The sequence below is a fragment of the Sapajus apella genome, unplaced genomic scaffold (assembly GCF_009761245.1).
Source record: "Sapajus apella isolate SASKATOON/1434 unplaced genomic scaffold, GSC_monkey_1.0 scaffold31, whole genome shotgun sequence".
Lineage (NCBI taxonomy): Eukaryota > Metazoa > Chordata > Mammalia > Primates > Cebidae > Sapajus > Sapajus apella.
This window is the reverse complement of record NW_022436971.1, coordinates 24,328,694-24,380,226: the sequence shown is the minus strand read 5'-3', so window position 1 is coordinate 24,380,226 and position 51,533 is coordinate 24,328,694. Positions and strand designations below refer to the sequence as shown.

Here is a 51,533-nt window from a genome sequence, read left to right as displayed (position 1 = left end):
GAGGTGGGAGGAGCCAGGCTTGAGCTCAGATCAGCTGGGCACTGGAGGACTTTTATTTTTACCCCTCACTGATCTCATGGTGGAAGCACTTCTGTCTTTAGGGTCAGAGAATGCAGGGTCCAGGTTGCTTTCAGTCCTGCGGGGTCAGATCCTGAGCTCAGATCCTGAGCTCAAACCGCCTGGGTCCAACTCCCCAGCTCACCCCAGGAGCCCACACACCCCTGCTGGGCAGTCTGTCCCCCCACTCCTCCCCAGGTGTATATACCTGTGTGTGCAGGTGTGCAGGGGTGTCGTGCGTGCGTGTGGGTGCATGTCTGTACATATGTGTGCCTGTGTGTATATACCTGCACGTGCAAGGATGGAGTAATGTGTATATGTGTGTACATGTGTGTACCTGTGTGTGTGGAAGTGCTATGTGTGCCTGTCTGTACATATGTGTGCCTATGTGTATATACCTGTGTGTGCTTGTGTGCATGTCTCTATATGTGTGTGCATTGTGTATATGACTGTGTGCATGTGTGCAGGGGTGTAGTGCATATGTGCATGTGTGTGCGTGTGTGTACGGGGGAGTGCTTGCGTGTGTGGGGGAGTGCTTGCGTGTGTCTGTGCATGTGTGTGCATGCATGTGTATACCTGTGAGTGCAGGGGTGTAGTGCATATGTGCATGTCTGGATGTGTGTGTGCATGTGCATGTGCTTTTTGTTTGTTTGTTTGAGAAGGAGTTTCGCTCTTGTTACCCAGGCTGGAGTGCAATGGCGCAATCTCAGCTCACCGCAACCTCCGCCTCCTGGATTCAGGCAATTCTCTTGCTTTAACCTCCTGAGTAGCTGGGATTACAGGCACGCGCCACTATGCCCAGCTAACTTTTTGTATTCTTAGCAGAGATGGGGTTTCACCATGTTGACCAGGATGGTCTCGATCTCTTGACCTTGTGATCCACCCGCCTCGGCCTCCCAAAGTGCTGGGATTACAGGCGTGAGCCACCACGCCTGGCCCGTGCATGTGCTTTTTATGGTCATCTGTAAGGTTTGTGGGCCAAGCTGGGGTGCAAGCTGAGAGGGTATGGGGCTTCCTCTCTTTGGGAACACATCTTCAGGATGGGAGAGCCTGGCAGTTTCCCATAGGTGCGTCTGTATTTATTGCAAGTACTGAGGCAGAGCATCAAAGGGAGATGTCAGGTAACTCAGACCCTTCATTTCTCACAAAAAACCCAAAACTGTCCTTCAGTTGTACCCATTGCCTTTTTATTTTACATTTGTCAGGAGTCATGAACCTAACCAAAAAAATCAAAAAGGCAATACAAGAGTATTAAACATTTGAAAGCGTTTTGAATTTGTGTGCTATGGCATAGCTAAAAAGGAGTTTTATCAACATCCAAATAAGCAGAAAGTGCTCCCAGATTTAGGTGTAGTTGGATGGAAAACTGAACACACTTGATGTGATTTCAAAATGGAGTTTTCTGTCCATAGAGACAACTTGTCCCAGAATGATTCCAGAAAGTGACCGTGAGGGAGGATGTAGCAGACAGGGAAGCGATTCTTAAAGGAGAGGGAAGCCCAGGTGGCAAACATGGCCTTCCTTCATCTGCAAGAAAAGAGTGTGATTGGGTTGTTAAATTTGCATGTGAATATGCCTCGCATGTAAATACCTTTTTATAATGACAATATGCGGGGGCAAGGCTTGTTAAATTGAAGTTCATTTCTATGGAAAGTCAGGAACCTTCTGAGGAGGCTTCTTCGGATACCTTCCAAGCCTGTGATCACACAGTGTGAAAATAATAGCCGTTGATGGAGAAACAGTGGATTTAATGACAGGCAACTTTATGTCTCTGTTGTCCTTAGCAAAGGCAGTGGTTTTCTCTTTCCTGTCCAAAGGAAGCCAGGGCAGGGCTTTGCATTGACTCAGGCCCACTGAGGTGAGCAGGGCGCTCTTCACCGAACACAGCAGGGAAACTACCAGGGAGGCAAAAGCCTGCCCTTCACAAAAGTGATGCCCTATTTTACACGTGTATGCTTAAAACACTCATTAACTGAACTCTGTGGGGAGCTTGGACAGATAAACAGAACAATCTGATCTGTACTTTCAGGCAGGGAAACAAGAGGCTTAATTTTCTTTTTTCTGTTTGTTCAGTTTTAAAGTGAAATTATTTTTTTCCTCAAACTGCTATAAAACCTAAGTTGAAGGCATTTTTAAAAAATATATCTGTTATTGGATTTGGTATACAATTCTGCTTACTCTATAAAGAGTAAAGAAACATAAAGAATCTAAAGAAATTTAAAGAGAAAAGGACCGCCTTTGTGAAAGACAGCACAGACATAAAATTGCCTGTCATCAAAGCCGCGGAGTTTTCATCCGCGGCCATTTTTTCACATTACAGAATCACAGGCTTGGAAGGTATCTGAAGTAGTTTCCTCAGAAAGTCCCTGACATTCCCTAGAAATTAACTCCTTCAATTGTGCAATTTATATTTGCATAAAAATTTCTTCAGCCATTCAATTTGCAAAATATATAAATCTGTCAACTATAAAATATCTCTTAAGCATGTTCTTTTTGGGTATTTGAACCTGTGATGGATACATGATTTTATGTCTGAGTACAAATCCATCATTCCAGTATTAATCTTCAGCTTTAATTATTCAACTGTAGAAGTCTGATAATGATTTCTCTGAGGAAGATTTAAATGTGAATAGTCCATCTTTAATTATATAATATTTCTTCAAAATAATTCAATTCACGTGACTGGCATCTCCCCATCCAGTTTTAGCCGCATACCAGTGATGCACATTTACTCCCAAGAGTTAACAGCATGGCCCTTGGCGGGAAATACGGAGCCACCGTCAGGGCTTGGTGTGGCTCGATGGTGGTATCCAGAAGTTGCAAGGATGTGGCTGAGCCCAGCTCCCGGCCACAGGTGGGCATTCCTGAGCCCGGGGAGCCCCCAGACGGTGCAAGGTGTTGGGGAGTCGGCGAGCTGAAGCCACTCCCCTTGCCAACTGTGGCTCCAGGTCAGGCCCCACGCCCCACAGAGATGGGCAGAGCTGGGCTCTTCATGATGGTGTGAATGGAAAATACATTTCAGTACCCCAAAGCCACTCACTAAAGGTAAGCCAAGCTGGACACTGCGCCAGGCAAACTGCCTCCCATTTTATTTTATTTCTAAATAAGATAGCTACAAAGATTTTTAAAACCCTGCATACCTCTCACGATCTGTCCACAAGGAAACTCCTTGTGGAATTTCCCCTCCCCGAGTCAAGTCGTCCAGACAGAACCAGTGTTCACCTTACACATATTGATTGAGGTCTCATGTGTCCCTAAAACGTTAAAACCAAGATGTGCCCCAGCTGCCTTGGGCACCTGTTCTCAGGACACCCTGCGGCTGTCACCGGCCTGACCTTAACCTTGGCAAAGCACCCTTGAGACCTGTCTCTGATATTTGGGGTTCACTATGGGAATTTGGGGGACAGCCCCAGGTCCTTAAGAAAAGCAGTTTTGGGCCCAACGCAGAGGCCGAGAGGATTCACTTCGCTTGGGCAGAAAGCATTTACAGGCAGGGGTGCTCTGGGGGTCTGGGGGACCCAGGTCAGATGACCCTGCTGGGATTTAGTGGAGTTGCGGAGCCTAGACCACCCTGGCTGGGCCCAGGGAGCTTGCCCTGCAATGGTGAGAGTATGTCACCTATGATGTCTCTCACAAAGGGGTCACCACAGGCTGTGATTAGGGGTTTTCTGAGGGCTCTGGGTTTGGCCATGGACTGGAATCACCGCACAGGAGGCACCAGGAGCGGCTATCCCAGGACTCTCTCTCTGCTGCCTTTGATCTGGGAGAGGGGCTCACAGGGATGTGGAGGGAGGGCGTGACCAGCTGGGCTACCAGGACCTTTGGTCCCCCTCGTGCCCTGAGGCCGGTGGCTGGGTTTCTCAGAAACTCCCAGAGCTCCCACGTGGGTGAGCCTTGAGAGCGAAGCTCAGAGCCTCCACCACCCCCTCACCCACTTCTCCCCATGCCCTCAGAACCCAGATTCCTCCACTAAAACCCGGTGACTCCTGTCATGTTTGCAGTGCCTCTGTTTACCCAGAAAACCCAGAGTGATGCGGACAGAACAGAAACAGCGAAGTCAGTACGTAGATTTATATTATTTATGATTTATTGTTTCTACCCTTAAAATAACCCCCAAAGACAGCTGGGACAGGCAGATCATTTCCACCCCACAGATGCACTTCTCCTGATCCTTGGCAGCTGTGAATGTGTGTGGGTTTGTGCAGAGGAGCTGAGGCTGTGGGGGGAGGGAGTAGAGGTTGCTTCTCAACTGGCTTGATGCGTGGGAGACCACCAGTGCAGCCACAGGACCCTGGCCACACAGAGAGCGCAGGGCAGTGGGGGCTGCTGGAGCTGGAGGCAGAGGCAGGAGCCCTGGGTCCAGAGTGGTGAGTGCCTCCGGAAGTCGGAAACCCCAGGAAAGCAGCTTCTGCCCAGAGCCCAGAAGGTAACGCAGCCTTCACAGCCCCTGGACACTGCATCAGGCTTCCAACCTACTGAGCAGAACGAAGATAGATTTCTGTCACTACAGATCACAGTTTGTAGTAATTTGTCACAGCAGCCATAGAAAACTAATGCAGACGGATCGTTTGCTGGTTTTAGATTTTCACTGCAGCGTGGCCGTGGTCTGAATGTCTGTCCACTCCAAAGCTCCTGTAGAAACTTCATCCCCAGCACAGCAGCATTGAGGGGGGACTTTAAGAGGCGATTGCATCCTGGGGGCTCATGAACGGATTCCTTTATCCATAGACTCGTGGACTAACGGGCTGTTGGGGTATGGGACTGGTGGCTTTACAGGAAGAGGAAGTGAGGGCGCGCTTAGCACTCCCCGTCACCGTGCGATTCCCTAGCGTGAGAGGAGGAAGACAGCGCCAGAATGTCCATTGCAGGCAAAATGTCAGGAGCATTCCGGCAGAGACAGGGATGGTCTCAGAGCGCAGGGGCTGCTGAAAGGAAGGACCTCACACTGGGAGGCTCCTGGCAGCAGAAATGTGTCTCCACAGTCCCAGAGGTCACGTGTCTCAGGCCGCGCTGCCTCTGGAGGCTACAGGGGAGGACCCTTCCCTCCTCATCCACCTTCCATGGCCCTTACGCCCCTGGCCTTGTGGCTGCCTCACTCCACGTCTGCCGTCTCCACATGGCTTCTCCTCTCTGTGTGTCTCGGAGTCAAACCCCCCTGATGTTTTAACACCTGTCGGTGGATTTAGGGCACATAGTCCAGGACACAGTCATCTCAAAATCCTCCACTGGATTCTACCTGCAAAGATCCTTTTTCTGAAGAATTTCATGCTCCCAGGTTCTGGGGGCCATGCAGAACAGCAGGACCCAGGCTGAGATGTCTTCAGTGTGTCGGCTGGAGGTGGAGGTCAGAAGAGAAACCGGATACTGGCAGAGTCCTGGGGGTCCTCCTCCAGACGCCATCACCTTCAGAGGAGAGCAGTGACTTCGAGTGGGGAGCCCTGGCAGGCCCCAGCCCAACCTGGGTGTGCCAGCCTCACAATGGCCTGGGCATGCCAGCCTCGCCGTGGCCTGGGCATCTGTGGCTGCACCAAGAGAGCACCACACACCCCTGCCACGGCCTCTCAAACAGCAGGTGCTTTTGGCTCTGGCGCTGAGGACACCTCCATGAGAAAACCCTGTTCTGTCTGACACTCTGTGTGCAGGAAGACAAGGTGAGTCTGAGGGGACCCAGGTCCAAAGCTACGTGCCGTGTGTGACCCTGGAACGGATCCCGGAGTATCAAGGAAAAGTGCCATTGCCCAGACAGTTGCGGGACGCAAATGGGTCTGTGGCTTTGGCTCAGGAACAACCTGCTGAGGCCAGACACCTGGGGACTTGATTCTTACAATCTGAACACAATTTTCCTGGACCAAGAGTTTGTATTTATTCTTCTGCAGCCTTAAATATTGAGAAGAGAACCTTAGAAATAGAAAGACAGAAACGTATAAATGTACACGGTTCGCTGTCTCCCCATACTGTTCCTAACCTGAAAGTCGCAGTCCATCACCTCCTGAAATCCTATCCATCTGCAGAGGTTTGTTTCAAATCAAATTTTTTCATGGGAACAATTGCTATTTATGTGGGTGCTCTTAATTTAAATTTGATGCATGCTTCTGCCTGTGAATTGGCATCAGAGCCCTTGGCTGCCTCATTAAAAACATCACGCTCTTCTGCCTCATATCCTATTGATCCCTAAAAGACACCCCGTCTTCTTCTTCCCACTCCTGGCCACGCTGCTTCCCTGGCTATTCCTAAAGCAGGCCGGATTACTAAGGCGTTGTCTGCAGGCTTCACACAAGCTGCTCTCTCTCTCCCTCTCCTTCTGGTGTACCCTTCTCCCAGGCGTCTCTGCAGCTGAATGCACCACCACTTCCAAAACCACTAAAACACCACCTTCCCAGGAGTCCTACTAGGACCAACCTATTTCAAATAGCAACTTACCCATCCACAGATGCTCCCTGGCTCCCCCATTCTACCCTGCCTTTCCCACGGGATTCACGGTCTTCTCATGTTGCCATGTATCCTGAGCCACTGTCCATTGCTTGTTTAGCAAACAGATTGTTCAGTCTAAGCACGAACAGCAGAGTGTGGCATGAAGCAGGTGGCAGGTGCAGCTCAGAGCTGAACTTGCTAAAATAACAAACTCATCTTCATCAGCTGCATTTTCCATTGCAGAGTCTCCATCCTGACTGGTGTTAAATAAGGAGGTGTTAAATGGACTTGAAACTAGACCCTTCAGAGTGATGGCCAGTGCACACGTACAACACACGTGCATACACACACTATTGCATATGCTCATATATACATGCACACACACACTAATGCATATGCTCATATATACAGATACACACACTAATGCATATGCTCATATATTTGCACACACACACTAACACATAGGCTCATATATACAGAAGCACACACACTAATGCATAGGCTTATATACACGCACACACACTAACGCACAGGCCCATATACACACACACACTAATGCATAGGCTTATATATACATGCACACACACAGTAATGCGCATATATATATATATATGCTCATATATATACACACACACACACACTAATGCACAGACTCATACATGCACACACACACACTAATGCATAGGCTCATATATATACGTGCACACACACTAATGCATAGGCACGTCCACACAAACCCATGCACACTCACACTAGTGCACATGTACACTTCTGCTTATACAGATATGCATGCACACTCATACAAATACATACATGTACATACAAAGCACACTCATATAAACACATAATACACATACAAAGCACACTCATTCAAACAATGCACACACAATGTACACTCATACAAACATACATGCACACACAGCACACTCATACAAACAATGCACACACAATGCACACTCAAACGTATGCACACGAAATGCACACACACTGCTGCACATATACACATGCACAGTAATGCACATACATATGTGTCCTCTCACACACATACATGTTTCCTCTCGTGACATTCCATCTTCCCCCTCAGCTGACCTCTTTGGAGGGTCCTGGCCACGGTGACTGTGGGTAAACAACTAATCCCTCTTTGGCCGTTGCTCTGACTTTAACATGGAGAGGTGCTAGGACATGCCTCCCCTGAGGTGATGTGGATGAAGACTGTGGTCACATGGAAATGACTGGGAATGGGTCATGGCCAGGCAATGCTGTCCTCAGCTGTGCTGGCTTCAGCAGAGCAAGGGTCTTCACTGAAAACCAGCAAATTTCAGAGCAGCTCTGGCTGTGTGGGTTCACCCGGAGAGAGCAGGAAGACAGACGAGGAGCTGAGGAAGGTAAGACATCCTGGCCTGGCACCTCACTTTCTCCTGCTGCAGGAACAGAGACAAATGGATCCAAAGATTTCCCAGCCTTGACAGAGCTGCTCATTATCGTGGCTCTCGACCCAGGGGACATTCAGGGTGACCTTGTTTTCCTCCTTCCTGCGGTTAAAGACAATTTTCCTTCAATAATTGTTGTCCAAAAGGCTGTGCTTGAGGTGCTTCTGCAGTAGCTGTTTCTTTGTTTTTGTTTGCGGTAGCACCAACGTCAGGCCTGGAAATTAATATTTTGGTCTTTGAAGCTGTAGGTAAATAAGAAGCTACAGAGAGGACTGCCTCTCGGATCACAGTTGCTCGTTACTGAAAATGACCTCCATGGAGATGCAGAAGGTGGGGGTGGGGGGCAAGGACCAAGAACTACACCCTGAGTATGGCGTACACCCCGTGGGTGACCTGTGCAGTAAAGTCTCAGATGTCACTGCTCAATAATTCATCCCCATAACCAAAAACACTGTACACCAAAATGTACTGAAATTTTCTAAAAAACTAAATAAAACTTAAAGAATAAATAAAATGTTCAAAGTGTGTTTGTGCACTGGCTACCAAGCTTCCTGTGCATGGGACCCAACGCGCCAGGGAGCGTTTATTTAGAACACTGAAACCCACTAAAGAACCAGGTGGATTACTTTTAATAACATTTTTAATTTAGCATTCAAAAGTGTTACTGTTAAAACTTATAACTAATAATAAGTGCCTTAGTTAGATATCTCTGTTGTCTTTAAACCTGGTGTGTGTTTAACCCTGCAGCTCATCCCAGTCAGGACTAGCAGCTTGGTACTCATGGCTCCATGTTGTTCATACCTGGATCAGCCAACGACCCCGACCCTCCCCCATGCCGGACATGCCCTGGTCACCCAATCTTCCCCTGTTGTTCACACCTGCGTCGCCCAACCTCCCCATGGCACACATTTCATTACTACATGCCATTTTCTTATTAATAAAATATTGCTGCGAACAACATATTATGCTGGAAGACTCAGATGCACTGAGGCTCACGGAGAAGCCACGAGGCCCTTCATTCCAGCCGCCGACATGGAGAAGGCCCCTCAGTATTGCCCACACCCCTCTTTGCCGCACACTTGGGAGAAGCCTCTGCAGGACGTATGTTTCACCAAGATGAAAACCAGATGCTCGTGTGAACACACTGCTTGACTCGGGCATCCAAAGGAGGCCCTTCCCAGGAAGCAGCTCTACAGAGAGAAAACCTGCTCTCATTTTTTAAGGTAGATGGAAACCATTTTTAATTAAATCATTTTTTCCTCTTAAAAATCTTAAGGCTAATCAATGACAAAAACTAACAAGTAAATTGCACACAAATATGGTCACTTTGACAAATATTATAATAACCTACAATTAAAGATTGCAACTTATAAAATCATAATAATTGCATTTTTCAGTTCTGTGTCTATTGGACTGAAATATCCTATTAATTATTAGTATAATAGGTCAACTCTCACTATTCATTTTTATCAGTAACTGATGTCTGAGCAAAGTTGAAAAAATCAATTAGCTTTTTGTATAGTTTTGATTTCAGTAAGAAAAAATACAGGGAAATTGAAGTTTAACGGAGTTCAATGAATTCTTAGTGCAGAATACTGGTGTAAGGAGTGAGAACTGAGATCTTCAAGAAATGAAATGTTTTAATGATAAAGGTGAAATCATGGCTTCTGATGCTTTATATAGATTCTACCCTGCTCATCATAAGTAGCACTTAGCAGGCTACTCTTGTGTACTTTCCTTTACATGAAATTAGGTCTGACAAAATAAGCTCTTCTGCTCCCACTTTACAGACCATGTAATTCAGCATCAGAAAAACAGTGTGTCCACGTATCTGTGTCTCAGCACAAAGCGGAAATAAATTTACAGGAATTTAAAAATAATCCAAGACACAACCAAAGTGAAATGTATAATTTGGTGTCTAATGTTTTCAGGAATACACAAAGAAACAGAAAAATACAACGTAAAATGACAGTGACGTCATTGAACAGCAACAGATGCAGAAACACCATCTGCAGTAGAAGGACTGGATCAGAGCAGCAGAAGCAGCCGTGAACCTATTTGTTCAGGAAGTTGGGAATAGCATGGATGTGTCAAGAAGGGACATAGACTGCATTTTTCAAAACCCAAATCAAACTTGAAGACATGAAAACTGAAATGGCTGAGGTTAAAAAGCTCCTGTATGTGATGTACACATGATTAGATGCTGCAGAAGGAAAGCTTAGTGAAATTTAAAGACATGGCAAACTAAACCAGTCCAAATAAAACACAGAGAGGAAAATACTGAAAAAAATGAAGAATGAAAGACAGTGAACAGGGCTCCAGTGCACTCTGAGAGAAGCACAGGCCCCCCTCTGGTGTATGAGATGAGTCCCCCAAGGAGGAAGTAGGGGGCAGGGAAGAAAACATGCAAAAAATAAGCAGCAAGGATTTACAAACAGGATTAAAAAGAAAACCCACAAATGCATATGGATTAATTATATCTAAGCTCAGGGAAAAACAATGTATACAAAGCTACATCATAATAAATAAAACTGCCTGAGTCCAGTTATAAAGAGAAAATCATGAGAGCAGTCGGGGAGGGGGCACATTGCACCCCCAGAAGCCAGAACGGCAGGGTCCCTGGACATCGTGGGAGCCACGTACGGCGCAGCAGAATCAGGAAAAGCCAAAACCTGCCAATCTGCAAATCTGCTCAACAAAAATCTCTCTCTAGAATGAAGCAAAATTAAGACCTCTCAAAGACAAGCTGAAATCTGGTCACTGGCTGATTTCTGCTCCAGTACATGGTAAAGGAGGTCAGGATGCTGGGGGCAGCCCCACCACAGAGCTTCACAGGCCCTGCCCAATCCGGATTCATCTGTGAGGTGAGACCGTGACCTGGCCTCCGTTGCCTGCCTGGTACCTGGCACAGCATGGCATCCACCTGCCCCCGGGGCACACACGTGCTTTTGGAAGATTCCTTTGAGCAAATGTAGTCATTGGAGCTGGAAGGGTTTTTGTGATGTGAGACATTCAGAGTTGACAAGGTTTCATGAAAACTTACTTTTCAAATGAGGTCTTTGGACCCTTGAGAAACGAAGCATGTTTTCTTAGGGGACCAAAGATTTTCTTTGATATTTTCTTGATACCTTCATTTCAATAATAATCTGAAAAGTTGTAAAAGTGATTCTTACTGGCTTTTAACAGGCTCTGCTGTCTATGAGGTTTCTCCATTTCTTTCCTTAATTAACTCAGTCTGAGCCTTTGTAAATAGCAGGTGTGTCATTGACCCTCTAGAGAAACTGGCCCAGCCCATGGGACCCGGATGTGGTGCTGGGAGGGGATTTCTCCTGTGCCCGTTCTGCCGTGCTTGGAGAAGCTGCTGGGGTCTCCCTGGCCCCACGGAGTGGGAGCCTGCAGGCCCATGTCTGCCTTTGTCTCTGCCGATGGCAGCTGGGAGCTCCCGCAGCTGTCTGTTAACACAGCACGCGAGGCCCCTGGAGCAGGTCTGGGGGTCACCAGACTCAGTGGAACACTTGCCTTCACTGGCTCAAAGGCCCCGTTGGGTGGATTTTTAGTGCTGTCTCTTGTGAAACTGTCTGACCAATTTGCCAAGCTGGTGCCTGACACAGTGGCCCAGGCCTGCTCCTGGAGAGAGTTTACTTGAGATTGTGTCTGGAGAGCGCCTCCTCTTTCTCAGCCCCTCCCCCTGGGCCAGTGTGAGGTGTGAGGGTCATCGGAGGAGACCCTCAGCCCCGCCCCGGAATCAGAGGGCAGGGTGGGAGGCTGGGGGTGGGTGCCAGCTTCTGTCAGCTTGCGATGTGGCCTGCTCACCCTCTATGTCCAGGAACCCTCACAGGCTCAGAACATGCTTGAAACTTGCTCAGGCTCAGAACGTGCTTGTGAACCCAGGCTCAGAACGTGCTTGGAACATGCTCAGGCTCAAAATGTGCTCATGAACACAGGCTCAGAACGTGCTCGGAACATGCTCAGGCTCAGAACGTGCTGGGATGGTAACGCTGTGGCCCTGTTCACCTTCGGTCAGCACTGTCCTGGGCACCCGAGTTTGACTGGCTCTCTCAGTACATGGCCTTGTGTGTCTCCCTGCGGAAAATCATCGCAATTCTGGCTGTTTTCCAAAGTAGTCTGGATCTGATGCCTCACTACCCATGCTCTAAAACCACTGTGTTTAGCGAGCAGATGGGCTCAGCCTCCTGTGAGCCCTCAGACCCTAGAAGGAAGAGTAAGGCACTGGGATGTGCTGAGCCCACCTGGAAAAGCACCCCTAGGACCCTCCCTTAGGCTGCTGGTTGCCCCCCAGGCGGGAGAGGCTGGCTGCACAGACCAAGGAAATTCAGTGTTTTTAGTTTATGGTCCCATCCCTGTGAATGTTCTGGTCTTATGTGAAGTGACAGGAATCTAATAGGGAAAATATTCTGTGAATGAGGTCAGAACACTGGTGGGGAGAGCGGGGTGCGTAGTAGTTTTTGAACTGGCTTCTTGCTATTTTTAGATATCATATCAACAAGCATTAAATGCGTTCCCTGCTTAACATAATTTTGATGCAGTCCTCGTGGGTTCGCAGGGTTTGAGATGTGTGTTTATAGAAAGTGACAGATCGTGAATCCAAGATTCTCTGCAGGCGTGACCCGTTTGCAGGCCCCATGGCGATTTCCCAGGCGCCTGGCTTCTCATCAGGACGTCTCAGTGCACAGCTGACTTCACCTGATAACTTCCACAGTCATCACTGACCTATGCCAACCTGAGTCAACAATGCGGTCTGCGGTCTCGCTGGAAATGGCAAGGTTTTAATGCCAAATGCTAAAATTAAATAAACCCTTCAATTTTGCTTCTTTCAGTTATGTTTGTTCAAAGATAGACCCTAAACTAGTGTTGTATACACAGTTCTCTCCACAAGTGGCAAGAATGTGTAGGTTCTGATGTCCACAGTACACTTTTGACTACAGTGGCAGAGAATCTTGCATGAGCTCTAAACAGGAAAACGTGTTATGTTTTACTAATATAAACTTCAACAAGATGTTAAAATTAATAATCTCAATTTCTTTCTATTCTAAATTGGCCATCTACCTGGTCTACCTTATTAAAGAAAGTGTCTGTAGTATTTAGATCTGTATCAGAAACTGGAAAGGATCAATGAAAAATGTATCCTTTGTGGATAAATTTTGGATAAAATCTATTCAAAATTCTGTGAATAAATGAAAAATTAATTTCTAACAAAAACAGTTGAAGAAACAAGCACTTATCCTATGTTGACTTTGTGTTACACATTTCCTTTTCTTTTTTTTTTTTTTTTTTTTTTTTTGAGCCCAAGTCTCACTCTTGTCACCCAGGCTAGTGTGCAGTGGCACGATCTTGGATCTCTCTGCGACCTCCACCTTCCAGGTTCAAACAATTCTCCTGCCTCAGCCTCTCGAGTAGTTGGGATTATAGGTGCGCACCACCACGCCTGGCGCATTTTTGTATTTTTAGGAGAGACAGGGTTTCACCATGTTGCCCAGGCTGGTCTCCATCTCCTGACCTTATGATCTGCCTGTCTCAGCCTCCTAAAGTGCTGGGATTACCGGTGCGAACCACGGCACCTGGCCTGTGTTATACATTTTCATAGACGTTATTCTATTTAATAGTTAAAACTTTTTAAGTGATATAAAACATATATTAATATTAAAACTATATCATTCATTTAACAGAAATTGAGTAGCATATGATAGACAATGTGATGATTGACCAAGTTAAGCAAGATTCTAACGCATGCCTTTTTCTGGTTCTAAATACAAAGTTTTTAAAAACATATAAAAATTCAACCATTGTGGAAGACAGTGTGGCGATTCCTCAAGGACCTAGACATAGAAATTCCATTTGACCCAGCAATCCCATTACTGGGTATACATCCAAAGAATTATAAATTGTTCTATTATAAGGACACATGCACATGAATGTTCTTTGCAGCACTGTTTACAATAGCAAAGACCTGGAACCAACCCAAATGCCCATCGATGATAGACTGGACAGGGAAAATATGGCACATATACACCATGGAATATTATGCAGCCATCAAAAATGATGAGTTCGTGTCTTCTGTAGGGACATGGATGAACCTGGAAACCATCATTCTCAGCAAACTGACAGAAGAGCAGAAAATCAAATACCGCATGTTCTCACTCATAGGCGGGTGTTGAACAATGAGAACACATGGACAGAGGGAGGGGAGCACTACACACTGGGGTCAGTTGGGGGGAAATAGGGGAGGGACGGTGGGGGGTGGGGAGATAGGGAGAGATAGCAAGGGGAGAGATGCCAGATGTAGGTGATGGGGAGGAAGGCAGCAAATCACACTGCCACGTGTGTACCTATGCAACAATCTTGCATGTTCTTCACATGTACCCCAAAACCTAAAATGCAATAAAATAAATGAAAAAAGAAAAAAAAGATAAAATACACATATCATACAATATAGAGTCAAAAAAAACCATATAAAAATTAATGCCTCGTCAGAACATAAGACAACTAAATTAAGAAAAGCAGGCTCCCCAGATGCTGCAAATGAATCAGAGACAAAAGAAACAAAACTCTCTGTCCTGATGGGTCCTAAACGCTGAGCAGGAGGAGGAGTGAGGCAGTGCACCAGGAGAACGCACTCTGCACAGACCTGAAGATGGGAGAGGAAGTGGAGAGGCCTGGGCAGTTCGGGCTGAGACTGTGAACAGGCGTCAGGGATGGTCCCAAGGAGAGGATGTCAAGCGACCTGGGGGCATCCTGAAGGAGACGAGGAGACTGGGCACTCACCCGCCTGGTGGCAGAGTGTTTCTGGCAGAGGCAAGGCATGTGCAAAGGCTTGGAGGTGACATGGGATGAGGCACGGAGACCCCCCAGTGGGCCCAGAGAGAGAGGGCAGGCGGGGAGTGTGGGGGCTGCACTGCGGGGGCTACAGGCCTGTGGGGTGTTCTGCTTCCATCCTGAGAATATGAGGAACCACTGGAGGGTTGGAATTGACTGGTGGCTTATGGTCTGACTTATGCTTTCAAGGGACTAATCTGGGGGAAATCATGGCCCCGGGGCAAGGAGGAAAGAGAGAGATCAAGTAGGAGACTCCGGCAATTGTTCAGATGTGGCTCTGGAGAGAGGGGGTGAGGATCTGAATTGATCTTTTGAATGTTTGGCTGGATGCCAAGCTGAACATGCCAGAAGTAAGACTTTGTATGACGTAGCATTACAGGAGCTAAAAAGAAATCATTCAGGCAGATAATGCAGGTAAAGGAGCCCTCAGCAAGGCTTCCCTTTTACTAAAAAGTAGCCTCCAAATCATTTCTTCTCTAAAAAAGAGCAGCCTGTGAAGTCGAGCTGCAGACACTGACTGGCCAGCTGGAAGCTTGCATGGGGGATGATGGCAGCCGTGCCAATGGAAAAGGGCTACCGGGAAGCCAGGCACGTTCAGCATGGAGGCTCCCTCTTCTCTTCTTTGCCACCATGTGTACAGTTAAAAGCAGGCAACATGGCACCGGCCAGAAGGAGAACCCCCCACCTGCATGATAAAAGATGAGGGTTGGGTGGCCAGCTTCTTCGCATGCTGTGCAAATGGCACACCTGGTCCTGCTCTGGCCGCTCTTTCGTGTCCTGTGTAAACCAGACCCTGCCTTCTCAAGCTTGTCTATAAAACATCCTCATTTCACTATGGATCTAGAAATCCGTGTTCTCCAGGACCCCTCTCTCTGCGGCAGAGAGACCTTTTCTCTTTCTTTGCCTATTAAACTTCCTTCTCTCTTAACCTACCATTGGTGTGTCCGTGTCCTAGTTTTCTGTGGCTGTGGGAGAAGGAAGCTCAGGTGTTTCCCCAGACAACGGTGCCACTTTGCTAGCAGAGACCCTCCTGGGAAATAGAAAGTGAATATAGATTTCTGGGGTCTCAAAGTGCCAGGAGATATTTACATTTCAACCTGACAGAGGAAGTTAATATAAGGCTTTTTAAAATGAGAACACATAGAGAATAAAGAAAGAAAAATAAGCAATCACAGGGGCTGTGAAATAATACCAAGCACCAAAATAAAGAATAGCAGGAATGAAAGAGGATAAACTTTGAAAAATTATTGGTCAAAATTCCCCAATTTTGGTGAAAGATATCAAAATACAAATTGAATAAGCACATCCAACAATCCCTTAGTAGTACAAGCACAAATTAAATGACTCTACAATACATCAGATAAGTGTATGGATACATTTCTGAAAACTAAATATTTAAACAGTAGTTACAGGGCAAAGATAAGATTAACTGCTGACTTCTCTTCAGAAACAATGCAAGAATAAGACAATGGGATGAGATCTTTCAAGTGCTGAAAGAAAAGTACTGTCAATCTAGAATTCTCCATGGAGTAATATTATCTCTCAAAATGAAATGTAAAATAAAGACATTTTATAAAGCAAAAATCTGATAGAATTTATTAACAGCAGCTCTTTCAATAAAGACTAACATGACAGTTCTTCAGGGTAAATAGAAATTCTAAGGAACAGAAACTGGGCTGAGCAGGACCCTGGGTCCATCTCCTGCTTGTTTTATTCCCGCAGTTCATGGAGACCCAGTTGAAGAGACGTACTCAGTGCCTGTCAGAACCCCCGCGTTGTGATGGAAAATAGTGTGGAGTTTCCTAAAAATGTAGAAGTGGAACTTCTGTATGTCAGCAGTTCACCTCGGGGTGCGTATTCAAGAGCATGGAAAGCAGGGACCTAAAGAGATATTGGTCCACCACATTCACAGGCGTGTGATTCACAGGTGCCAATGGTGGGAGCCACTGAGTGTCCACGAATGGTGAGTGGATAAAAACATACTGTGTCTGTGCAGTGGGACGATATCCAGCCTCAAAAAAAGGAGGGAGTTAGCCGCTGCCCATGAATGGACCTTGAGGGTTGGTGCTAAGTGAAACAAGCCAGTCACACCAGGATGACTGCCATGTGGTGCTACTTAGAGGAAGGCTCTAGAACAGGCAATCACAGCGACAGGGAGCAGAACAGAGGTTACCAGGGGCTGGGGAGAGGCAGTTACTGTTTAATGGTACAGAGTTTCACTTTTGCAAGGTCAAAATACATTCTAGAGACCTATTTTACAACCATATGATACACTTAACAGTAAGTATATGAATATACTTAGCAGTAATGAACTGCACACCTAAGATGGCTAAGATGGTAACTGTGAATCACTTTTTTTACCACAGTGGAAAAGAGCAGATGTGTGTGTACCCCTAAGATGAGCCCTGGACCCGCCTCTGTAAACGGGCGTGTGTGCCTTGGTCAGACTGTTACTGTGCAGGTTTGTGTCCACCTGTCGGGAGTGTGGCTGGTGGTCCTGCTGCCATGGTTACCTGCAAGCTCACTGCTGCCTCCGCAGCCCTCCAGGGTGGGCTCAGGTTCAGTGCAGCCCCATCATGGGGGAATGCTGTTGGGGCCCGGCACTTGCCTGCTTCTCTGCCGTCCAGTCCAGCCTCGCCTCAGCTGTGGTGCCTGCAGTCAGGCCTGGTCTTTCCAACGCCTTGCTCCTTCTCCCCATGGGAGCGGGCGCTGCTGTTGCCTGAGGTTCCTGGTAGGGGAGTGACCAGATTCCCCGACTGGTCAGAGGCCTAGAAGCAGAGCAGTGTGGGATCCAGGACCTGGACAGTGTCCGTCCCTCTCAGGGACCCAGGCCCTTTCCTTCCACCGGTGCCACTGCCGTGGTCTAAAGGTGCTCTTGGGCAATCATTTTCTGCTTCACTGACAACTTCAGACTTTTCCCTGATGGGAACAGCATCTACTCCAGGTTTGCTTCTAAGGGGTTGTGGCGGGGAAATCCCACAAGTGCCGTGGCAAGGGTCTGAAGCCTCAGCCTATTCCCATAGAAATATTGATTTAGAAAAGAATTAGAAATATAAGCACATAGCTATTCCTTTATATGATCATATATAATCTTATGGTTACTCACTTATAAAGACACATACTCAATATAACCTTTAATTTTACTAATGATTATCGGGTTATGAAGCATGGAACCGAGGTGACATTGTGAACAAAGTGACCCTAAGGCTAGATGCCCTAAGCCCTCTGCCACACCCGCATAAGGGCTGCTGGAGGGCGCCTCGGCTCTGCACAGCACCAGTGCTGTGAAAGCATCTGCTGTTTAGCCAGCTAGGGAAGGAGGTGTCCAAAATGGCAGAGACGTCTCCTTCCTGGGGAAGTTAGAAGAAAACTCCGCTTCTCCAAGCTCTTGTGGTGAGGCCTGATGGCTGTCGGGGAGGCCCGCAGACATCTGGGGCTTAACTGTCTATGTGACGCTGTGCTTCAGTGGTCACGTTCCACGTCCACTCTCACGCCCTGCTTCTGCACCTGGTTTCTCTTTTTCTCAGAAGGTAAGAATCAATGTCCTTGATATTTCTAACAAATACATGAAGAGCACTGACACATTAGCTTTTCTCCTCATCTCGGCTACTTGAAAGTCCTGGGCCCCCATCTCCGAGACACATGATTTACCTGACCCTGTCACTGACACCATTACCTCACCCGACCTTCCCCGTCCCCTGCTTTGTACTCAGTAAAAGTCAAGAGTGTCCAGGCACTCAGGGCCACTGCAGGTCTCCGCACTTTGGTTGGCAGTGGACTCCCGAGCCCAAACTCTCTTTTCTCTATCTCTGTGTCTGTGTCTTTCATTTCTACAATTTCTTGTCTCTGCAGCGACAGGGAGGGGCTCATAGGACCCTGTAGGGTTGGACCCTACAAGGGGCGGCTCTGTCCCACCACCCTGCCTGTGGCTTTTCTGCAGGAGGTCTGTGGAAAAGACCCACCCGAGAATGGACACTCTGCTTGTGTCAGGGCCCCCAGGATTCTCCAAGAATCAGACGAGGCCTTCAAAATTCATGACCTCTTTACTTGATTTCTTATACTCACTCATAAGGTGGACACCCTGTTGGGTTGCCAGGTTAATACAGGTCACCAAGCTCAACTTGAATGTCTGATAACTAATGAAAAATTGTTGGTATAAGCATGTCCTGGGCAATGTCTGGGTCTTCCTATATGAAAAGGGGATTCACTGCTTATCAGAAGCTCAAGTTGAACTGGGTGCCCTGTTTTCTCATCTGCCCCAACTCCAGCCCCGGCCCTTGTTCCCGAGCCCTGCCCAGGAGCCACTGTATGCTCTGCCCCCACACCAGGGATTCAGGCCGCCTGGCTGCTCCGACTCCTCGGCTCTCTGATGAGGTCAAGACGAGTTTGGATATTTTAGCTTTCTGGCTTCCTTTTGTTGTTAGAAGGATAGCCATGCTAGTGCCTCAGCCAGGGGGTGGACACCAAGGCCACACCACACTGCAAACTCAGGGGACTGCAGTGACAGACACTTTGGCTCATGCTTCTGTGTCCGAGGCCCCTGCTCGTCCGTCGACTTGGTGGGGCTCAGCTTGGCGGTCCTCCTCACGTCCAGCTGTGGTTCCAGCTGTGGCTTCTTGCTGGGTTCACACTGGTGGTTAATTATATTTGTGTTCAGTCTGGGACCTGACTGAAGTGCTGGGAGATGCCCTTTCCCGGCAGTGAGGGACCCTGGCATATGCCCTCCATGCATGCCCAGCCTCGTGAGTCTCCAGCCCTCATGTGGCCTTGTCCAGTGTAACCACGTGGCTCCACCTTGGGGGAGTGGAGAATGAATGGCACGTCCCAGGGCAAGGACACGCCCTGTTCTCTCCCTGGGTGCACAGGTCTGCCCACATTGTATTCCTCCACAGAGGATGGGGCTCCTCCAGCCTCAGCTGTGTGAAGAGGCAAGAGTTAGCCCCCGCCCCTCCATCCTGGGCTGGCTCTGGGCCGGGTTCTCTCCCCGCCGTGCCCATGCTGTCCGTCGGGCACGCACCTCAGCTGGCAGTGGTCTCCCCTCTTCTCTGACCTTCCCCTGGGCAATGTTGTGGCTCCCGCCTTCCACCCTGCAGAGACCCTTTGCCCTCTGCTCAGGCCACTCACAGATTTAATGTCACCTTTATTTTTGGCAGAAAAGTCAACAGGGCAGCTTTTGGATATAATGCTGTAAACAGCTGTTCAAATTCATGTACTTTTCGTAAAAGCATATATTACAGGTTGTTTTTAGCTAAGGCTGTTAAAAATGTTAAAATGGAAGGTTTTTGTGGCAATGAACTTGCAATTTTTTATGTAAATGACATCTGTGGCTCAGACATGTTTAAGTGATTTGGGCAAAATCACAAACTGATTAGTGCTCTACAGAGTTTAAGCTGAATATTGCAGTAACTCCACACATTTCCTTAAGTGTAGGAATCCGGGACCCACGCCCGTCTCCACCTGCAGCAACACCGAAGTGAGAGGTTTAATCGAAGAGTCTGAAGGCAGCCACCTAGTGCATATACGTGATTAGGAAGCACCAGGAAAACAGCAACTGTAATGAATAATAAAGTTTATTGGTACATATTTCTTTAACATTCATCCAACTAGCCAAAAATAGGCTCCTTAAAGGAAGATAATGGCTGTAATTTAAACTGAATCTATAAACTTCTATCGTTCTCATAGGACTATTTTATCTGAACCTCAATATGTGATTTTGCATTTTCACCCAAAGAAAAGCTCCCAGGGCTATCACAAAGATGTTATTCCACATATGCTAATAGCAATTATTGTGCTGTGCATATTTTATACTATATTTTAAGGACAATTGAATACCAAAAAAATTACTTTGGGGAGATTAAACATTTTAAAGAAGCGTATGGTGAGATTCAGACAATTTAAACTGAGACAGAAATAGTTTCAACAAGAAGGAGAAAAAGTCCCTGATTACATCCACTGAAATGGCAGTCAGACGTCCGTCTCCCGCACAGAGCGTCTGTAAGGGGTGAGGCCGACCTTCCAGTCAGGTATCCTGTGGGACGCCATGTCCCTGAGGATGAGAATTCAGTTTAGTTCCAGCTGTCAGCGTAAACACAAGTGTTTCTTAATCAAATGTGCCTCTCTCTGGGTAACACTGGCACGTTTACAGACCTGGGGCATTTGTTGTGTCGTGAAACAGCTACGTCCTTAATTAAGTAACATGCAACAGTAAAAGAAGCCGGTTAGATGCAGTAAGTGCATCGTTAGCATCTGTAAGTGAGTAATTGGAGACAGACACGTCTGCCTCTCTGCTTCTGACAGGAGCTGAGCTTTGTTGACAGAGGAAATCGCAAAGCCTTCAGCTTCTCCTTTTCTTTCATTGTTGGAAGCCCACATGTTTCTCTTCACCCACAGTGTGACGCCCCTGTTACTGTGACCCAGACGCCTAAAGCCTAGGGGAACGTGCTAAGGGAGCCAGTGTTCCTGCAGGAGGAGCATGGCCAGGCCCTGCAGGTGGCCTGGCTCACCCCGCCCCCCGGCTTCCAGGCTGCAGGGAGTGTGGGCCTCTGGGGGCTGGGGCTGGGCTGAGCTGAGAGCCATCCTCCCTGACAAAGCTGTGCTGCCTGGCACTGCCTCAGGCCAGTGGCTTCTCAAAGCAGCAAGAAGTGGTCTCATGGTTTCTGGATGCAGTGGGGACCCTCTAAGGGTGGTTTCTGTCCTGGAGCTCTGCATGGGGCTGCCAGAGACACGTGAGGGTGGCAGCGTGGTCGGTTACATCCTCTGGAAGTAACTACGTGGAGCTCTTCCGGGCACATCAAACGCAGGCGTCACTCCCGGACACCATCACACTTGAGGCCTGGCACTCACCCCAGGAATTGGTGCAGAGCTGCTTTGTGGCTGCTAAGACCCTCCCCAGTGAGCTGGGGTGGCAGAAGTGGGAGGGGAGGCTCTGTGCCCAACACACCGGTCAGGCGCCAACTAGCTGAGCACGTCCTGGGCACGCTCATGAGCGCCTTGCAGAGGGAGTCCCGGGCAGACACGAGGCTGGACGAAGATGAGAGCATTGACCTGGCTCACCCTCGTTTCTCAGATGCCTCAGGGAGCCTGGAAGGAGCTCCAGTCCAAACAGAGTAAGGCTGGTGCCTGAACGGCCAAGGCAGATGGTCAAGTGAAGAGGACCGCCTGGAATCCTCGGATTGGGTGAGGCCCAAGGTGCACCAGAGGCCCATGCTGGTGCCAACACAGACCTGGCAGCTGAAACAACCTTGATTCCTCACAGCGCTGGAGGTTGGAAGCCCAAGGCCAAGCTGCTGGCCGATTCCAGGGCTGGGCAGCCCTCTGCCCTGTTTGCACTTCCTGGGGTGCCTTCTCCACATGTCCTCCCATGGCGGGGCGAGAAGAAAGGAAAGCAAGCTCTCTCCTGTCTTCCTAGGAGGGCTCAGCCCCGTCACCAGGGCTCGACCTCCCCAAAGCCCCACAGTGCCTTACCTGGACCTTGGGGCTTAGGATTTCAGCACACGCTTCAGGGGAGCACATGCATCAGCCCACGCAGTGCTCCGGAGCGGCTGTGGAAGGCGGGCCGGGCACCTAAGCCATGGGGATGCAAGCTGGGATATGGGCATGCACCACCACGCCCGGCTGATTTTTGTATTTTTAGTGGCGATGGGGTTTCACCATGTTGGCCAGGATGGCCTTGAAGTTAAGGTGCAAGGTTTGCTTTAATTTGTTGCACGGAAATAGACAACAAATACAGCAAGCCAGGGGTGGGGAGGAGGCCAGGGGAGTGATGAGGAAGAGAGAACAACACAATAATATTCAAGGAAAAAGTATCTCCAATGACTAAAGGAAGGGAAGAGAAAGAAAGGCAGAGGAGGTAAAGATGTCACTTGCTGACAAGAAGAGGAAAGAACTGGACAATCCTGAGGTTCTGAAACCTGCCATGGGCCTGGGGCTTTTCCTGCTGCAGTGGGAGCCGTTGGAGGTTTGCACACGTGGAACAGCATGGCCACGTCCGCATCTCAAAAGTGCACTTTGAAGACAACTCAGAAAATGGGGTCAAGAGAGCGGGATCCCCCAGGTTAGATCTGGTGGTGTCAGCGTCATGAACAGATGGCTGGGTTTAAGACACACAATGAGGTTGTACACATCGGAACATTCTGATTCGCCGAATTAAAAATGTAAGGAGAGTTAAAGGCAGAAAGGGCATTGCTTTCTTTTCCAGTCAGCTGGCTGGACGGTGACCAGATCCACCGAGATGCATGCCCTGGGGGGAGGTCGACTTTGCAGGGAAAATGGGGTGATCAGTTTGGGTGCAGAGAGCTTGATGTGCCCAGAATAGCTCCACGTAGTTACTTCCAGAGGATGGTGACGTAGGAAAAGGAAGATCGGAGGGACGTCTTTTCCCAGAAAGATGGATTTGGGCTTCGTCAGCGTAAGGTGGTTTTGAAGACTTAGGCTGTCAGAAGCTGCTGAGAGATGGGTCCAAAGAAACACAGAGAGCCTGGGGCAGAGTTTTGAGGAAGGAGGGTTTACTTTATTACCTAAGGAACAGGTGAGCTGAGACATGGGCAGAAGGACAGAAGATAATCACTCAAGAAAGAAGGAAATCGTGAATAATGTCACTTGTGCTTCCGATGAAGTGAGGAATAACCATCCATTGAATGTGTTTTTCTGTTCCTGGTGGATTTATGAGTAAGTTGAGGATGATCTTCATAAGAATAGTTTTAGCAGGACAATATTGGACAAGATTAATGTCCAGTGTAAAGCAAGAATAAATTTTAGCATTAGTGTTTGAATGACATTCGATTGTCTAAAATTTAAATCTGAGATCTAGGTACTTAAAAGAATAGGAAGATGTTGGTTCCGTTTTGGCTCTGTACAACTTGACCAAATAATGGAATCCCCAATCTGGGTAGGCTGAATAGAACTGTGAGGACTTGGGAAAGGATTGTGCATCGTGCTGCAGAGGACGAGGAGAGGAAAGCAGGTGGGAAGCTTGCTTCAGAGGACTCTGAAACTGGACCAAAGAGGAACCACTGAGGGCCATTATTTCCTCTGCACCTCGAAAGCCTGGTCCCTTCTCATGCAGTGTGTCAGGTCCCGCTCATCAAGCTCACCACCACCTTCTGGGGGATGGCGGTATGGGAAAGACTAGAATCTTGCCGCCTTCTACGTCCGTGGTTCTAATAGACACAGTTTATTACACTCTAGAAAATGGGACATTCCAAATGCCATGTTGAGTTTATATTTTCACACTCTCTATCTAAATTATTGTGATTTTCTCCTGATTACTTGAAGAGCATTAAAAACTCCACCTATGTATTCACTGAAGTGAAATTCAATTTTTAAAGCAATTCTAATACAAACAAATAGTACAAAAAGGAAAAGAGCAACCTTAAAACCAAACAAAATAGTGCAGTGATACAAATTACCCAGTTCGGCTATTCAGTATTCTCACGCCGTGTGCAGTGATGGGATGGACGACCTTGATGTGAAATCGCAGCTCTGCTATCCTTCCTACCTGGGAGACAGCTGCTATTTTACATGCATGGTGTCATTAAACTATGTTACAATTTAAAGGTAATCTGGAAAACCTTAAAGTAAAACTCACTAAAGAAAAGGATGCTACAATAATCACATCCTAGAAAATGTCAGATGGATTTATCTTAAATTCTATTCACTGTTGCCAGCCATTTCCCACAGGTTTTAGCTAGTGTCATGATAAGAGAATAGTAATGAGCTAAAGAGTTGACCATGCTTTTTGAGGTGGGAAGAATACACATTCTGGTGAGATTCTGAAAGTAACATCAACATAATTGATTGGCAGTAGGAAGAAAAACAGATATACTATTTTCACGTAAATATAAATCACAGAATTTCAGGGAAGTGAGATTACCTCTGCATCCTCTTGTTTTAAGTATCTAGAATCATTGTATTAGATTAGACATTAAAATAGAACCAGGAAATAATAGGCCCCTCTCAGATCTCTTAGAAGATAGGGCTGGCCTTGTTTCTCGGAAGTAAGCAAGCCTGTTCTTGTCCTAGGTAAGTTTTGAGAAATGCATTTATTGATCAGCACACTGCTGTTTTGGTCAGATTCACACAGTTATTTCAACCCTGCCACCATTGAAAACTTTCTTGAAATGTATGATAAATGTTTTAAGAGAACCAAGATAGAGAAGAATGGCATATTTGTAAAATACCTATACAATATATGTAAAATATTAAAACCCTGCCATGACGGAGAACCCTATTTGAGTTTTTCACCTCTGCCAGGTTGTGGGAAATGCGAGGTAATGAAGAGCAGCTGAGGAAATCGTCCAGCTGCCGAGGGTTCAGAGTGAGAGGCGCAGCAGGAGACTTTCAAATTGCCCTTAGGGTCACCACTGAATATTAAATGATATAATTACTTGGACTGCCACTGTGGCCTTCAGCGATATTATGAAAATATCTGGAAACATCATCTGTGAGCATGGATAGGCCTTCTCTGCCCCCAGCTCTTATTCTCACTTAATATGAGGGTTCCCCACATTATATGAACTATTTATCTCTTGCTATTTTCCCCTTTTAAGATTTATTGTATTTTATTAGAAGAGCAGGAACTCTATATTTGTTATTTATTAAAAGGAGATAAGCAGCTAGGAAATTTGCTTTATGTGAAAAAAAATCAGCATATTTGATCAACTTTTAATGTTTCTTTTTTTTAACTGCCAATGATTTTTGTAACATGAATCACCCAAAAGGAATGACATTTCTTTAAATATTTATGATTGAAAATTAACACCCAGATAATGACAAATGACAGACTATCAAGATAGAAAATAAGTACCTTAATTTCCCTTTAAAAAACACCTTTATTTCATCATTATTCTTAAAGAGAAACTAAGGAAGTTTGTTTCCAGCAGATAGGATCTACAGGGATGACTGAAGAAAAGTGTTTCAGATAGAAAGGAAATAACAGAGAGAAACTTGGAACATTAAGGATAAAAAATGTAACCAAAAGGTCAAATATTCGAGTGAACATAATAGACTGTTCTACTTCTGAATTTTTAACGTTTTGCTTGACAGTTAAATGCAAAAAATATTAGACTGAGAATCATGCTTTCAGGCTGTACTGTGCTAATATATATATATATATACATAACATATATATATTTTATATGTATATATGTATATGTTATATATATATGTATGTATTTGAAATGGAGTTTTGCTCTTGTTGCCAGGCTGAAGTGCAGTGGCATGATCTCAGCTCACTGCAGCCTCTGCCTCCCAGGTTCAAGTGATTCTCCTACCTCAGCCTCCAAAGTAGCTGGGATTACAGGCATGCATGTAGATTTATGAGGATGACTGAAGAAAAGTTTTTCAGTTAGAAAGGAAATAACAGAGAGAAACTTGGAACATTAAGGACATTTAGCATATATTCTATATATTAGCATAGATTTCTATATATTCTAGTTATAGAATTCGTTAATTCATTCTAGCAATACAATGAATGTGTGTGTGTGTGTGTGTGTGTGTGTGTGTGTGTGTGTGTGTAGAGAGAGAGAGAGAGAGAGACAGAGAGAGAGATGACAGGTAGAGATAGAAATATATTCATTAGAATACCATTTTTTGCATATATATATATATATATATATGAAGACAGAGAGGTAATAGATGGATACATAATCATTGGGATACCCTTTTCTTTGGATATATATATATAGAGAGAGGGAGATAGAGATAATAAAGATAGATATAGATGTCTTCATTGGAATACCGTTTTTGCATAGAGGGAGAGAGAAAAAGAGGGAGAGAGGTGATAGATTGAGTTAGAGATATATTCATTGGGATACCATTTTTGCAACTTGCACATCTATTTCAATCTAGCATAGTTTTCTGAATGGCTGAAGACTCCTGTTTATTTATTTCTTTCAATATGTATTCATTATGAGGCTCTTTTGAACAAATAACTCACCCTAGTTTTTCAGTGCTTGAAAATATCTACAGTTTGCCTTCACTTGAAATATATCTTGCTGGGTATAGAATTATAGGTTGTCAGATATTTTTCTTTCAACAATTACATGTTGGTTTTCATTGGAAAAATCAGATGTCAGGATTATTGATAGGTCTTTAAAAGAAATGTTTTTTGTCCCTCTGGCTACTATTATTTTTTCCTTTAAAAATATTTTTAGAAGTTTTTCTTGTTCTTTAAAGTAATTTTCTTCATATTGTTCATTTTTATTTTCTACAGTGCCTGACGTCTCATAACTTTTCACACCCCTTCAGCCAGCCTCTCCATTATTGCTTTTGAAATGCTTAGTGTCTCTTTAAGTGTTTTTTCCTTGTTCTCTCTCTTCTTGTCTTCTCATCTTATTTTCAGGAACTACAGTTATGTGTACAGTACAACTTTATCCATCACTTATTCTACTTTTGTATTTCCTTTACTTTGTCTCTCAAAACTTCAGCATATTTATTTTATTTCTATCTATTTCCATTATACTTACCGTCTCTGTAGTATATCCAGTTTATTGTTAAACATATCTGTTAAGTTCATGTTTTCAGTAACTATGTACTTTAGTTCTAAAGTGTTAATCATATTATTTTTGTAGACTACATTTCTCTATTTGAAGTGCCTGTATTTGTGACCATCTGCATTGCTGCTATGTTAACATTCATGTCTGATAGTATGTGGTTTGCTTATTGTGGTCTGGTTTTCTTCCCCTTGATTTTCTATTATTTGATTTTTTTCTTCTCATGACAGACAGTATTTTATGTCAGGCACAATATATATAAAGTTTTTGTCTGGAGTTTTTGTATTTCTCCACCGAGGGCTTACTTTTTTCTGGCTTATTGCTAACACTATTACGTAGGACCTCCTTTCCAGCGGGACTGAGGGGGATCCAGGCTGCACTTCAGCTCTGCGGTCCTTCCTCCTCTGGAGGCTCAGATTCAACCCTAAAATGTGACAGAGGCCTGTCCTGCTCCCACCAGACAGGGATCCAGTGTTTGTCTCTGAGAATGCTGCATACAGCTTCTGCAGGCTGTGTGAACACCTCGTCCTGGCAGGTGGGGGCTTGGTGAGTGATTCAGGGTCATGGAATTCAGGACTTATTTGTATTTTGTTTCCTGGGATCTTAGATTCTCACTAATTTTTGCCTTGGTAGCCCAGACTCCAGTTTTGTCTCTCGTTCCTTTCATGCATGAAGTTTCATCCTCTGCTTCCTAACTTTTGGGTTCAAAATCTCTGGGAAAGTGTCAGGACTCACCAGTCCCCAGGGTCTTTCCTTTCTCTCCAGACCCCGCCCGCCTCTCCCTCAACCCAAATCTTGGCTATTGGGATGCTTTTCTAAAGCATTTCTAATAGCTTTTTTTTTTTTTTTTTTAAATCAGGGTTTCACAGTTGTTCTTAGCAGGAGGGTTAGTCTCATGTAAGCTATAATTAAATGCAAGAAGTGAATGCTTCAATTTCCCAATTGTGTTTTTAATCACGTCATTGTTTTATTTGCTTGCTTAATCATCGTTAAATATTTTTAGCTTTTACCTTGTTTTCTGAGCTCCGATTTTTACTGTCTTTCATGTTTTTTACTATTAAAGAGTGTTCTCTTCTTTTAAAAAGTTCCTTTCTGAGCTGTGCTGGATCTAGTCCATGTTCCCTCACCTGTTTCTGCCTGTTTCCACCTGGCCTCACCCCAACCTGTTTCCACCTGGCCATCTCTCCCTGAATTACTGTGTTGGTGCTTGGTTATTGTTCAGTCTGCAACGGCTTCATTTTTTAATTCATAAAACTGCATTTTCATCTGCAATTAGAATAATTCAAGTGTTTGTCCCTCTGTAGGAGGGAAATACCTTCTTCCTCACAAGACCTTTGCATGGATCCTGGCTGCTTCTTGTGGCGGCTGCTTATGCTGTGATACACTCTGAGTTGCAGTTTCTCAAGTAACCAAAGAACAGTTTTCTACAGAATGGTTGCAGAAAGCAATTTAAAATTTATATTCATAAAATCATTAAAGAAACTGCCTTGATTCTCATACAGAGTGGTGAAGCAGCAGGAGCTGAGATCCATTCTGCTTGGGAATTCACATAAGGCTTCACACATGAAGCGATGTTTCCCCTGCACAGAGGAAGAAAGCAGAAGTCCATCCCCTTGGTCTGAACATCCTTCATGAACACCCCCTGAATGTTCTACATCAACAAACAGGCTCATCCTGTTTCCATAGCGCTGTCTCGCATACAGTCCAACAACTGGCAAGAAACAATGATGACACTTTCCACTGCTTTTATGCCTTGTAGAAAGAGGGATGAGTAACCATTTGTTTGAATTAGGTCACTTTTTAATGCATCTGAGAGTTCTGAATTTCTCAAAACACAAGAGAAATATGCCAGGCAGAAAGAGTACCGTGTCTCTACTATTTACAATTGCACATAAGATAGGGAGGTCTTGCAATCCTTATTAGCTTCATTTTTCTTATTTGTATGAAGCATTTTTTTACACAGTTGTTGTGAAAAGTGGAGCCGATGTCTATAAGTTGCCAACAAAATCCCCAGAAAGCAGCTTAAAATCAATCATTGGTTCATGGCTTGGAAGGGGCTCTGTTTCCGCTTTGCCAACGATTGTCCTTATGACGTCAGGAAGCTATTCCTCCCCCTGCACCTCTCTGGAACCTGTATCAAATCCACACAATCCTCATAGTCACTTTCACCTCTGCAATCTAGGATTGAAAGTGGCCTGTGCCTGCTTTTTCTCTGAAATAGGCAAATGCATGAATTACGGGCAGGTACTTGGCATTTTACTCATTTCTTCCATGTGCCAGCCACGCAGGGCGGGCCTCAGAGTGCTTGTGAGAGTTTGCTTGTTAATTTATGAAATCCAACAGACAAATTTGGTGGTACAGAACCTCACAATGCAATGCACATTAGTGTTTCCATAGCTATTTGCCACTGGCCATGGCTGAGGGTCACCCACCCTCTGAAGGCTGAACTTCGCCTTCTGGGATTTGAATTCATAAGAGGAACTCACAGCCTGTGAGTGGAACCCACTGCAATCAATCATTCTGCAAAGATGGCTTTTTAACCAAAGGAAATTGGTGAGTTTCTGGAAAACAAGCAGCCTCTGCCTAAATGAGCCCTTCTCTGAGGACATTAGCAGTGCTGACACCTGGAGCGGGTGGAAGGGCTGACAGCTTCTTGAACTTGAAAAAAAAATAAAACTCCTCACTTTTTACTTCTCCATCCTGGGAGCTGACAAGATGCCTGGACTTATGCATGATGCACACATAAAACACACACGTCTCCACCTCCTCTCCATGCAGAAAAGAGCGTGTGTTTGCCAGGGTTCTGTAGAGGGACAGAACTAACAGGACAGGTGTACACATAAAGGGGAGTTTATGACAGAGTATTAGCTCACACGGTCACACGGTCCCACAGCAGGCAACGTTCCCTTCTGGGGTGGTCCTCCTGGACTGCAGAGGGCCCCAGGCCCACACATTTAGGGCCCCAAGTCAACAACACTGAAGTGCAGGATACTCTGGGTGGGCACAGCAGTTTACGCCTATAATCCCAACACTTTGAGAGTCTGGAGCCGGAGGATAGCTTGAACCCAGGAGTTCAAGATCAGCCTGGGCAACATGGCGAAACGCCTTCTCTATGAAAAAATACAAATAAAATTAGCCAGGTTGGTGGTGCTTCCTTGAGTTCCAGCTACTGGGGAGGCTGAGGTGTGAAGATTGCTCCCGAAGTTGGAGTTTGCAGTGAGCTGTGATCATGCCACTGCATTCCAGCCTGGGCCATGGAGCAAGGTCCTGTCTCAAAAACATGTATATTTTCATCTAAGAACATTACAATAGACAGGTGAAAAGAATGGAAAACTCCCCCGCAATCTCATTACCCAGGGCTAATCACTGTTCACATTTGGTTTAGCATATCTGTAATTTCATTGTGCACATACATACATGAATATTTAGTTCAAAAATATAATTACAATCTACGTAATACTCTACTAATTTTATTTATGATAGCTTTAACTTATCAATTTCAATAAGCACTTTTAAGTAGAATTTTTGATAACTGCATGGCATAGCAATTTATATAAGCTTCCTTCATTTGCTGCCTTTAATTTTGGCAATGGTATTGAGATTAAGAGATCTGTAATCTAGACACTACTGAGGATGACTTCGTAGATAGGGGATGTGCTTGTGTTTGAGAACTGCCACAATGCATTCCAAAAGATTGCATCACTTTCTGCACCTAGAGAAACACTTTCTGAGAATTCCAGCCCCCTTTTTCAAGGCGAGCGAAGCCAACACCTCACAGGTAGCACGTGCCATCTATGTTTGTGGGTGTGTAATGATGACTGTGTGTGATTATGCGTGTGTGTGTGTGTGTGTGTGTGTGTGTGTGTAATGTAGTCAATATTTGCCTACTTTATTGGTAAGAAGAGTTGTTTTTAACTTTATTATTTGTTATTGCCGGTGAGATTGCATTCTTTTTTAAAATATTATGTGAATTTTTGGAAACATGGCTTTAGCTTTTCTCTTTTCTGCTTGTTCCCTTCCCCTGAGTAAATTCCAACCGGTTACTTCCACGCATTTATTTTTGCTTTATTTTCCTGCCACCCGTGGTTGGAGATCGCACTACCCACTGGATTCTGGGCACATCCACCACAACTGGGAAACGGCGAACACGGCCACTGCGGTGATGGACGTGTGCTTTCATCTGTGGTGCTGCAGAGGCACCTCAGGCTTTGAAACTTCATTTAGGGTCCTCAGACAATTCCTTCCTCATTTGAACACTATTCACTAATTGGTAGTTCCTAACAATTGTGGGACAGTATCAAGAGCTCATCTTTCTAACAAATGTAACTTTAACAGGTAAATACTGAGATGTATGTAATTTTCATGGAAAAATAAAACAAAGCAAAAACAAACTGCAGCCTCCCGCAGTCCCTCCAATTTTCAAAGACTGTCAGCAAAGAGCTCTGGGTGCTGCTTATTCCTGCAGGGCAGGAAGCAGTTTCGTGTTTTGTCTGAAGGCCTTTTAGCTCCACATTCTTAGGTCAAGACTGTGTCTCTGCGCACATTCACCTGAAAACGGGAAGGATTGCTGTCTGCAACCTTGCAGGTGAGGCCTGTGTGCATTCAGAGGTGGCAGAGAAGCCAGGGCCACCCAGGAAATTCTTAGGATGGAGCAGAGGGGCAGGCCTCACCCCAGGTGTGCCTGGCAACCAGGCCTCTCAGTGAACGGGGCCAAGCGTCTTTGTAAATCAGTCTAGTTACTACTTGTGGTAGTTACAGAGCAAGAACAAAAAATCACACTTATTTATGGGATGAAAAATTAACAACACTAATTTTTGTTATTTTCGATTCAAAAATGTCAAAATTTCATGTAATAACAATTTGACCTTGCACTGATACCACAAAGTATCAAAAACTATTTCCAGATATTAAATTTACTATCAGAATAGCAACCATGTTATCTTTTCATTGGCAAAACAGCACAAATTTTGCTGGGGGGAAAAAAAAAACAGCCAGAGGGGCGTTTCCAGAAGCTGGTGGATGGGCTGTAACTTACCCCGGGGGTAATCGCGGCTTTGCCTCACCCTCCCACATGTCTGGCATTTTCTTCGTCCTGTCAGACCCCAACACAAATGCCCTTAATTGACCCAATCATTCAATAGAATTGAAATAACTCATTGTATTCTACTGGCTAAAAATTTCTCTTTTGTGGCATCTAGAAAATGGGTAAAGAAACAAACAGCAACAAAAAAGCACCTACTAAGCTTCACCGGAAAACGCCCCTCAAGCAGAGCTTAGCACCTGCTGGTTTCTACTGATTTCTTTCTTCACTGTCCTTTTTTACCAAAACAAACTGGAAAGTTCCTGGAGGGCAGATGCTCCCTCCAAATCCTGAACACAAGTCCCCAAATGTCCTGACTGCACGTGGAGCCCTTGGGAGAATGTTACAATTCCACAGCCCTTCCCTGTGACTTTCTTGGAAGCCACATGGATGGGGTGGAAACTGTCCACACACCTGCAGTGAGAAGAGCACATCATTCTCATTTACCCGAGAGAAGAGCCCTGAACCCCATTCCCACCACAAGAGCCATACAGGTCAGCACGGGCTCACCCCACCAGGCTGAGAACAGCTCCCTGGGAATCCTCATGGGCTCACCTGCACCAGGCTCGGGACACCCCCCTGGAAATCCTCACATGGCCAGGGCCTCAAGACCCCTGAGACCAGGCAGGACCCACACACCCTCAGCTCTGTGTAGGTTTAATTTTTAAACAGCATGCTTTTATGATGAGAGTGTCCAATAATGCTGTCTTACTTTCGTAATTAGGGCTTTCTCCTAAAAGAATTTTGAAAACTATTAGAAGAGGTTTCAAAGTCATCTTAATTTTAGGCTGTCTCAGAAGTAGAGACAATTTTCATAATTTTGTTTTTAAAAGTATAGACCTGTCATTCTAGGCACCTTCAGGAAGCAATTTTCTTTAAAAGGTTATGGAACCTTTTCTTCCTTCTATCATATCTCTTCAAAAAGTACTTAGTTTCAAAGAATAGGTGAATATTTTCTGTGTACATTTAAAATCTCTACTTTAATGTTAGGACTGAGAGGTTTTGTTTTTATTGCTGATGGCATCTGCACAGTTAACTTGGAATATGTATTAACGCATATATAGATAAATGCACAGATACACATGTATATGAACGTGTATATGCATCTATTTGATTTTAACATCAGAGTACCTTTAGAGATCTAGCTTTTGGAGAAATGATGTTTGCATTATTCAGGTGGTAATTGCAATTCAAGCTGAAATCCATGGTATGCAGAAGAGATCAGGAGACAACATGGTTTTAGTCAGTTTTGCGTCCACTCAGGACTGACCCACCTTGTGTGGGGTTTCATATGATCTCTCAGCAACTAAACCAACTCAGGACAGAAAAAAACAGAGTCAACAGCTAAAACACACTAGTCAATAAGGATTTAATTATGCATATGGTTTTGTAATTAATTTACCAGCTCTAGTGCAAGCAAAATAGTGACAGTGTAGGTGAAACTCAGAGAGACTGTAGCAATGTAACCCATTTCTAACCAAATAACCATGTTGCTTTCAAGCATTAATTTCATCAAAGTTATCAAAGCATCCACTTCTCACATAGTCTTCCTCATACGAAAAATACAGCAGACCCTGTCGAGAAGCATCAAGTCTAATTGGAATCACTAAAAAATAGTCAACGGCAAAAAAAAAAAAAAGAGCAGCTGGGGTTAAATTAGAAGTGTCCTCACCGCACTCTGTGACTCCAAGTGAAGCCGGAGCAAGTGCGCGGCAGGCGATGAAGGACCCAGTTCATGAGAAGACAGCTGAAGGGGCGCTGGAAATTGACAAGCACTTTGATGTTCTATGATTAGGTCATGAAAATGAATGCAGGCTAAGGATGAAAGAATTTAGACTTCAGAGGAATTTAAAGGAGGAAAAATTAAAAGAGAAACAGGTGTCTGTGAAGCACACTGAAATCTGAGAATAGATTCAGGTCATTGCTATTCAGTACACAGTCATATTTTTAACACCATTAAAGTGAAATTAGTTTGTTAAAGTTTTTTTTTTCCTGATTATAAAAGTCATGTGGGTTTATTATATAATATTTGGAAAGCATCAGAAAATATAAGACACCTATCACCTGCACACCACTGTACAGACGTGACCTGGGCTGCTCTTTCTTTCTCCTTCTGCCTGTATGTGCATGTGTGTAAATGTGTGTGCAAGTTTGTAAGTGTGTGTGTATTTAGGATTATAGTGTTTTGTGTTTTATTTGCTTTCTTACAAAACATTGTAGCTTAAACGTTTTCTGTCATTAAGTCAGTGAAGAGATACTCTGATTATGGGTAGCGAGGCTCAATATTGTCAAGATGTCAGTTCCTCCCAACTTGGCCTGTAGATTTAATGCAACCAACCCCAATCAAAATAGCAGCAAGTGATTTTGTGGGTATTGACAAACTTAATGTGTGTACAAAGAGGCAAAAAACTCAGAACTGTCAACTTGATATTGAAGAAGAACACACAGTTGGAGGACTGACATGACCTGACCCCAATGCTGAGTATACACCATAGTGATGAACATGGTATAGCATTGCCTAGGCAAAGAGATCGATGGGAAAGAATGAAGAGCAAAGAAATAGACCCACATAAATAAAGTCAACTGACCATTGACAAAGGAGCAAAGGCCACAAAGTGGAGAAATTAGAGTCTTTCCAATAGTGCCCATATGCCAACAATGAATCCAGGCACAGGACCTGTGTCCGTCCCCAAAATTAACTCCAAACGGATAAGAAACTCAAATGGAACACACAAAACTATACCATTCCCAGAAGATAACATAGGAGACAACCTAGAAGACCTTGGGTTTAGTTTAGCAGTAACTTCACCAAAGGCAGGATCTGTTGAATAAATGATTGATAAGCTGGACTTCATTAAACTTAAATGTTCTGCTCTATGAAAGATGATGTTCAGAGAATGAAAACACAAGTCACAGAGGGAAAATATTTCCAAAGCTTCTATCTGATAAAGGACTGTTCTTCAAAATATACAAGTCACTCTAAAAGCTCACCTGTAAGAAAAAAAAAATTAAAAGTGAACAAAAGAACAGCCAACTCTGCAAGGAAGATACACAGATGGCAAATCAGCTTAGAAAAGTGCTCCATGTTATGTGTCTTCAGGGAATTGCCAATTTAAGTAACAAGGAGATGCCACCGCAAGCCCATTAGAAAAGCTAAAATACGCAAACGGCTGAACACACCAGATGCTGGGAGGATGTGGAGCAGCAGGGACGCTCACCCGCTGCTGGTGGAAATTCACCCTCAACCACTGCTGGCGGAAATTCACCCTCACCCACTGCTTGTGGAAATTCACGCTCACCCGCTGCTGGTGGAAATTCACCCTCACCCACTGCTTGTGGAAATTCACGCTCACCCGCTGCTGGTGGAAATTCACCCTCACCCGCTGCTGGTGGAAATTCACACTCACCCACTGCTGGTGGAAATTCACCCTCACCCGCTGCTGGTGGAAATTCACCCTCACCCGCTGCTGGTGGAAATTCACCCTCACCCGCTGCTGGTGGAAATTCACCCTCACCCGCTGCTGGTGGAAATTCACACTCACCCGGTGCTGGTATATTTTGAAGTGGTGCAGCCGCCTCGGATTACAGTCTGGCAGTTTCTTACAAAACTACACACGCTTTTACCATGCGCTCCAGCAATCATACTCTTCTGTCGTTACTCACATGAGTTGAAAACTTATTTCTACATAAAACCTTGCTTGCAGCTATTTATAGCAGCTTTATTCACAATTGCCTAAAATCGGCAGCACCCATAACACCCTTGAGCAGTTTTGTGGAAAAATAAACTGGTCATCCAGATAATGGAATATTATTCAGAGATCTAAAGACGAGCTATTGTGCCCTTAAAAAACATGAGGGAACCTAACTGTAGAAGGCAACAGCTAGCTCTCACAGAGCCCATGTGAGAAGGCTGCCTGCTGCACGATTCCAGCTGCACCGCATTCTGAAGCGGGCAGCAGTAAGGAGACAGTGAAAGGGTCTGGGGTTGCCAAGGACTGGGGAGGGATGAGCTGGTGAAGCACAGGGGAACTTCAAGGCAGTGAAACTCCTCCATGTGACACCTTCACGGTGAATTCCCAACAGAATGCATTTGTCAAAGCCTAGAGAATGCACGGCACAAAGAAGGAGCCCTAATGTAAACTACAAGCTTCACTTGATCATGTATTAATATTGGTTTATTGATTATAACAATATATCACATTAATGAGAAGTGTTAATGACTGGGGAACATGTGTTTCTGTGGGGTAAGGGGATACATAGGAACTCTGTATTTCACTGTTTTTCCATGAACCCAATTCTGAAAAAAAAAAAAAAGTCTACTTAAAACAAAAAAGGTGTCTATCATGAACCTATGTACCCATTTTATGCTTTTAAAAGTTGCCTGATGAATATTTTTTCCCATTCACATACCACTTTAAGCTGTCCTAATACATGCATCTGTGACTGGGTTCAGATGTAACTTAAACTAAACTCAGCCGCACGCCAGCATGCTGGTGCCACCTGACCCTCAGCGAGGCTCTGCTGTGGGCAGGAAAGACAGGCCTGGCGTGCATGGGGAGAGCAGTTGTCTTTAACGATGCAGGTTTTCTGGAGACACTGACACATCTCAGACTCCCGGCCGCTGTTTGAAATGCCTGGAGGGGCCTCACAGTGCATCTCCGTGCCCATGTCACAGGGAGAGCCAAGAGCAGAGAGAAAAGTGACTGTCCAAGGCCTCAGCTAATTCCAAGGCTCGGAGTGGCAGCCGGACCGAGACCCGAGTACTAAGGATTCCACTTCTTGTTCCTTCTCCTGTGAGAGGATTGACCACAGAGGCCTGGAGCCAGCCTGCCGAGGGCAAAGTCTACACAGCCCCTTCAGCTTTGCAAACTCAAGCTAGTTGCTTATCTGCTCCATGCCCCAGTTTCTCAGTCTGTAAATTAGAGATTGGACAGCTCCCTGTGTTAAGGTTGCTGAGAAGGTGAAATGTGCTGGTGGTTATGAAGTGTTAAGCTCAGTTCCCAGCACGTGATACACGTTCAGTGACTGTGAGCCTGGTCACCTTCAGGTCCTTGCTGCACCACAAGGTCCTGCTCCTGATCAGGATTTTGGAGGGCACGCCTCACCATTTTAGGGGGCTGGTAGACTCTTGACTTAATAACTGACTAATGCACATAAATTATGGACCTACTAATCATACAGGCATGTACCTCTTTTCCGAGAGTACCATCCATGGAAACAGCATCTGTGTGTGATAGATTCTGCTCTTGCTGGTCACGTTTCCCACACGAACCTCCTGTCTGCTCACCAGGGCTGGGGCTGGGGTCCAGAACAAGAAGGTCACTGCTGAGTGGCACCTGTGGTCTCACCTGCACCTCCTTCTGCTGGTCCAGATGGGGGCCCTGCCTCCTCCGGCAGGTCCCGGACCCCTAGAGCATCCACGTGGTACCAGAGAGACCAGAACTTCCATCCCAGCCCGGCCATCAACTCTGCCAGCGCCTCTCATGCTGCATGTAGGAAAGACTATTTTAGCTATGATTTACAATATCTCACACGTTCATAGATGCATAAAATGCAAAAAAAAATGCTAAACCATTTAATTAAAATGGGAAATACAAAATGCAAGCTTAGACATTTGCTACATTTTAATAAATATAACCCAAGGTAATATAGAGGAAAAGGAAATATTTTAGGGAAATTCACAGGCAACACAGTGAGGGCCTTCCTGTAGGTGCTCAGCAAGGCAGAGCTGTTTTGGTTTTTCTTATAATCAACCAAACAGAAGGTGATGCATGCAGCTGCTCACGTTGAAGGAAAGTCACGCATATCAGTGTTTAGTGTTGACTGAAAAATAAGCTTGCTTCTCGCTGGCTCATTATCTTCTCTAGATGGAGCGCCAATTCAAGGGGCAGGAGATAACACATTTCTAAAGAATTTTTATGCTTTGTTTTATTGCATCTCACAGTGGAGAAACCAATCATACAATTTTGCTGACGGGATTGAAAGAGAAGAGAAAATATTCAGGCAATTTCTGCAAGCTCAGGGTACCAACTCTAACATTTCTTCAGGAGGACACAGGTGGGACTCTACTTGGAAAACTCCCTTTAAATCACTCTTCAGTGGCCAGTTCCTATGATTTATTCAGTAATATTGTAATTGACTTTATTTTTCAATAAAAGAAATTGATTCCGTATCTTAAGCACCTTTGGGCTACCGTGGGCAAGCTGACCTCAGCTCACCACTTGCTGTGAGCCGGTGCCAGGGGTCTGCCTATTGCAAATCGTTCCGACGCTCATCAGGGAAAGTAGAGGCTCCCAAGTGCTCCCGGGTCCCTGAGGATGAGGAGTGCGCTGACCTCAGGCTGGCTCGTTTGAAAACGCTCTCTCTGGGGCTCTGTGCCTGGCTCCCCCTCCCACTAACATGGTGTGAATGGTGTACAGACCACACCTGCTGGCCTCAGACCTTGTTCATGCCTTACAGCAAGCTTGCCGCTCTGCCTCAAGGGAGATAAATGCAGCCAGCAGGACATGAGACTCACTGAAATCCCTGTCAATTTCCTCAGTTTTGAAAATGGATACAAAACAGCAACCTCAGAACATTGCGGTGGAAGCTCAAGGACAGAGCAGCCCTGTGTTGAGAGGGAGGAAGGAAGAAAAGAAGAAAGGAGGGAAAGAAAGAGGGGAGGAAGGAAGGAAGGAAGGAAGGAAGGAAGGAAGGAAGGAGGGAGACAGGCAAGAAAGGAAGCCCTGGCCTCTCTTTTCCTCCTTCACAACAAGCGGCAGCAGCAGGGAACCCCACCTGAGACACAACTGCCCAGGGTGTCAGTCCCTGTGCCCCTGGACGCATCGGACCCACCCCCACTCCTCTGCAGCCAGCCCCATTCTTCTCTGGCCTGGAGAAGAACCGATCCCCAGGTGCTGACTTGCCACCCACCTCCCTGCTCTCTCTCCTGGAATGGGACAGGGTGTTCCCTGAGCCATCTGCTCTCCTCGGCTCAAGTCTGGGCTGCCCACTGACCTGTCTTAGTGGGGGGCCCAGGCCCTGGGCCACATGGCCTCCCTGGCCTGCAAGAGGTACCCAGACCACACCTCTAGCCAGGGAGACCCTGTGCACCCCAGAGCACCCCTCCTGAAACCAAGTGCAGGGAAATCTATAGTGAGGAGAACCAGCCTGCTCCGAAACACTAGAACCGCCAAATGTCTGGAGCTTCTAGTCCAGCTAACGTTCAGAAAGTTCAGCAGCACGCTGAAAAGATAAAGGCAAATCAAAATATGAACCTAATTAATCCTCAGTGAACCAGGAGCAGACAATTTTAATTCCTAGTAGCAATTTAACATCAATCAAAACCTGGCAGGAGGCGGTTCGAATCCAGACTGAAGCACACGTCGAAACGTAGCTTCAGATGACAATTACTCTCAGCCTCATGAGCACATATGACCTAACTGGATTGGCTGAGAGATCTCCTACTTGCAGGGAAGAGCCCTCAACTTGCTAGAGAGGGTGTTAACATGAGGAACTGGGACGCCCAGAGAAACCCGGGGCAGGAAGTCAATTTGAACTCCATGAGGCAGAACGAGCGAGCGGCTGCTCTCAGAAGCCTGTGCAGCTGATGGTTCTCGGAACTTCATTTTCCCAGGATCACACATTTCACATGTGCGGAGTCTGTTCCCTACAGCACTTTTAAGACACCGCTCCCTCTCTTTGCACATCCTCTCACAGAAGTGCAAACACACAGCCCATGTCACATTTCCATTCCTGCACCAAACGCCATCCAAATGCGGCTTTCTGTGCCTCAATTCCAATTTTCTGGACATTTAATTGATGATAATGAGTGCCATTTCTCAGAGATTCCTTGGTCCTACCCGGATGTCAAGCACTTTCTATGAACAGTACCAGGGGATCGCCAGGACAGCCCTGGTTCTGGTGCTGCCTTGCAGGGGAGAAGGTGAAGGTGGAGGATCAGGGGCCATTTCCAATGCTGCATTAAGTGCCAGATCCACAGAACGAACCAGATTCCAGCAACTCCAGAGTCCACTTTCCGAACGAATCTGAGAATTCTGCTGGTCCTCACAGGCAGCCCCACTCCTATCTCACTGGTCCCAGGCTGATGGCTTTGACCATTTGACCCCAGCGGTGACAGCATGGGTCACTCACTCACCTGTGGCAGGAACATGGGCATAGCCATAGAGACCACATTCTTGGGTTTTCCCAGAAGGACTTTGGGTAGGAGGACATGGCCCCCACAGGGCATGATCAGAATGTCCAGTACTGTCCAATTTATTCATTCTGGAGTCCCTTCTTCCCTGGGCTATTAGAAAGCTAGAGTTCATGAGCATGAGGTTATGTTTGAAACTCAACAGTCTTGCAAAAATCCAAGATCTGTTGATTGTGTAGAAACTTCATCTGAGAACCATGTTTTCAGAAAATAAGGCTATGGTCAGTTTTCAGCTGCTGGGAAGCTAGATGGCATTTGTCACATGTGCCCTGCTTTAAGGTGAGTGACTCAGGGCTTCTGGGTGTTCAGAGGAATGCAGCAGAGTCAGAGTCGGCTGCTGGCAAAGATGGCAATGAGACAGGGGCTCCAGGTGGATGAGCTTCCGAGACAGAAGAAGCCTGCAGTTCCCACACCATAGATGTCCTGCCCGGGTCTGGACTCCGATTCCAGAGCCTTTAACTGCCTAGACTTTGCTGGTCAGTGTATCCGACCCTTATCCATGTGTAGGGGCCAATACTCTTCACCATCTTGGTGCTTTGTGGTCAGGGTTTTCAGCAGATGGTTCTCCTAATGCACTGGTTCAACATTTGCCAAAGACCCTGGAGCCATTTTCTAACACAGTGTAACAGGTACCATATTTGGGAGCCTTGGTGCTTTCTACTCTGGGCCAGAAAGGTAGACATTGTTAAGAAGTATTGAAACGTGCCTGCCTTCATCAATGTTTAGCTGGTTCTAGCCTTGATATTGACTTGGCCTTTTAAAAACTTGATTTGGAAAATAAAAGTACCCACTCTTTGAAATTCTATTTCTTTTTTTGTCATTTTTACCCACAAGTCATGTCTGAAATGCTTCATTTCGCCTTTAAACAGACCTGTCTGTGTTCTACTTCCTATTACTGACTTTTTGCAACTTGAGGCAACTATTTCTCAAAAAGTAAGGATAATTTTTTAAAGATTTTTTCTTAGAAATCCCTTCATTGTCTCATTTTCAGAACAAGTTGTCTCCTGAACTAATTTGTTATCTGAAATCTTAAGATCAGGTACTTCAGCTGATTAAAAAAATAAGAATTTGAATATATTGATATTTCTTCAGAATATAAAACCCATTAATACTTAAGAGAAAGGCAACAACTTGAAGTCAGGATGGGTCCTTGTTTGATATTTAAAAGATGGTCAAATTCCCTTTTATAGCAATCTTGCCTACTGGTGAACAAAAGAGGGAAAATAACTTTTCTTTTGGGGATGCTCCCATTGAAATGTCTGCATTGGGAGTGGAAAGCAAGCTAAGTTATAGTCTTATTGTACAGTGATCATCAAATAGTAGATAATTATTATCTTTAGACAAATGAATAGTAGATACATAAATCAAGGAAGGAATAGTTCAATGAATGAATAAATGAATGAATGAAAGAATGATGAGTGAATAAAAGAATGAATAGATAAGTGAATGAAGGAATGTATGGGTGAATGAAGAAATAGATGAGTGAAAGAAGGAATAAACAAGTGAATGAAGGACTAGTAAATTAAGGAATAAATGAGTAAGTGAAAGAATGGATGAGTGAATTAGGAAATATACAAATGAATGAAGGAATGGACAAGTGGATGAAGAAATGGATGAGTGAATGAAAGAATAGATGAGTAAATGAGTGAATGATGAAATAGATGAGAAAGAAGAAATGGATGAGTGAATGATGGAATAGATGAATGAATGGTGTAGTAGATGAGAATGATGAAATGGGTGAGTAAATGATGGAGTAGATGAGAATGAATGATTGGATGAGTGAATGAAAGACTAGATGACTGAATGAAGGAACGAATGAGTGAATGATGGAATAGATGAGAATGATGGAATGGATGAGTGAATGGTGGAGTAGATAAGAATGAATGATTGAGTGAATGAAGGAAAATATGAGTGAATGAATGATGGAATAGATGAGAATAAAGGGATGGTTGAGTGAATGAAGGAATGGATGAGAGAATGATGAAATGAATGGATGAGTGAATAAAGGAATGGACTAGTGAATGAAGTAATAGATGAGTAAATGAAGGAATTTATAAGTGAATCATGAAATAGATGAGAATAAAAGAATGGGTGAGTAAATGAACAAATGATGGATGAGGGAATGAATGAGTGAATGAAGAAACAGATGAATGAATGAAGAAATGGACAAGAGAATGGTAAAATGAATTAATGAGTGAATGAAGGAATGAACAAGTGAATAAAGAAATGGATGAGTAAACAAAGGAATAGATGAGTAAATAAAGGAATGGATGAGTGAATGATGAAATAGATGAGAATGAGGAATGGATGAGTGAATGAAGGAGTGAATGAAGGAATAAATGTGTGAGTGAATGAAGGAATGGATGAGTGAATGGAAGAATAGCTTAGGAATGAAGGAATGGACTAGAGAATGAAGGAAGGAATGAATGAGCAAATGAAGGATTGGAAAGTGAATGAAAGAATGAATGAGTGAATGAAGGAATAAATGAATAAGTGAGTAAGGAAATGGTTTAGTGAATGAAGAAATGTATAAAGGAAAATTACTTTTTCTGAGGAGGTATCCATATTTGAAAAGCTGAATTTTGTTGTTGTTTCAGAAAGACCACCCTGCTCAGGGAAAACAAGACAATTGTTTAATATTTTTTTCTGAAATGGATGTGTGAGTAGGATTATTTTAAAATGGATTTATTCAGCATGACCACACATCTTTTCATAGTTTTGATGCCCAGACCCTGTCCCAGGCACGTGGTTGGCATCTGGTAGGAGATACTTTTAAACTCTTCCTGACTGATTAAAAAATGCAGCCAAGGGGCGGATCACAACTTTAAATGATACACATTTGAGAACGGCTGCATGTTCAGAGAGATGACTCTAGTGTTTTCAACAAGACAAAGGATGCTACGATATTAACCTTTTAAATGACAAGTGTCCCAGCCTGTCTGTAGGAAACGTGTGTGACTGCAGAAGCCACGTTAACTGTCTGGCTCTGCTGGTCTTCGGAGTCTCATCTGCATCTGTGGCCTTCTCTTGGCTGTCTTGGTTTTTTGTGTTTGGGGCTTTCAGCAGAGAATTCTCCTCTCAAAAGTTGACACTGCTGTTTACCAAAGATCCTGCAGTGGTTTCCTGTCACTGTTTAACAAATGACTACGCATTTTCCAGCTTTTATCTTCTCATTCTGTAGGTCAGAATGTGGGACATCTCCTGTTGACCATCTTGGAGGCTGGAATTTCGGTGCAGCTCTCAGGGAGCCCTGGGAGCTTAGTAGCTCTGAGGGTATTTCAGTGGCCCCCATACTCAATGTCTTCAAATAGCATCGACATGCATTTTGCTCACAAATCAGAAAGTGGGTTAGGGGGTTGGAGATGGCTTCTTCCTGCCCTGCTTGGCACCCACAGGCCTGACTGGCACTAGGACTGGCATCGCCTGAAGGTCTGAAGGTCTGCCCACTCTTCCATAGTATGTCCTGGCCAGGGCCCCCAGTATCAAGGGGCTAGAACACAGCCCAGGGGAGATCTTCTCTCTACGTGGTCTCCCCACCTGAGCTCCCTGCATGGCCCTGGGGGTGCTCCTCTGTAAGTGGTCTCTCCACCTGAGCTCTCTGCATGCTACCTTCAGAGCAGCTGGACACCCTCTGTGCTGGCACAGAGGTTCCAGGTTACTTGCTCTCAAGGAGAGAACAAGTGGCATGGCCCTGTCTTCCTATCAGGCCTGAAGGAGGGCACCTGGGGGCTGCAGTGTCCCTGCTGGTGCAGGCTGTGTACAGATTGGGGCATCTTCACCAATCCCCCGTCACTGGGGCCTGACAGGAGGGAAACAGCCTCCACTCTGTTGGGAGTGGAAGCTATGGAAGAGTATGCAGGGCCAGAACTGCATCTGTGGCTGCTTTGGGAGTATCAACCTAGCCATCCCAGGTGTGTAATTATCACCGAATTTGGAAATGTCTAAGCCATTATAATGTATGTTTTTCCTCACCGCTTCCCCCTTTTACTACAATTCCATGTCTATTATATTTAATATACTCTCCTGAGTATTGTTCTAAATGGCACTAAGGAACTAAAGCTAGTTCCTTATGAACTAAAGACCTGGCACTAAGGCTGAAGCTTGTCTCATTTTGGGTAGTTTCTCCTGCCCTTTCTTCCAGTTCTCTGATCTTTCCTTCTGCCGCATCTAACCTCCTGTTAATCCCATCCACAGTGTTCCCCACATCCAATGTGACTTTTTTCATCTCTACAAGATCCATTTTCATATTTTCTATCTTTCTCATTACTGTGTTTGTTTCCTTTAGAGCCTTGAGCTTATTCATAATATTTATAATAACTCAGGTTATGATGTGCTCATTCCATCGTCTCTGTCAGCTGGGTATGGTTTTAATTGCATTTTCTCTGCTAAGGGGGCATTTTCCCCATTTTTCAGACTACATGAAATGTTTTTATTGCCTGCTAGGTATTGTGAACATCACATGAGACAGCTGTATTTTATTTTGTTTGTTAGGAGACTCATGCCTTTTTCAGTCTCACAGTTGAATTACTTGTGGGTCAGTGTGGTTTACTCCAGCCTTGTGATGGCCTGTCCCATCTAGGACTAGTCTGGCTTCTAGAACTCTACTCATGTCCTATGTGTTAGGAGGCCTCTCCATTGCATTCTTATGGTGCAGTCCTACCTTCCCAGGCCTGTGTGAGTGCTGAGACATTTTCAGTCTGAAGATTCCTGGTGCCTTTTTCAGTGACCTCGTGGGCTTTTCACCCAGCATGCTGACCAGGGCCCAGCCAAAGACTCACGAGGGCTCCCTGCACATCACAGGAGTCTCTGCCGGGCGGCTCTGCTTCCCTGTGTGCGTGTGGCCATCTCAGCAGCCCTGAGCTTAAGCTGTCTCTTCACTCCTCAGCCTGTCTCTCCACTCCGGCCACACCGTTCTGCTGCCCACACAGCGTGGCCGTCTCATCTGCCTGGAGCTTTCAGCTCCATCTCTCCACTCCACAGCCCTGATTCTGTTTGCTTTTACATTCCTTGTCTCTGTGCTGCAGTGAGGAGGCTGTGCCAGGAGGTGAGCTGGCAGATGTCTAGGGCTTACTGGCTCTGTCTCGCCTCTCTCAGGAGCCTCCACGACGAGCTGATGGTTTCTATCTGCAAATGTGTGTTTCCCATGTTTCGTCTAGTTTTCCATTTTTTTTTTTATGGGAGGAAAGCATTTCCTGTAACTTGTCCTTCACAGGTGGAAGAAGACCTCTAGAGTAGGTTTTATTTTGTTTTGTTTTATAGAAGACAGAGTCCAGTGTTCTAATCAGCACCCAGACAATCTTAGCTGAATTCATTTCAAACAATGCACCAAGAAGTTGATGATGACTTGAATGAAAAAGAAAAAAAATCATAAAAAATGAGATTTGTCATTTTATACCCCTTATTAGCTATTTGTTCATGGCAAATTAACAAAAGCTAAAAAAGGAAGCTTAAGAAAAAAATATTATATTTACTACATTAATTAGTATTCTAAGTGTTAAATTCATTAAATTAAATGATGGTAGAATTTGCATTAATTTTTACTGAACTTCTCAATTCCTGTAAGATAGAAGCAACGCAGATCAAAATCTGTTTACGTATCCTCCAAAACAGAAAAATCAAGGAGAGTAAATCAACCCGTAGCCAATGTCTGCAGTTCGGCAGGAAGGCAGACAATGCTGTAATGTTTCCTACACATGCAAGCAAAGACATGATTCTTCGAAACCATCACAGCAGCCTCCCCCCACCCCACCCCACCCCGCCCCGAGGCCAGAGTGCAGAGCTGGGCCAGAAGGGCCCTGGGCCTAAGGCACCCAGAGAGAGTCAGGATGATGTTAGTGAATGCAGAGAGTTAACTTCGTAAATCAAATTAAAAAGTACATCAAACAGAGGCACACAAGCACCTGGGTACATGTGTAAGAAGCTTCACAGAATTGTTTGGTAAGTTGCTCCCAACATGGAAAGAACACAAAGTTCATTTACAGGAGAAATGCTCAATAAACCGTAATGTCATCATCAAAGGAAAGACCACAGGCTGATGGGACGGTGCCGGGCGCCGGACCGGGAGCGCTGGAGGTTGGACTTGGGAAGCCCTCCTATCAAGGGAAGGACAGTTGCGCCCTCGGGTCTCCCACACAGCGTGAAGACTCATTCCTGCAAGAAGTTAATACAGTGTAAATCCTCCGTCCCCTGGAGTGTCCCTTGTTTGGCTTCTCTGTGTACCAATTCCGTAGTTGTGGATTTGCCTGTGGATTCATATGTTATTTGCTGTCGTTGTTTGTGGCAATTGAGAATAATATCTCAAAACTCATGTCACTTTTGAATCTGTTGTATATGAGGCATCCATGGGCACGCCACTGAGCATAACACTAATTATTTACGTCAGCAGGCGGTGAACGTGGAACTCCAGAATGCCTGCTTACTAAGTCCTGCTCCAATCACAGAAAGAAAACAGCTAGTCATGAGTTACTTGTATAGATGACTTAGTAATAGTTCATTACATTTTCCAAAAAGAATATAAACTTTCTGTTTAATTTTTTTATATTTTTAATATTAACAAATTAAATTTTTGTTTTCTCTCTAATACATGATTTAATGTTTTATAAGAAAATACTTCTGAAAAATATATTAAAATAACTTTTACTATTTTACATTTAATTTACATTTTCCATAAAATAGGTAAAGTTCTGAGGACTTTGAAGACAATATGTTGAATGAGGTAATCCTGTTTTATTTTTCCCGTATAAAAGCAAAACATCAACATCTGCGATGTAGCTGAAAGGAAGAAAAGAAAAGTACATTTTATTACTTTTTGTTACTTTTTATTACTCATCCAAATGTTGCCCAGATGCTAGTAGAGCCCCGTAGAAGGATGTTTAAGAGGTTTCGTCAGAGATTTCTCGTTGCTGACTCTCGGTCATGTGGAAAGCATCCTTCAGCAGTTTTTATGTTGTCAAAGGAAGCCTGGCATCAAGGCAGGGATCCGGATCACGGGCCCTGTGGGTCCCCAGCCCAGCGCCTTTTTCTAAGCATTTGGACCCACGTTGGTCATCTCTGGCCTGGAGATGAGAGCAGAGGCCACACAACGGAGAAGCCCGGGGAGCAGGAGAGGGGCCCCCACCCCGCCTGCGTGCCTGCTGGCCTCCTTCCTGCACTCATCACCATCACTGGGACACTTCACATTTGCATACACTGCACAGGCCATCTCCAGAGCCCCTCAGGAAAGGCTTCGGTTGCTTCGCATTATTCCGTGTCGAAAAAGAGAAAAGAGAAAACGGAAAAACAGAAATGCAGGGTCTGGGTATTACCCCCCTCACTGAAAGCACTGAAAACATGGGGGATCTAGAACTTGCGTCTTCTCTCAGATGGTTCTGTTCGTGGTAATAATAGAAAGTGTGATTAGCTATTATTAAGGATTCTGCACAGAGAGTCCACTCCCGGGTGCAATTCCTCCCTGCAGCCTGAGCCCAGCTCTGCTCTCGGCCCGGGGCTCTGTTTCTCATTGGACTTCTGGGGTCTCTACAGAAAACGTGTGTTGGAAGAATGCATCCTCTGAGTGGTAGAAGCAAAGCGAGCTTTCCCAGCCACACAGCGGTGGAGAGGCTTCTCCAGACAACTGGGAGGCTGACCAAGGACCACTGCGAAAAGGCCACGGCAAGAATCACAAGGCTCTGTGTGGCTGGAGCAGAAGCCAGGCCACAGGTGGGGGACGCAGCCCTGCAGTCCCTGAGGAGCCACAGGCCACTGAAGACACAGAAGCCTCAGAGGCCAGGAGGCTGTCGGCCCACGCAGAAGATGTGTGCACAGATCAAGGCAGGACGCCTCGTCGGAGGCTGCTGACACACCCCCAGTGTGAGGAGGTAAACCCGGGCTGCGGCTGGGCTGGAGAGACGAGGGGTCTCTTTCTGTTCAGGCCCTGTCTGCGCACGGTCCTCCGCAGGGGAGGAGCCCCGGGAGGGGCACCTGCTCTGTTCCCACAACCTTGCACCCGGTGGATTCCAGGCAGGAACCAGACTTACAGATGAAACAGAAATAGGTAAAGCACCACCCTTCCCCCCAGAATCACAAACAACAGCCAACTTGATTCACAGCCCAAGCTTCCGTGTCCATCTGGGCTGAGCTGCCCTGTGATGAAATGTTTTCCTGGTTCCTTTAGTACAGAATTCTTTCTTAACCCAGCAAAGGGAAAGATTGCTTCCTATTTCCAACCTTAAAATGACTTCAAGCAACAGCTTTCTTTCTTTTAACCTGTGCATTCAATCAAGTGTCAGCCTTCACGTGGAGCTAAAATCCACTTTCCAGAGAGCAGAAAAATTACAATAATACAGTTACTGAAATAACATAAGGTTGAACAGCACATCGCACCACCAAAGTCTTGGTGTCCTGAATAGAAGAGTTTGTGTCTTTAACAGACACGCGATTTGCTGGAAAGAACTCCTAACGTGGCCCCTGCTCAGCGTGTGATGCATGGTCTACAGCAGATTCATTTCAAGCAATTTTCGCACAGTGAAGGCGGTAATTACCTAACAATGGCCGTAACGCTGATGACAGACTGCTGATTTTGTGCAAGTAGAAGTTACTTCTTTTGGAAGAGCTCCCTTTATTCTCCTTAGACGGAGGAAAAGGAATGTTTTGGGGACGCTGGAAAACAAGGTGCATTTTGTTTGGATTTTCTTTAAAAAATTGAACGGGTGGTCAAATAAGCATATTGTTTTCAAAACATTCTCTGTATTTAAGCCTGCAATTCATTGCCAGAGTCTCAGGATACTGCAGGCTACTATGTATTCAATTCCACCTCAGAGATGTGTTCTGAATATAAATTGTGTTTAGAATAATCTGTGAGCATGTGATGTAGGCTCTGTCCCTTGGAGCTATCAGTGTGGAGAGGCACGGAGCTGCTCCTGTCTTGTGCTCCCCAGGGTGGAACACTCAGGTGCACAACGGGCACCAAGCCTGCGGCGCAGCCCCCAGAGACCCTCGCGTGCTGTGGAAGCAGCTCCATCTTTGCACAGGGTTACAGACGACGGGCTAAGCCCAACCTGGGCACCCCACGAGGCCGCTGACTCAGGCAGTACGACTGCCAGCGTCTCTTCTCCTTACACCTTGTCACGGCTTGGTCTTTCCTACCATATCCCATCTAGAATGTTCCGTGTGGTGGTAAGAACGTTTGTACGCTGCCTGCTTCCCTGCTGGCTGCCATTTCCGACGTGACCTCCCTGTGGGTTGGTGTCAAAGGCTTTCCCATCGGTTCTGTGACCTACAAGTCACCATCTGCTGGGGTTGCTCTCGATTCTGAAATCCCATTTCTCCCCGACTTTCCCAAGTTCATTTTTCCTCCAAGACTAAATTTAATTTCTTCTCTATTCGATAGCCTCCTCTTCCTAATTTAACCCCCATCCATTTCCTTTTCTTCTGCTAAATCCCTACAAAATTTGTAGTCTGGACCTCCAAGAAAGAGCTTAACCATGGACGGTGTCAACTTTGGACAACCGCATTCTGTGTGGCTTTTCCTCCCACCGGTGTATTGGGGGGTGGGGAGGGGTTGTAGCTCCCGGTGCCGGCACAGGGCCGAAACCCACAGACCTAGAGAGTGCCCTGCAGGCAGCATGTCTAGACTTCGGCTAGAGCTTGGCAAAGCCTTCCAGTGTGGCCTTGTGCCAATTTCAAGGTAGCAGCTAGTTAGAAATTCCCAGAGTCTGCATGTGACCTGTGGCCTACTCAGAGTCCTGGGCAAAGACCAGTTACTGTCACCTGGGACAGAAAACGCCTCCGATGCTTCTCACTCATGATCACATCCTGAGCTATGAGCCATGCTGGCACTAGTCACACTGGCAGCGTTAACCTGCCTGCCCTACACAGGAAGCTTCCATGCAAGCCTGTGAGGAAGACCTTGAAACTGCTCTTAACTACTGAAAACAAGTAAATCTTTGGGAAAATTCCATGTCTTTCCAACTACTGAAGTAAGAGTGTTACTTTAAATATACCCAAAATGTACAGGTGGGATGGAGCCCTTTCTCTGACCCATCAGGTTCCTTAACATCATAGCAGCTCTGACAGCAGGTTGAAAACATTAGAACGTGTACTGCCCTGTGTGGATGGCTCGCATGTGTACTCTTAGGATGCATACTGTCCTACCCGGATGGCTAGCATGTGTACTGTTAGGATGTGTACTGCCCTAGATGATGGCTAGCGCGTGTACCGTTAGGATGTGTACTGCCCTAGATGATGGCTAGCGTGTGTACTGTTAGAATGTGTACAGCCCTAGATGATGGCTAGTGTGTGTACCATTAGGGTGTGCACTGCCCTCCCCGGATGGCTAGCATGTGTACCGTTAGGATGTGTACTGCCCTAGATGATGGCTAGCATGTGTACCATTAGGATGTGTACTGCCCTAGATGATGGCTAGCATGTGTACCGTTAGGGTGTGCACTGCCCTCGATGATGGGTAGCATGTGTACTGTTAGGATGTGTACAGCCCTACATGATGGCTAGCGTGTGTACTGTTAGGATGCGTACTGCCCTCAATGAAGGCTAGCGTGTGTACTGTTAGGATGCGTACAGCCCTCGATGATGGCTAGCGTGTGTCCCGTTAGGATATGTACTGCCCTCGATGATGGCTAGCGTGCGTACTGTTAGGATGTGTACTGCCCTACCCAGATGGCTAGCATGTGTACCATTAGGATGTATACAGCCCTATATGATGGCTAGCGTTTGTACCGTTAGGATGTATACTGCCCTCGATGATGGCTAGCATGTGTACCGTTAGGATGTGTACTGCCCCACCCGGATGGCTAGCATGTGTACCATTAGGATGTATACAGCCCTAGATGATGGCTAGCATGTGTACCGTTGGGATGTGTACAGCCCTCGATGATGGCTAGCGTTTGTACTGTTAGGATGTGTATTGCCCTACATGATGTCTCATGTGTGTATCATTAGAACTTATACTGCCCTAGATGATGGCTGGCTTGTGTACCTTTAGGATGTGTACTGCCCTAGATGATGGCTAGCATGTGTACCGTTAGGATGTGTACAGCCCT

General features: G+C 45.5%; 1 long non-coding RNA gene across 1 annotated transcript; it reads left to right on the top strand.

Annotated features, from left to right (window-relative positions):
* Nucleotides 1–1,002: 1,002 nt before the first annotated feature.
* Nucleotides 1,003–6,110, top strand: LOC116562102. The gene is made up of 2 exons (XR_004273768.1): nucleotides 1,003–4,117; nucleotides 4,639–6,110. It is a non-coding gene; the product is annotated as an uncharacterized LOC116562102 (long non-coding RNA).
* Nucleotides 6,111–51,533: the final 45,423 nt, after the last annotated feature.